A 72089-nucleotide genomic window follows, 5' to 3' on the forward strand; every position below is an offset into this window, starting at 1 on the left:
AACTCAAGGTAAACCGCTCCAAACTTGATTGCGTAAAATACTACTTCAGCAACAGAGTGGTCAATGCCTGAAATCTACTACCTGACACTATGGTGTCTTCCCCAAACCCCCAAAACTTTAACCTTAGACTGTCTACTGTCGACCTCACCCCATTCCTAAAAAGTCTTTAAGAGGTGTGCATAAGTGCACCAACATGCCTACCATCCCTAATAGTCCCTTGTATTCATATTCATTTCATGTATTCATAATCATGTCTATACCTATATCTGTTATCTAATTCATGCTTGACAAAATAAAATAAATAAATACGTTCCTACATTCAAGGTTGGCTCAGCCTGCCATGCTTCCAAGGTGGGTAAAATGAGGAGCCAGATTGTTGGGAGCAATATTCTGACTCTGTAAACCACTTAGAGAGGGCTGTAAAACAGTATATAAGTCTATGTGCTATTGCTATTGCTATGAACACACAAACTCATACCATTTTTAATTATGGTAGACAAGCCTTCAACTACTTTAAGAAAGCAAATTATTCACTATTGTCTCTCTGGTATTAAGCAAATTACTTGGTAAACTTCCTGAATTTTGCTTTAGCCAAAATTACCTGCCATGGTGACTGAAGGAAGAGCTTCCATCTCCTCTCATCAATTCTTTGCCCATATTTGAATTTAGAAGAATATAATTGTCTTAGAGTGTGTGCCACAGCATAGACTGCATTGTAGATGCTGTAGCTGTGACCGCTCATGCTCATTTCAAATATAGATTGAGAAAGAGTCTCCAGCTTCTCTTCCCCAGTGCAGGTCCTGTCAGTGTTCCCATTTGTAATTTCATTGGAGAATGAGCATTCAAATGCATCTTTCCAAAAATCTCTAATAAAGCCATCTCCATTTTCTAAGTTTGGGTTCCTCTTCTGTATAAATTCTTGGAACCCTGTCAGCTCCTTTGACTGAATTGCAAATGAAAGAGCACCATGGAGAAAATCAATGGGCAATTCTCTTTGCACAAGAAGGGAGGTAAATTCCATTTGGGCTGTCATGATCCAGACTTTGGTACTTCTCTCCTTTGGAATAGTGTCAGAATCTAAAGCATAGATCATTAGTCTCAAAGCCACCAGGCCTGTTATTTCAGCATTCAAGATCACTGAAATGACTGTACTCCTCATGATGACTTTGTATAATTTATCTGCCTCATCTACCATCTCACCTACTTCGTTACCATACATTATATGTGGGATACTGTCTATAAAGTCAAAACAGATCCCTCTCTCTGTAAACATGGAAAGGCTATTCTGAATGAACCTCTCTTTATCTTCCTCAACAAAGCAAACTTTCCCAACCCAGGTCCATCCAAAATGCAACAGTAAGTGTAGTATTCCATTAAACTGGTGAACCTCATTGGGGAACATCCATTTGACAAACAATGATGCTATTTCATCGTTCATGAATGGGGCTGATCCATATGTGATCTAAATGGGAGTAAGAAAACAATAAAAGCAACAAGGAAGTGTTCTGAAGAACAATGTGCAGTGCTCGTGTGTTTGTTTAATCAAAAATTATGTGCTTGACTACAACACAGGAAAAAAAAGCTTTAATGCTACAGTTTCACAGCTTAACATCTGGAAGTATAGGGCTATTCACTGAACAAAATAGTATAGCAATTTTGATGATTTCCTTTTCATAAGAATAGAATAGAATAAAAGAGGTGGAAGGGACCTTGGAGGTCTTCTAGTCCAACCCCCTGCCTAGGCAGGAAACCCTATACTGTTCCAGACAAATGGCTATCCAACATCTTCTTAAAGACTTCCAGTGTTGGGGCATTCACTACTTCTGGAGGCAAGTTGTTCCACTGATTAATTGTTCTAACTGTCAGGAAATTTCTCTTCAGTTCTAAGTTGCTTCTCTCCTTGATTAGTTTCCACCCATTGCTTCTTTTTCTATCCTCAGGTGCTTTGGAGAATAGCTTGGCTCCCTTTTCTTTGTGGCAATCCCTGAGATATTGGAACACTGCTATCATGTCTCTCTAGTCCTTCTTTTCATTAAACGAGACATACTTCATTCCTAAAACCATTCTTCATATATTTTATGTAGCCTCTAGTCCCCTAATTATCTTTCTAGAGTCTCCACATCTTTTTTACATTGTAAATTTATGTCATAAATTTGACTTCTTCTTGCCTCAAATGTTTCAGGTTTCTGGGATCTTTGTAAAGAGAGTTATCATGAAGATCTGATACCTGCACTCATTAAAGAGCAAGTGAATTTACCATCTTGCTCCATATTTTTGTCTCACCTGTGGAAACTTGTAGTTGCACAGACTGGTTGCCATGTTCAGACAGGTCCTAGAACGGGGTCCTCCAATGACAGCTACTGTGTGGGTCTGGTCATTACATTTGTAGTTGGGGATAAATTTATTTTTTGTAGAAATAAATTCCATTGCTAATTGATAAGTTGTAGTTTCCTCATGATTGTCAGTAGCAATGTGGAAACCCAGGGTAATGTTGGGTAAAATTCCAGCATGTTCATTGATTTCTTTTACAGCAAATGCCAGAGCCAAAGTGTGTTGGTAATTATGAGTAAGGTACCTTCAATAAGAGTTATAAATTATGTCAATATATTTCTTATTCAAATTCGAGCAGGTGCTACATATATATGCTGGTCTTGATGTATTCGGGTCTTTTCCTGTGTAAGATTGAGATTGTCTTGGCAATGTTTCAGCAAGGTCTTATTACGTTGCCAAGACAATCTCAATCTTACATGGGAAAAGACCCGAATACAACAAGACCAGCATACTTACACCCATGAAAATCTACAGGAATAGATGATAGATAGATAGATAGATAGATAGATAGATAGATAGATAGATAGATGGATGGATGGATGGATGGATGGATGGATGGATGGATGGATGGATGGATGGATGGATGGATAAGGATAAGGATAAGGATAAGGATAAGGATAAGGATAAGGATAAGGATAAGGATAAGGATAAGGATAAGGATAAGGATAAGGATAAGGATAAGGATAAGGATAAGGATAAGGATAAGGATAAGGATAAGGATAAGGATAAGGATAAGGATAAGGAGATGGAGATGGAGATGGAGATGGAGATGGAGATGGAGATGGAGATGGAGATGGAGATGAATGGAGATGGAGATGGGTATGGGTATGTGTGTATCTATCTATCTATCTATCTATCTATCTATCTATCTATCTATCTATCTATCTATCTATCTATCTATCTATCTATCTATCTATCTATCTATCTATCATCTCCCTAAAATGCAGTGCTTATCATTTGTCCTTGACAAATGTGGTCTTTAGCAAGCTATACCCCTTTTATGATCTGGAATGCATTGATGTACAAGATGGGTATCTAACATCCAGCTGAAACATTTGTAGATTGGTTCCTGGTATGCTTAAGTTTCCTCTTCTTAAAAATCTGTCAACATTATGGGCATTCTGCACTGTTAGTGAAAGATAGGTTTCTTTGAGCTCTGGAATATAGACATTCATGGGAACTATTGCAATGGGGTAACCATTTTACATTTGAGCAGGAAAAGTGAAAAAAAGAAAAGCAAGAAGGAAAACACAGTATTTAGGTGATAATGTGGTGGAGTTTGAAGGTGAGGGAAACTTATTTCTTGCATACTTACAAATATTGATCAAGCACATCGTGAGAAGGAACACTTTGAAAAATGATCTGATTTGAAAGAAAGAAGACCTGATATATAATAGCAGCAATGATTAAGTCTCCGGACTGATAATACTTGTGAACAATTGGAGGAGCACCTCTGAGGTTGCAGTTTTGAATAGGAGAGTTCCACATTGTCTTAGGAAACAAGAATAAAACCAGTATTCTGAACAGGAACAACTCAGTATAAAATGCAGTCATTGTTAAGTGTCAAAGTGTTGCTCCAATTTCACCATGCAATGGGTGGGCTGTGTCATAATCCATCAGACTCTTAGGAACTTTATCTAAAATGAATTATCACAAATTAAATGGGCATCTTTCTTATTCTCCCTACTTGCAATTATGTATTTCTGAGCTCGTATTAATGCAATGCAATTTTTTTTAACCTGCTGTTTTTTCATGTATACTGGGATTCCCTTGAGACATGAAGGAAAATACCCAGTAATGATACTTAATTTGGTAATTACTTAGACCATAATAGCTTACTTGCAATAGTAAGAAAAATGTGATTTTATGTCTGCAGGATTGCTGTAATGTTTTGCACTTTTAAAACTTAATCATGAAGCATGAGACATTTTTGGTGCATTTTTTTTTTTTTTTGCTTTCACACAAATCCACCACAGAAGGTATTATGTGATAGAAGAAATGATAAATTAACATTGGCAACTTCATATAAAGAAAACTTATACAAAATGTTTTATAGATGGCAATAGCAATAGCAATAGCAATAGCAATAGCAGTTAGACTTATATACTGCTTCATAGGGCTTTCAGCCCTCTCTAAGCGGTTTACAGAGTCAGCATATTGCCCCCAACAACAATCCAGGTCCTCATTTTACCCACCTCGGAAGGATGGAAGGCTGAGTCAACCTTGAGCCGGTGAGATTAGAACTGCTGAACTGCAGATAACAGTCAGCTGAAGTGGCCTGCAGTACTGCACCCTAACCACTGTGCCGCCTCGGCTCTTAACCTAGTTAATGTTTTGGCTAACCTAGTAGATGGCACCTACCATCTACTAGGTTAGCCAAAACATTCAAAAATATGTCTAGTGTCAGACCTGGATGCCATTCTTTTACATTGGACCTTCAGGCCTGCCACATTTTCTACTGTGGGAAAATGAGAGGGGGGATTATATGGAGTATGGGTGATATATAGTCTAAATAACATTCCTTTCTCAGAGAGTCAAGGACATCTTGCCCTGCACCTGGAATGGTGTGACTGGGAGGCATCTCCTTTTTTGGATGGTGCCTGATTGGACCATGTGATGGACATGTGGGTGCTGGGCAGGGACTTGAACTTTCATTTGGGTGGGGAAAACCTGGAGGCTTTCTGATTCAGGTTTCCCAGATCTGCTAATATGACATCTCTAATAAAAGGAAACTTTGAGGAAACTGAAGCCTTGGAATCTTCTTTCATGGGAGATGTTACTATGTTTCCCTGAAAATACAACCTGCCTGAAACTAACCCTTGTCACATTTTTCATGTGAGCAAAAATATAAGCCCCCCTGAAAATAAGCCCCCTGGACAACCCCCCCTCTGGAAGGTGCCATGTCACAGGAGCCGGGGGGGGAATGGTGCTCACATTGCTTGGTGCCTTCAGGATACCGCTAGTTTGGGGAGTGGCGTTCTAGCCTGGCCGGAGGGGGGAGTTGCCGGGCAGCTGCTCCCTTGTGAGAGGACTCTCAAATGGAAGCCCTATGGTAGCTGGCCCACAATCATAGAGTGCACTCCTAGAGCGGCTGCTGCTGGAAGAATCGGAAGCCAAGTTCCAGAATTTGGAAGCCAGAGAAGAAATTATGCTCAGAGCGTGGCGGCGGCGGTGCCCTGGCCCTGCAGGGAGAGCTGGGCCAGGGCATGGTGAGGCTGGGAGGCATGTGAGCTGGGGGCATAACCAGCGCTCACACAACCACCCTCTCCAGCTGGGTAGAGCTCCAAGCACTGACCTAGGGGGTATTCCAAATGTGCCAAGCCATGGGAGTTTGGGGGCGGGCAGAGCACCACATGGCTTGGCACCTTAGGGATACTCCTTAGGTCAGCAAATGGCACTCTGCCTGGCTGGAGAGGGGGTTTGCTGGGTGGCTGCTCGTGAGTATGGTCACCTCATGGCTGCTTCACCCCTGAGGATGTGCCCAGCTCTTCGGGAGCCTGGTCGCAAGGGAGCAGCCTCCGGCAACCCCAAAACAATAAGCCCTCCTCTGATAGTAAGGCCCAAGCCATATTTTCTGGGTCAAAAGAAAATAAGACCCTGTCTTATTTTTGGGGAAATATGGTACTTGGAACCCTGACATCTAGTAAATGTTGGAATTGTAACCAAATATCTGAGACTTTTTTAAAAAAAAATACGCTACCACATTGGGCAGATATATAACTATAACCAGTTTCCAAACATAGATTGATTTAAAACATAGTTTAAGAAGAGCAGGAGTTCATTGGCTGCAATCATTTTGCCATTCCTCTGCTTAATGCAGTTTCTGCTCTGAAGAATGGCAGTATAATGTGAGTATTTGAGATAACAAATGATTTCAAAGAGGAAAGTTATGCTGAAGTCAGACTATGAGTCAATGAGATAAGATGTACATTCCACAAAAAATAGCATATTTACAATAAACATATAAACCACAGTCATATAAAACCCACCACATACAATAGATTGCATCAGCAACAGAGCCATCACAAGACATCACAGCTGGTCAGAGACCTCTAGGTCTGATGACAAAGCCAGGCCTGAGAGACCTCCAGAAAATAAGGATGGATGGAGCTGAGCCTCACTTTAGAGGGGGAAGGCTTTTACAAGGCAGGTACTATGGCAGAGAAGACCCACTTCTCTGAGTATACCATATGTAATTACCAGAGAGGCAGGACATGTAGTAGACATGCCTTTTTCTTAGGGTCTGATGGAGTCGTCGAGTCAAGTCAAGTCAAGTCAAATCAAGTTGAGTCAAGTCAAGTCAAGTCAATTCGAATAGAATAGAACAGAACAGAACAGAACAGAATAGAAGCTGGATGTAACTTTGAAGTCTTCTAGTCCAGCCCCCTGATCAAGCAGGGGACCTTATACCCGTGGGGGTGAACCTATGGCACACGTGCTGTAACCCCAGCTAAGCTCCACTGTGCATACACATGTGCCTCCCAATGGCCAGCTGATTTTTGGGTCTCTGCCACGTATGTGCGGGAGAAAGGCGTATGCAGGAGATGCGTGGGGGAAGTGGGGAGTGCAGGGACGTGCACCTCCCCTGCACCTTGTTTTTGGTCCTAGGAAGTTTCAGGGAGGCCTGCTAAGCCCAAAGCAGGCTGTGGGGGGTGTGGTGCATCCCTGCACCCCATTTTTTGACCCAGGAGGCTTCAGGGAAGCCTGTTAGGGCCAAAATGGGGGGTGCAGGGGGGTCATGTGCACACATGCAGGGGAAGCACAGGGGGGGTCATGTGCACATGCTCATAGCGTGGGGGAGCACGGGGGGTGTCATAGGACATTGCATTATGGGTGTAAGCACACACATGTGCACTGTCATGCACGCGTGCATGCTTTTCGCACATGATGACAAAAAGCTTAGCCATCACTGCCCTATATCAGTGGTGTCAAACTCAACCCCTGTGAGCCGGATCCATGTGCAGCCCTCCTAAGCTCAGTTTTTGCTGGCAGAGGGTTGCGGGAAGCCATCACAGCCAAAAACAAAGCTCGGGAGCCCATTTTCACTAGCAGAGCACTTGAGCCACCACAGGTGCCCCCAACAAGAGTGCTGTTGACCTGGCCATACCCAACCTAGCCATGCTCCCTGCCGCCCCTGATGCAGCCCTCAATGAAATCAAGTTTCACACCCCTGCCCTATTCCATTTCAGACAAGTGGCTGTCCAGTTTCTTCTTAAAAACCTCTATGATGAAGTACCATAATTTCTGAAGGCAAGCCATTCCACTGATTAATTGTTTTCACTGTTAGGACGTTTCTCCTTAATTTCAGGTTGATTCACTCCTTGATTAGTTTCCATCCACTGTTTCTTCTCCTGCCCTCTGATGCTTTGGAAAATAAGTTGACCCCCTCTTCTTTGTGACAGCCCCCAAATACTGGAATACTGCTATCATGTCACCCCTTGTCCTTCTTTTCTGTAGACTAACCAAATCCAAAGCCTGCAACCGTTCTTCATATGTTTTAGTTTCGCGGGCTTTAATCGTCTTAGTTGCTCTGTTCTGCAATTTTTCCAATATCTCAGCATCTTTTTTGTAGTGTGGTGACCAAAACCAGAGGCAGTATTCCAGGTGTGTTCCTGCTAAGGTTTTATAAAGTGGTACTAATACTTCATGTTATTTTTGATTCTATGCTTCTGTTTATATAGCCAAGGTTTATATTAGCTTTTTTTTGGCCACTGCCACACACTACTGGCTCATATTTAAGCGATGATCCACTAAGACCTCAAGGACCCTCTCACAGTTACTGTTTTTGAGCCAGGTTTCACCTAAAAATTTCTACCTTGGTTTTTCCTGCCTAAATACAAAATTTTACTTTTCTCCACATTAAAATTCATTTTGTTAGATTGGGTCCATTGTTAAAGTCAGTGTAGATCCCTTTGGATCTTATGTTCTGGGGTGTTGGCTACTCCTACCAGCTTAGTGTCATCAGCAAATTTGATAATGCCAAATTTGACATCATCAAATGATATAAAATTATGCAGTTATTTCATATCTCTCTCTCCCCTCCTCTCCCAATCTGTCTGTCTGTCTGTCTTTTATCATATATCTATCATCTCTATCTATCTGTCCATCTATCTTCTATTTGTCATCATTGTCGTCGTCGTCATCATCATCATCATCATCATCATCATCATCATCATCATCATCATCATCATCATCTATAGTTTAGTTAGTTCTCTAAATATTGAAAGGACTCTTTAGTCACAATGGTTGTTTCTATATTCTCTTGTTACTCTCTAACTTCCTGATTTCTCTCTCTCTCTCTATTGGGATTCTTCATTTATAGAAAAAAAAAAGACAAGTTACAATATCTGTCATGGTGTCAGAGTAAGAATAAGAAATGTACCTAGGTCCTTTCCCATCAAATTTAACTCAGAGTGACCAATTTTTGCAGCATTAGTACAGTGTTGCCAATTCAAGATATTTTATATATAGCCAGCAGGAGAGACATATTATTAGTCCTGTTGCCTATGGGATTTTGTCACTAGGACCTAGGATCTAACCTGGTCTCCAACTAGTTGGGTCTTTCAGAAACTCCTTAAAAGGTGGTTTTGACAATAGTCTTGGTCACTTATGGAGATAAATAGCTTATTGAAAGAGGAAGCCAACTATCTAGATGGCTCCAGTCATAAGCAAAGCAAATACCGCCGGCAGAAGTCCATTTAAGACAAGATATTTCAAAATTCCTTGTGGCAGCTAATAAAAGCAGAATTGTAGGATTAGACCTAGCAGCCCCTCACCCAAGATTCAGCACAGGATAAAAGCCATTAGCCACAATAGGAACTGCTCAATATCCCTTTAGAAACACAAACCCCATATATCATAAATCCCAAATTTCAAAGTTTACAGAAACTACAAAAATCCATCCACCTACTCAGCCATTTATTCGGCTGACCCAGAACTGCATGCTGTCTTTGTGTGTATTTCTATTCATCAATAAACTCTCCTTCCAATCAGCCTCCATGTTGTTTCCAGCGTCTTTCTCCCAGCTTGGAATTGAACCAGATGGATTTTCCTTTCAACAGGGGTCTGCTAGATAGTTATATCATAGTTAACTAAAATGCACTCTCTTGTATCCTTTTTCACCATTTTTTATCATTTCACTTATTAAATTTGGTTACAAATTTATTTTGTATACAAATTTTTAATGTATATGGACTTTAATGTATATGTACATTGCATGGAATAATTAAATGAAGTGGAGAGGGATACAAGACTTTTATCAATAAATAATGGCTCACCAAAGCAAGCAAGGAAGCTGACAAAGATAGGACAATTTTCATCATGAATAAGGTGAATTATATCAGGGTAGCTAAGAAGCAATTTGACAACATCATCTTTTTCCAAGATCTCTCCTCAATCCCCACAACAAAAAAGGTACAACACCAAAGTACAAGAAATGGTAAAAATAATCAATTCTGCATCATGCAAAGCTTTGTGCATAAAAATTAGTTTATCTCTTTTTTAGTTGCTTTTTCTTATTGAGATCAGGTCTCAGTATAATGATATAGCATTTGGGGGAAAATATGCAGAGCAATAATCCAGCTGCTGAAGCCAAAATGGAGAAGATCTCCACAGCCACCATATATTTTCCCTTGGTGCTCAAATAGGTAGGAACAAACGTTAGCCAGACACTACAAAAGACCAACATGCTGAAGGTGATGAATTTGGCTTCATTGAAGCTGTCAGGTAAATTCCTAGCTAGGAAGGCCACCATGAAACTGACAGCAGTCAAGAACCCCATGAAGCCAAGGACAGCATAAAACATTGTGGTTGAACCCTCATTACATTGCAAGAGAATTTCTTTAGCCATGGAGTGCATGTCGGAATCAGAGAAAGGGGGAAAAATTGCTAACCACACTGCACAAATGGTGAATTGCATCAGGCAGCATGGTAGGACAATAGAAAGAGCCATCCTTTTCCCCACCCATTTCTTCATTTTTGAGCCTGGCTTAGTAGCCATGAAAGCAAGAACAACAATGGTTGTTTTACCCAATATACAAGAGAGAGCCAGAGAGAAAATTATGCCAAAAGCTGTTTGTCGCAAGAGACATTTCACTTGGTTAGGTTGCCCAATGAAGAGAAAAGTGCAAAGGAAAGAGAGCAGGAGAGCAATGAGAAGAGTATAGGTGAGGTTCCTGTTGTTGGCTTTGACAATGGGGGTGTCCCAGTGTTTAATGAAGATCCCTAGTATTAAAGCTGACATTAAAGATAAGGAGACGGCTATGGCTACCAAAGAAATCCCCAAAGGCTCTTGATAAGTCAAGTAAGTCATGTTTTTTTGAAGACAACAATCCTGATTTTTGTTTGGATATTGATCTTCTGGGCATGGGAAACAATAATCTGAGTCTGGAAAGAAAGAAAGAAAAACAAAAAAGAAAACCAGTCATGGAAACAGTAACTTTTTTTAACATCAATTATTAATTACACACTCGATCCAGTAATATGCTAATCCAAGAACCACCAAGGGGGAACTCATACACGCACCAAAAGTGGCAGGGAAATCATGGTATATAGACATGGAGAAATGCATAACTAATATGTTATCAATTCAGTAGTGAAACATTTGCAAATAAAACAACCAAGCTAAGAGACCAGCAAAGATTCCACGAATGAAACCTGAGACGCTTCTTCTATTTTGTTACAGCACTTCAAATTCACCACACCTTGATGTTTTGGAATTCTCTAGCTTTTGAGACATCCTATTTGAGTTGCTAAAATGTCCTTTATCTGAATACTATTTGGAAACAGCACCTGGTCCACAATGCATGACACTTGCAGGTCTGGTTGTGTCATGTCCCCATAGAGCCCTATCAGGACATTTCCATTCTGGAGGGGAGGGCCAGGATTCTCCTTTACAAACTTTACAACCTTTTCCCATCTCTGATCTTTCTGTCACTTGTAGCTTCTTGGGAATGGAGGCGGGAGGGATAGGCCTTGGGCTATCTGTTTTGTATCAGTTCTGAAGGAATGCCTGAGAACAGCTTCTTATCACCTTCTCAGTTCAAGTTCCCACAACAGCTTCACACCTGTGGTTAGATCACCTTGGACTGGATAGAGGGGAAGGGTTTCTGCAACCTTTAATCTAATGGTTCTGAGCAGGAATTTCAGATCCTGCCTTACTCTTCTTGCTATCACTATCTCCCAATAAAAGTTTCCCTTTGAAATGTTGCTTGTTTCAAGATTTCTGCTTTCTAGAAGAGAGAGGAGAGGCAAGTCCTTACAGTTTGTCTCATGGCACACCTGAGTTACTCCTGCATGAACTGTACTAACTCCTAGGTGCTCTCCAGGTGCAATTCATTTTTTTGGTTCTCTCCTTTTAAAGGCCTGCATGTAACAGAGACAAGCTATAGGTGGATTATCTGCCATCAGAGAAGTGGGCACTCCCAGGTTGCCTCTGTTAAATGTTATTATCTAATGAATTTGGAGACACGCTTTCTGTTTAGTTGCCCCGGTCTTTTGCATCACCCTCTCATTTGAGTTTTGAGGAATTCCTGTACTTTTAGCCTTGGAGTAATCTAGGAAGATGGCTTTTCCCCAAAGTGTAGTTCTAGCATGGCCGTTGAGTCATAAGGTTGATTTGTCTGGCACTTGTGGCAAAGGTGGTTTTGTTTTTATAATCTTTTTTATGGTTTGTTTCAAGCCACCTAGGCAGCCATATTTACTGTAATGCTTAAGAATATATTCTGTATGGACTAGGAAGTAAAAATAAGTATAAATCTAGGGAAAGACATTTCTGTTGTATTAAATTCAAATGCTATTAGAGCCGTGGTGGCACAGTGGTTAGAATGCACAACTGCAGGCTACTTCTCCTGACTGCCAGCTGACTTGCAATTCAACAGTTCAAATCTCACCAGGCTCAAGGTTGACTCAGCCTTTCATCCTTCCCAGGTGAGCAAAATGAGGGTCCAGATTGTTGGGGGCAATAGGCTGACTCTATAAACCACTTAGAGAGTGCTGTAAAGCACTATGAAGCCATATATGTCTAACTGCTATTGCCATTGCTATCTGTATGGAATATGAAGTAAAAATAAGTATAAATCTAGGGAAGACATTACAGTTGTATTAAATGCAGATGCTATTGTCAGCATTTCAGATAGTCTACTAATAAACTTTGGTTTCCTGCAAAAATATTTAAAGTATATTCAAGGAACCTGAAGAAGGAACAACTCAAATCTAGGAAATCCATTGATTCAGCTTGTTAGAATGTACTGATTAGTGTTATCATCAAATAGCTTATTGAATTATGAAAATTCAATTCAATTACTTCATTGCTGAATCGTACAATGATAATGGGAAGGTCAAGATTTTCAGTCACCATAATATTAAAAATTCAGGTCCCAGATTTATGGGCCATGGTGACACAGTGGTTAGAATGCAGTACTGCAGGCTACTTCTGCTGATCACTGGCTACCAGAAGTTCAGCAGTTCGAATCTCACCCAGGCTCAGGGCTGACTCAGCCTTCCATCCTTCCAAGGTGGGTAAAATGAGGAGCCAGATTGTTGGGGGCAATATGCTGACTCTGTAAACTGCTTAGAAAAGATTGTAAAGTACTGTGAAGTGGTATATAAGTCTAAGTGCTATCACTATTATATTTATATAGTCACTGATATATTCAATACATTTCTTTGCTTACCCATTTGGTCAGCTATCTTCCCTTCTGGACACCGTTGACAGTCGTAGCAGCAAGATAACTTCCCTTCCACTTTTATCTTGCTATGACCAACAGGACATTTCTCATTACAGAGAGAAAGAGGCAATGTCTATTCACCAACAAAATGACAAAATCAACTGAAGAATTTATATATTAGGATTGTTCTTTTCATCAGTTAAACATACCCCAAATCTTCATATCTAACTCAAAACTGTTTTTTTAAAATCTTCAGTTGTATCTTGTTTCATAGCTATTGCACTGATAAACTGATCATTCTCAGGAATAGCATTCTAAACATATCTTCTGAGGAAATCACAGCCAAGAGCTGTTTTGGGAGAGTTTTCATATCTGGACCTCTTGGAACACACTTTCCTTGAGATCCAATTTTAAATTCTACATTTGCTATATCTCTTTCAAAACTAGACTGATCAGATCTATAATATTCCTAAATCAGCTTTAGAATTCTTTTTTACAAACATAGAAAGAAGTAAAAAAGATGTTTATTGTGTCATATCCCTTTGCTCATAGATTAGTTTATGTTAGAAGAAGAATGTGTTCCTTCATCACTAATGAATCTCATAGATACTGTGCAATTGTGTTTTGATTGATTCTACTCTTTCAATGGAAATACAGAGACAGAGGTACAGAATACTATAGCATAAATTCTTCATTTTTGAATCATATATTTCAATACAAGGAATGTTGATATATTGTTATTAGCTGAGGAATCATGTCTGACCCCATGGCCAATGTTTCTCCAGGCCTTCCTGTCCTCTACCATCCTCTGGAGTTCATTTAAGCTCATGCCTACTGCTTCAGTGACTCCATCCAGCCACTTTCTTCTCTGTCATCCCTTTCTTCTTTTGCCCTCAATTTTTCCCAGCCTTAGGCTCTTCTCCAGTTAGCCCTTCCTTCTCAATAGGTGACCAAAGTACTTGAGTTTCCTCTTCAGGATGTGGTCTTCTAAAGAGCAGTCAGGGTTGATCTCCTCTAGGACTGACTGGTTGGATCACCTTGCAGTTCAAGGGACTTGCAGGAGTCTTCTCCAGCACCATAGTTCAAAGGCCTCAATTCTTTGGCGCTCAGCCTTTCTTATGGTCCAACCTTCACAGCCATACATTGTAAATGGAAAAACCATAGCATTGACTATACACATTTTTATTGGCAGGGTGATGTCTCTGCTTTTTAGTATGCTGTCTAGATTTGCCATTGCTTTCCTCCCCAGGAGCAAGTGTATTTTAATTTCTTGGCTTTGATATATAGTCAGTATATTTAAAATATATTTCAAAAACAGTGTTTCTTTAGACTATTTCTTCTAATTGTGGCTGCTAAGAATTTAACCCAACTATTGTAGTTGTATTTAGATCATTTAATGATATGAGGCAATGACTAATTGATTTACCTTAAAGTGGAAAATGTGACACACCTGGTTAAATATGAGTGGCCAAACAGCATCCTTGGCAGAAATGGTGAGGTGCTTATCTGGGGGAGCCATGGGGTCAATCTTTCCAATTTGAACTCTCAGAAAGGACATGTTTGGGAATGTCACCCAATTTAGAATATCAAATCCAGTTACTAATTCCCCATTGGGGCCAAAAGAAATATCTTCCCCAGCACTGTTGTTAAAGGAGACTTTCTGCAAAAAACGATGGACCTAAAAGAAAAAGATCAGCAAGAAAAAAAAAGAGATCAGAAAGTTAGCAGGTTTCCATAAAGGGTGTGAGTAATTCTGTTTCTTCATTTCAATTTGAATTATGCTCCGTGAAAAGTAAGCTGTTAAATTTTGCATCAATCTTATACTATTTAGAACTGGAATAAAATTATGTTCTCTGCATTATGCATTATCTATCATATCTCAAAATAAGATATGATAATTGAACATGTTTTAAATGATATTGGACATTAATACAATTGAGCGAGTCCAGGGTTATTTCTCTGCTTGCAACAGAATCGCTTATGCCACCAGACTCAAAATTTTGGGCTTGGACAACCTGGAACTATACCACCTACAGTCTGACCTAAGCATAGTACACAAAATTGTCTGCTACGATGTCCTACCTGTCAATGACTACTTCAGTTTCAACCTCAGTAATACATGGGCAAACACCAGATACAAACTGAAGGTTAACCGCTACAAACTAGATTGCAGAAAATATGACTTCAGCAATAGAGTGGTCAATGCCTGGAATGCTCTGCCTGATTCCATTGTTACATCCTCAGACCCCCACAACTTCAACCTCAAACTGTCCACTGTGGACCTCACCACATTCCTAAGAGGTCCACAAAGGGGGCGTGCATAAGCACACCAGCATGCCTACTGTCTGTGTCCTACTGTCTGCATTTATTTGTACTCTTTCCCTTGGTTCATGTCCATGTTGATATTATACCTGTTATCTTTTACATGTTTGACAAAGTAATAAATAAATCAATAAAAATAAAAATAAAATAATTGAGAAAGTTAGAAACCCAACAGATAAATTTGCTCTGATCAAATGAGCAATTCAATACACTTTACATGACCTGATGATATTTCTGAATTTCGTATCAGCTAACATTACCTGCCATGGTGATTGGAAGAAAAGATTCCATCTGTTCTCATCAATTATTCTACCATTTTTGGAGGCACACATGGCTGTCAAAGCATGTGCCACAGCATACACCGCATTATAGATGCTGTAGCTGTTGCCAGTCATGCTCATTTCAAACACAGATTGAGAAAGAGTCTCCAGCTTCTCCTCTCCAGTGCAGATCCTGTTAGAATTCCCATCTGTAATATCACTGGAGAAGGAGCATTCAAATGCATCTTTCCAGAAATCCCTAATGAAACCATCTTCTTTGTCAAAGTTTGGGTTTCTCTTCTGCAAAAATTGCTGGAATCCTGTTAGCTCTTTTGAGTGAATTGCAAAGGAAAGTGCACCATGGAGAAAACCAAGAGGCAACTTTCTTTGCATAAGAATGGAGGTGAACTCCACTTGGGCTGTCATAATCCACACTTTGGTTTTTCTCTCTTTCAGAATATCATCAGAATCTAAACCATAGATAATAACTCTCAAAGTCACCACAGATGTAATTTCAGCATTCACGACCACTGCAATGGCTGCACTCCCCATGATGACTTTGTATAATTTATCCGCCTCCTCCACCATCTCAGCAGCTTCATTACCATACATTACTTGGGGGATATTTTCTATAAAGTCAAAGCAGATTCCTCTCTCTGAAAATATAGGAAGCCTCTTTTCAATGAATCTCTCTTTGTCCTCCTCGTACAGAGAAATCAACCCAACCCAGATCCATCCAAAATGCAACAGTAAATGTAGTATTCCTTTAAACTGGTGCGTCTCATCTGGGAACATCCAGTTGACAAAATGTCCTTCTGTTTCCTTGTTCATCAGTGGAGCACATCCATATGTGATCTAAGTAGAAGAAAACAATACAGGAAAAAGGGCATTTTTCCAAGATAGACTATGCAATATGTATGTTGGCTCATTGGCATCCTTGCTTATTTTTTTTTAAGGCAGTTCCCACACCAAGTGTAAGCCAATCTTCTTGTTTTAGTAGAAAGAGCATAAGAGACTGATTGATTGATTGATTGATTGATTGATTGATTGATTGACTGACTGACTGACTGACTGACTGACTGACTGACTGACTGACTGACTTTAACAAGTTGGTATCAGGAAGTTTCATACTATATTAAAAACAAAGATGCGTCTGATCTCCATTATAGATCATTAACTGGCTTATTCTTGCTGATGCTTTAGTATATTTTTGGGGAAGCTACCATAAGGACTCAATATCTGAAAATGATAAATAGCTACTGGACCTTCCAATCTTGCTCCATTTCTGTTCTCACCTGAGGAAACTTGTAGTTGCACAGTGTGATTGCCATATTGAGACAGGTTTTAGTACGGGGTCCTCCAATGACTGCTAATGTATTGGTCTGGTCATTACATTTGTAGTTGGGGATAAATTTATCTTTTGTAGATAGAAATTCCATTGCTAAATGATAAGTGGTAATTTCCTCAAGATAGTCAGTAGCCATGTGGAAACCAAGACTAACATTGGGTAAGACAGAGGGATTTTCATTGATCTCCTTTACAGCAAATGCCAAAGCCAAAGCATGTTGGTAATTATGAGTGAGGAACCTTCAATGAGAGTTATAAATTATGTCAGTATATTTCCAACTCAGAATCAGACAGTTGCAATGTTTTGATTATTACGCATATTCTTATTCACACGATATGTAACACTCATTATTTGCTCTTGACACTTGAAATGTCTATGGAGATTCTCAGCCATCTATGTCATGGTTGTCCCAAAGGTACATTTTCAAGAGGCAACTGGACTTTCTGGTTTTTCTTTGAAGACGTTTTGCTTCTCATCTAAGAAGCTTCTTCTGTTCCGAGTTGAAGAAGGGATGAAGAAAAACATCTTCAAAGAAAAACTACAAAGCCCAGTTGCCTCTTGAAAAAATACCTTTGGGACACTTGGAATGTGGTCTTTAACAAACAACAGCCCTGGATTTTATGACTGAGAAAGAACTGATATGGGGAAGAGTAAATCAATATTTATCTTTGACTACCTTTGTAGCCTGACTTATTCTCTCTTTAAGATATGTCATCTAGAAATCTGTCAAAATCATGGTGAGATGTCTCTTCCAGGATTAATTTGGATGCTTGCAATAACATTCCAATTCAGAGCGAATGGTACAGGAGAGGATTCATCTCTTTTCATTTTTATGGATGAACATTCTGGAATTAACTTGTCATTTGGGTTTTGTATTCTATAAAAATGGCTATCCACTTCCATTGTCCCACAACTTTTCATTATTTGGTTGGATGCAAGGAAAATTTTTTAGAGAGTACTACTATACATGTAGTTTATTTTCCATGACATCTCCATAGCCTAAAGTAATCATGTTTTTTCCCCTCAAGAAGCAAAGGAATGTGAACTTCTTGAGGAAAATGTCATTTTTCCTCAGGAATGCCACGTTGTGATAAAAAGCAATAATACTTGCTTCATCTGAGACAGCAGTATTAGGAGAAACTAGGTTTCTCTGAAGTGCAGAATTTCATCATGGCTAAGGTCAAATGGAATTAGTAATAGAGTAACTATTTTTCATTTGAGGAAAGATTAAGAGAGAGGGAGGGGGAGAAAGAGAGGACAAGAGAAGATGCATAAAGAAAGAATGAATGAAAGAAAGAAAGAAAGAAAGAAAGAAAGAAAGAAAGAGAAAGGAAGGAAGGAAGGAAGGAAGGAAGATATACTGAAGGATGGAAGGAAAAGAAATAAAATTAGAAGGAAAGAAGGGAAAGAAATAAGGAAGGGAAAGAAAGAAAGAAAGAAAGGAAGAAGGAATGAAGAAAGGAAGGGAAAGAAAGAAGAGAGAGAAAGAAAGAAAGAGAGAGAGAAAAGAAAGAAAGAAAAAAGAAAGAAAAAAGAAAGAAAGAAAGAAAAAAGAAAGAAAGAAAGAAAGAAAGAAAGAAAGAAAGAAAGAAAGAAAGAAAGAAAGAAAAAGAAATCAGGAAGAAAATTAGAAGGAAGGAAGGAAGAAAGGAAGGAAGGAAGGAAAGAAAGAAGGAAACAGAGAAAGAGCATTTAAATGGTACTGGGGATGAGTCTGAGAATGTGGGTGAGGATACTCACATGTACTGATCAAGCACATCACAAGAAGGAACACTTTGAAAGGTGATCTCATTTGAAAGAAATAAGACCTGATAAATAATTGCAGCAATGATTACATCCCCAGACTGATAATACTTATGAACAATTGGAAGAGGACTTCTGAGGTTGCAGAGAGAAGAAATGCATAGTGTCTCAGAAAAAAGGAATAAAACCAATGTTCTGAATAGAAGCAATTCAGTGTATAATATAGTCATTCTACAAATCAAAGTGTAATTCCAATGTCACCATTCCACTGATGAGCTGAAGCATAATGAATCAGCCTCTCATGAATAGTATCTAAAATAATATTTCAGATTAAATGTGCATCTTTCTTATTCTTTCTACTTTTAATTCTGTACTTCTGAGCTGATATTAATGTAAGAGGATTTTTCAAACCTGGGTTAATAGTTATCACTTGTTTATTAAGATTCCCTTGATACATGGAAAAAAGAACAATAATTCTTAATTTGATAATTACCTGGGAGATAATAGCTTACTTGCAGTTCTCCCTTTCTTACATCTTTGTAAACTGTCAAAGGGAAACATGTTGATTTTATGTTAGAATAACTCTATTGCTGAAAACTTTTAAAATTTAGACAACAAGAAGCAAAAAAAATGGGGGAAGGAAATTTGGGGACATATTGTTCTAAAGATGCTCTCATGTTAGCCAGATACAGAAGCCTAATCAGGTCCCAAATTTTCATGATTTAAAACTTAGTTTAAAAAAAGAACATAAATTCATTTACTGCAGTCATTTTGTCAATCTGCTCGCTGCAGAATCTGCTATGAAGAGTGGGAATGTGACAGGATTCCTGAGGTCAAGGATGGTTTGAAAGGGGGAAATAATGTCGAACTAAAGGTATAAGTAAATGAAATAAGATGTACTTTTTATTTATCCAATTTGGATTGCTGCCCCTCTCACAATAACTCAGGGCCGAGTATCATAACAAAGTGTAAAAACAATAAACAGAACAGATAACAGAACAGAGATAACAAAACAGCAGAGTTGGAAGGGACTTGGGGGGTTTTCTATTCCAACCCCCTTATCAGGCATTAAATCTATACCAGTGATGGTGGGATTTTTTGGCAGTGAGTGCCCAAACTGGAATGTCCATGCATGCATGTGCATGTGTGCGCACCAGAGCACAAGAAACCCAAAGACTAGCTGGCAAGTGCGCATGAGCATGCCGGCCAGTTGGTGTTCAGGTTTCCAGCACGTGCATTGGTGCCAGCCAGCTGGTCTTTGCATGTGCAGGAGAACCGAAAATCCGAAGACCACCTGGCCGGCGCATGTGTGCATGTTTTCTGGCTATTTTGGGGGTTGTTTTCTGGCCATTTTTTGCGCCGTTTTCAGGCTGTTTTCCAGGACTCCAGCAGACCTGCTGGCTGGCGCACATGTGCTGGAAGCTAGAGAGCAGATGGCAATGGGGCATATGCCCACAGAGAGAGCTCTTTATGCCACCTCTGGCACACGTGCCATAGGTTCACCACCACGGACCTATACCATTGCAGACAAATGGTTGTTCAATCTCTTCTTAAAAAATTCCAGTGTTGGAGCACCACAACCTCTGGATGAAGCCGTTCCACTGATTAATTGTTCTCACTGTCAGGAAATTCCTCCTTAGTTCTTTTTTTAAAAATGCATAAACAAAACAAGACATGCATTAAAACAATAGCAAACTATTTTTTCCCTCATACAGCAGTCCCATATCAGTATATCTTTACAATTGGTGCTTTCCCCTCTATATGTTCATATCTTACATTTGTGGTCCCCTTGTACTTATTTGTGTATACTGCTCCATACTTTTTTTATATTTGGCTGTTTGTATCCAAATATCACTTTATGTATATTGTACATTATATACTTGCACTCTTTTAGCTACTATATCTTAACACCATGATGGCGAACCTAGAAGTTCGCCATCATGCATAGAAGTTTTTGTTTCTGTCAAAACAATTTGTGTATGATATTTATCATTATTAAGATTTATTATAATTGCCCATTCCAAAAAACGTGAAATGGAACAGGTCATTTGAACGTTCATGTGTGATCCTGTCCTCTCCTCTTTTTCTAGAGAGTCAACATCTTTTTTATAGTGTGGTTACAGTACTCTAGGTGTGATCTTGCTAAGGCCTTATAGAGTGATATTAGTATCTCACTTGATGTTGAATTTTATGGTATCAGGGAAGATATTTTCTGGATTGGTCTGGGGTCTTTGAAATATTAATGTTATAGAGTTTTTGATATATATATATATATATATATATATATATATATATATATATATATATATATATATATATATATATATATATATATATATATATATATATATATATATATATATATATATATATATATATTTCAAGAGCTGAGGTGGCGCAGTGGTTAGGGTGCGATATTGCAGGCCACTTCAGCTGACTGTTATCTGCAGTTCAGCGGTTCTAATCTCACTGGCTCAAGGTTGACTCAGCCTTCCATCCTTCCGAGATGGGTGAAATGAGGACCCAGACTGTAGGGGCGATATGCTGATTCTGTAAACTGCTTAGAGAGGGCTGAAAGCCCTATGAAACGGTATATAAGTCTAACTGCTATTGCTATTGCTATTTTAAATCATGCTCACTCTCTAGTCATCTACCTATTTCCACTGTAATCCATTCTTTTAATAATAAAAAAAGAATCAGAGAAGGGAAATGAAATGTATTCTTCCTTCCATCTTATCCTTTACTTGCAGCATATGCTAGGCAGTAAGTCTAATAAAGAGTGATTTGATTTCATCTTTTTCTGTTTTAGCTTTATATTTTTTGATTATTTTAAATAATTGTTATAAAATGATTTTAACTAATGATTATATCACGTGTATTGGATTTTTGAATGCTGTCAAGAGTCACTTTCTGCAAGATGGAAAGCGACATAAAATTGATAAATTAATACATTTGTTATTAAAAGATATTAGATATTATTGTGGCCTTTGGCAACTGCATGAAGAGACACCTGGCAATATTTTGTTTTGTTTGTTTTGTTTTGCCTTTATTTGTATGCCGCCCTTTTCCCTGGGGGGACTCAGGGCGGCTCACAATTCAAAAGAGGGGGGGGGAGAAGACAAACAATAGAAAATACAGCATGTTAAAAAGAAAATACAACAGTCGCACAATTCGAGTGGGGCTACAATCTTAACCCCAGGCCAGCCGGGACAGCCAGATCTTTAAAGCAGCGCGGAAGGACTGGAGGGTGGTGAGGGTCCGAATCTCCACGGGGAGTTCGTTCCAAAGGGTCGCAGCAGCCACCGAGAAGGCTCTCCTCCGGGTGGTTGCCAGTTTGCACTGGCTAGAAGATGGAATTCGGAGGAGGCCTAATCGATGCGATCGTATCGGTCTAGTGGAGGTAATTGGCAGTAGGCAGTCTCTCAAGTACCCAGGCCCACTACCATGAAGGGCTTTATAGGTGATAAGTAGCACCTTGAAGCTCACCCGGAAATCAACAGGTAGCCAGTGCAGCTCGCGGAGGATAGGTGTTACGTGGGTGAAACGAGGTGCACCCACAATTGCTCGCGCGGCAGCATTCTGGACTAGCTGGAGTCGCCGAATGCTCTTCAAGGGCAGCCCCATGTAGAGCACATTGCAGTATTCCAGCCTGGAGGTCACAAGGGCACGAGTGACTGTTGTGAGGGCCTCCCGGTTCAGGTAGGGACGCAACTGGTGTACCAGGCGAACCTGGGCAAATGCCCCCCTGGTCACAGCTGACAAATGATGTTCAAAGGTCAGCTGTGGGTCCAGGAGGACTCCCAAGTTGCGAACCCTGTCTGAGGGGCGTATAATTTGACCCCCCACCCTGAGAGATAGAGTACTTGGCCAATTCGTGGGAGGGAAACACAGCAGCCACTCGGTCTTTTCTGGATTGAGCACAAGCTTGTTGACCCCCATCCAGTCTTTAACAGCATCCAGCCCCTGGCTCATCACATCCATCGCTTCGTTGAGTTGGCACGGGGTGGACAGATACAACTGAGTATCGTCCGCATATTGATGGTACTTTATCCCGTGCCGTCAAATGATCTCACCCAGAAGGGGGGACAGGACCGAACCCTGCGGCACCCCACACATTAGAGGCCTAGGGGTCGATCTCTGCTCCCCAACTAACACCGACTGCGACCTGTCCGAGAGGTAAGAGGAGAACCACTGTAAGACAGCGCCTCCCACCCCCACCTACCGCAGTCATCGCAGAAGGATACCATGGTTGATGGTATCGAAAGCTGCTGAGAGGTCAAGGAGCACCAGGATGGAGGCATGGCCTCCATCCCTGGCTCTCCAGAGATCATCGGTCAACGCGACCAAAGCGGTTTCTGTGCTGCAGCCAGGTCTGAAGCCAGACTGGAATGGATCGAGATAACTGGCTTCCTCCAAGGACCTCTGGAGCTGAAAGGCCACCACCTTCTCAACAACCTTCCCCACAAAGGGGAGGTTGGAGACTGGACGATAGTTATTTAAAACAGCTGGATCCAAGGATGGTTTCTTCAGGAGGGGTCTCACCACCGCCGCCTTTAAAGCGGGGGGAAAGACCCCCTCCCGAAGAGAGGCGGTAACAACTGCCTGGATCCAGCCTCGTGTCACCTCCCTGCTGTTTACAACCAGCCAGGAGGGGCACGGGTCCAGCACACATGTGGAGGCACCTACAGCTCTCATGGCCTTGTCCACATCCTCAGGGGTAACAGCTTGAAACTCAATCCAGCGATGGCTTATCAGATCATCCCTTAGTGCCTCGGCTGGTTCTGCAGAATTGGAGTCCAGGTCCGCCCGGAGCTGAGCAACCTTGTCTGCAAGAAATTGGATGTAGTCCTCAGCCCTGCCCTGCAGCGGATCACCCGTATCCCTCCTATTTAGGAGGGAATGGGTTATCCTAAACAGGGCGACTGGGCGCGACTCAGCAGATGCAACCAGAGAGGCAATGTGTGTTCTCTTAGCCATCCTAATTGCCCGAACGTAATCTCTGGTGTAGGTTGTCAAAAATGCTCGTCTCGATTCGGATTTGCTGGACCTCCATAGGTGCTCTAGGCGTCTCCTTTGGCGCTTCATCTCCCGAAGTTCTTCAGTGAACCAAGGAGCCTTCCAGGATCCACTGCCTCGGAGCGGCCGTAGCGGCGCAATCCGGTTAAGAGACTTCGTCGCTGCCAAATCCCAGGCAGCAACCAGGGTCTCCGCCGGACTGCGGGCGAGAGTATCAGGAATAACCCCAAGCTCCGTCTGGAACCCCAAAGGGTCCATAAGTCGCCTGGGGCGGAACCACCTGGTCGGTTCCTCCTCCCTACAGTGGGGGTTTGGTCTCCAAAAGTCAAGCCTCAATAGGTAGTGGTCTGACCATGACAGGGGCAAGGTCTCGCTACCCCTCAGACCAAGATCACAATTCCACTGCTCCGAGAGGAATACGAGGTCAAGCGTGTGACCCGCTGAGTGGGTTGGTCTATGTCAGGGTTTCAAATAGCATCCAAAAGTAAATCAGAGTCCAAGGCAAAGTATTTCTCAAAATTCCAATTTATTAAGAGACTCATGTTGGCACATCTGGGAAAACCCAAATCTGAAAGCTTCCCAGTTTTCCCAACCTAGTTGAAAGTTCAAGATCTTGCCCTCACACCCACATGTCCATCACATGGTCCAATCTCTCACTGCCATACTGGCAGTTCCACCCGTCCAATTCTGGTCTCTGCAAAAGTGCAGAGACAAAAGATAACCTTGGCTTTCTAGAAGCCAAGGTTATCTTGGCTTCCTGGGTGGGACCTTGCTGTTAGTGGTAGCTTAATAGAGCTGCCCCCGGGTTTCTGGTGGTGTTATCTGCCTAGACATCTGGTAGATACCTCATTCTTCAGGCAAAGAAGAGTGAGAGAGAGATCCAGCTGGTAAGAGCTTTTCCTTTGAAGTTCGCAGCCAAAAAAGAGAAGGGGGGCCAGCTGAGGCTGAATCATATCTCTGTGCCGGAAATCCCTAGCTGTTTTTATCACGACTCAAAGTAAGGCACCTCCACTTAGGACAATATTTGAACTATTTATCTGAAATTAATACAAGCAGAGTCCGTATCTGAGAACCTTATCTGCTTTTTTTTAAAAAAATCCTAGCTTCATTTTTTACAAGAGCTTCCTTTGTGTACTTGGTTTTTTTTTCCTTAAAAAATAAACTCCTAAAATGGTGATTGTGCATTCTCCGTAACAATGCCACATTCCTAATTCTTCTGCAAAGAACAGTGATAAAAAAGATCAAAGGAACAGCCAGCCAGCAGTTTCTTACTAATTAGTTTCACTTCTCTGAAGAGTTTACAAGACTTTTTTTCTTATCAACTTTGTTAATATATATTTCTGATACAGAGAAGTCAAAATAGCGCTGAATATGCCGAGCTGCTTCGTTACAAGGTCTTTTTTGAAATCCTTTGAAAAACTCTAAAGAGCTAATAAAGTGGGGACTTAATACCTTTTTTTTTTCGTAAGCTGGATAGTGTGCTAGTAGAGCTTGATTAATTGCTTGGAGATAAGACTAATAATGGCATCAAAATTAAATCCGAGGGGAAACTTCCTCCCCCTCCTAGAAGCACATCCCTGATACCTGGCACAAAGTTGCCCCCTACTGGAGATGTGCTAATGAAAGAACTTTTTTTGGAAATCTTCAGACAATTCAAAAAGGAGATAAGGGACGATTTGAAAAAGTTTAAGATGGCTTTATATGATAAACTTGATACTAGGATTGCCAAAATAAATGATGATATGCTGGGACTTGTGACTGTATTGACAGAACATGTTTCTGGAATTGAAGATAACCTAGAGGTTTTTAATGAAGCTAATACCAATTTGACATCCAAAACAGAGGTGGTGCAACAAAAAGTTGAAAATGCTGAAAAACAAATTATTATGATACAGTACAGGCAGATGGAGCTCTCATTAAGAGTCAGGGGGTTGCATGAGGATAAACAGGAGAACTTGAAACAGATTTTTTCAGAGGCTTTTGACCATCTGGTGGGAAGACTGGGGTCCAACTTTGACTGGCAGATTGATAAAATTTATCATGTTAACTCTTGGGGGGCAAAGCAGAAGCAACTCCCCCGAGATGTAGTCATATACTTAGCCACAAGAGAGCTCAGAAATATGATATTACAAGAGTCCTATAACACCAGGCTTCAAATTGGCGGTCAGGATTTGATTGTCTTGAAAGAAATACCACCTCAAATGCTAAGAGCCAGGAGAGACTATGCTTTTTTAGTGGAAGAGCTCAGAAACCGTCAGATACAGTATAGATGGGATGTGCCATTTGGTATTACAATTACATTTGACAAGCAAAGATATTGTCTCAACTCTGTATGGAAAGCTTGAGATTTCTATCACAATATTCTGAAGGTGGGACAACTTGCATCATCTGGATCTGGAGAAAGACCATGAGAAGGACAAGATAGACATCAAACCACACAACTACCAGACAAGACGCACCATTTCCCCCTCCCGGAAGGGCAAGGTGTCATGGAACAAAGACCTAGCCGTATGACTACCAGACGAATGGAAAAACAAGCTACAATGCAATAACCTCAACAATCACCGGCCATTGATCAAGGAGTTACAGCAACAAGCTCAGAAGCCATGGGAGGAGCTAGGCCAAAGGTTAAACAGGCCATGCAGGAGGCTCTAAAAAAGCTTCAGGCAACCAAAAATGACAACTAAGATTTTGACATGGAATGTCAATGGACTGAACTCTCCACAGAAGAGAAAGAAAATATTTCACTATCTTAAACAGTTCAAGAATGATATATTTTGTCTGCAAGAAACTCATATCAAATCAACTGATCAAAAATATTTGTTTAACCCCAAACTTGGTCAACATTTTGTGACCTCTGCTACAGAAAAGAAAAATGGTATAGTTGTATACTTAAGAAAAGACATTAAGGCTGAACTAATTGAAGCAGATCCCTTTGGAAGATATATCACGCTAGACTTAATCTTAGAAGGGAAAAAGACATTACTTTTGGGAATTTATGCTCCTAATCAACAGCAAGACAGATTCTATAGAAATCTTCATGCTAAATTAGTACAGTGGGACTTTAAGTCTTGTATACTATTGGGTGACTGGAACGGCGTGATTGACACTAAAAGAGATAAGAAGACCTCTCGCCCAAATACTAAAATCCGAGCTAAGTTACCCAAACCTTTTTTTGACATGATGGATGACTTCGAATTGAGAGATGTTTGGCGAGAAAGAAATGCAGAGGAATATGACTTCACCTTCTTTTCTGATTGAAATCAATCCCTTTCAAGGATTGATTTTATACTAATCACTAATGATTTACTTTCTAGGGTGAAGAAGACAAAGATTGCAGTGAGGGTCCTTTCAGATCATAATCTAGTTTGGATGGAATTGGGAAGGGTAGTGCAGGCAAGAAGGTCTTGGAGGCTGAATGAAAAGTTATTCAGATATGAAAAGTACATTAATGATTGTAAAAAATTGTTATCTGAATACTTTGTTCTGAATATGAATAAGGGTACACCTATGGAATTTGTATGGGATGTAAGCAAAGCGTATATGAGAGGAGTACTGATGAATATAAACAAAATACATAGACATAAACAAGGGCAAAAATGAAAAGAATTGGAAGAGGAAATTAAAGGGAAAGAGTTGGAGTTAACATTGAATCCAGGCGATACAAAGGTTAAGGAAGCAATCACCATATTAAAATCCCAATTTGATATGTTGATCTCTGACCAGGTAGCCACTAGTTTATTATATGCAAAACACAATACTTTTTGTAAACCAGGCACCTGGTTAGCTTATCAGATTAGGGAAAAAAAGGAAAATTCAAAATGTAACCAAATTGAGTTATAGAGGGAAGGAGCTGTTTCAATAGGAGGAGATTCAAAAGGCATTTCGGGAAATTTTTACAGAATTGTATAAAGGGGACAAAATTAAGGGTTTAGATATAGACAAATACTTAGATAAAGAGAAAATAGCCCTAGTTAGAGAAGAGTACAGGCAAAAGTTGAACCAACCAATAACCTCAGGGGAAATCTTGCAGGTAATCAAACAACTAAAGTTAGGGAAAGTGCCAGGCACAGATGGCTTGACAGTGGTTTACTATAAAAACTTACCGTTAGAAATGGTAGAACCTCTTAGAGAACTATTTAATAAAATTCAAACGGAAGGTAAAGTGCCCCCATCTTGGAAGACAGTGTTTATATCTTTGATACCCAAAGAAGATCAAGATACTATCCAACCAAAAAATTATAGCCCTTTCTCATTACTTAATGTAGATTATAATTTTTTTACTAAAATACTAGCAAATAGGTTAATGCTGGTTATTCAACAATTGATACACACTGACCAAACAGGTTTTATACAGGGGAGACAGATGAAGAGTAATGTTAGACTAATCATTAATGCATTAGAATATTTGGGAAAGAACAACCAAATCCCTGCTGCGTTCATATTCCTGGATGCTGAGAAGGCCTTCGATCGAGTTAATGGGCAATTTCTGTTGAAGATATTGCAAAAAATGCAGATAGGAGATAATTTTTTACAGTCAATTAAAGCAATATACCAACAGCAAACAGCTCAAATCATAGTCAACGGAAGTTTAACAGACCCTTTTCAAATCGGAAAAGGTACAAGACAGGGCTGTCCTTTGTCCCCACTATTGTTCATTATAACTTTGGAAGTATTGTTGAATAAAATATGGGGCTTGAATGGTCTAAAAGGGATCAAGATTAGGCAGCAAGAATACAGAGTCTGCGCTTTTGCGGATGATTTGGTCATAATATTGGAACAACCGCAGGAATCTAGTATGGTTTTAATGAACACGATTAATCAATATGGTCAAGTGTCTGGTTTTAAAATAAATTTAGGAAAAACCAAAATATTAGCTATAAATATGAATACTAAACAAAAGGAAGAACTAGGAGGGATGCTAGGATGTGAGGTAGTTAAAATGTCAAATATCTTGGGGTCAATATTTTAGCCTCAAACGGGAAATTATATAAGCATAATTATGAACCATTTTGGCGGAGTATACAGATAGAGATGAAAAATGGGAGAAATTGCACTTATCTTTGCTGGGTAGGATAGCGGCAGTGAAAATGAACATTTTACCAAAATTTTTATTTCTTTTTCAAATGCTACCTATACTTTAAAAAGATGTGAATCTTTTCGAATGGCAGAAGGATATCAACAAATTTGTATGGGCCGGAAAAAAGCCGAGGGTAAAGATGAAAATAATGCAAGATGTATGCGAGAAAGGAGGCTTGAAATTACCTAACCTAAAATTATATTATGATGCAGTGGCGCTATCCGCAATTAGTGATTGGACCCATTTAACCAATGATAGAATACTGAATATCAAGGGACATGATCTGGTATATGGTTGGCATGCTTACTTATTATTCAACAAAAAATTGGATAAGAATTTTAAAAGTCATATCTTAAGAAATGCTTTACTGCGTGTCTGGAAAAAATATCAATATAAATTAAATGATAAGCTACCCATGTGGGCAATTCCTAGACATGCAATTGAAAATATGGATATAGAACAAAAATACGATAGAACCACTTACAGACAACTTCTCACTTTGGAAAGCGGGGTTCTACAACTAAAATCTTTAGAGGTATTGAAAGAGGAGAAGATAGTTCAAACATGGTTCCAGTATGGCCAATTACAGGCCAGGTGGAAAATAGACCAAAAAACTGGTTTTATCCAAGTTGAGGATAATTTGTTTAAACAAATAAGAGATCAAAGCTTAATGCATATAAAGAGGATATATAATGTACTAATACAGATGGATTCGGAAATGGAATTGGTTAAAGATTGTATGATAAAGTGGGCTCAGAATATTGAAGAACCAATAATGTTGGACACGTGGGAAAGAATATGGGTAAGAAATGTGAAATTTACACAAGCACAAAACCTGAGAGAAAATTTTTATAAGATGTTTTATAGATGGCATTTAGATCCTAAAAAGCTGGCTTCTATGTTTCCGAATGTACAGCCTAAATGTTGGAGATGTGGTTCTCTCGATGCTACATATTTTCATATATGGTGGACTTGTCAAAAGATTAAGTCATTTTGGATAAAAATGTGGTGGATCATGCAAAATATCTTTAAAAGAAGGATAAAGTTTACTCCTCAGTTATTTTTACTAGGTATATGTACTGACTTTACAGCGGTAGAGACCAACTTGGTTCTAATAACGGCAGCAAGACTGTTGGTGGTGCCATACTGGAAGAAGCAAGACTTGCCTACAACTCAAGAATGGACATTGAAAGTTACAAACCTAGCCGAGATGGCTAAACTATTGACATATCTTAAAGACCACTCAAATGAGAGATACAAACGAGACTGGAAAAAATGGATTGACTATACACAAAACAAATATGGGACTAAGAAATTCCAGATAGCCTATGCTTAAGATTAGGAATAATCTAAACTGCTCAAAGTTTGTGCAACAGGAAGAAGCTGAGTTCAACACAGGGATGTTATTGACTTTCTTTTTTAATTTCCTTTGTCTTAATATATTTTAGACTGTGTTTGTTAAAAATCTACACCGTGTACGGGCTCTGGGAAGTCGGGGGGGAAGGGAGGTGGGGATCTTAGGGGGGAGGGGGGATATATAGTATGTGTTAGATTTTAAAGTAACGCGATTGCACTTGTATACTGTTGCTCTTTAATTCCAGTGTAAAAATAGGACAAGCTGAATATATTAATAGACAGTAGAAATACACCGAAGGGAGGAGTAGAGGGATAGAAGAAAGAGGGGTAGAGAGGGTGGGAGAGAGGATTGGAGGGAGGGTGAGAAGGAAGGGAGGGAGTGTATCGGGAGAGAGGTGTGGTAGAGGGGGAGGAGAAGTAGGGTAGAGGGGAATGATGGAGGGAAGATGGAAAGTTGAAGGGGGGCGAAAGAAAGGGTGTATGGAGAGTCGAAGAGGTATATTGGGTTTCTATTTTGGGGGGTATTATTGACAAGAGGAATGGCTGTGTTTATTGTTTAATGTTATATGGCCCCAGTTCTGCACAGTATATATGTGACTGTACGAAAATGAAAATGGAAAATAAAAACACATTTACGTCAAAAAAAAAATAGAAAGAATTTTGTTGCGGCTACATAGCATGTGACTCCTTACAATCCCCCCTCCCATTTTCCCACAATAGAAAATGCATATAAGAATAATAGAAAGTGTGGCAAGCCAAAGACACAAAAGAAAAGATGGCTGCAGGCCTGACAATTCATTAGAAATGGGGATATGATTAAACATAATTTTATAAAACTGGATTAACATGCAGCAACCATCCTTGATAAACAAGATCCTGATATTTATGTATATTTTGGATCTCAGATGAACAACCAACAATAAATATCTTTGGAGATTCCTAGTCATCCAGGTCATGGTTGTCCCAAAGATGATTTTTGAAAAGGCAACTGGACTTTCTTGTTTTTTCCTTGAATATGTTTTGCTTCTCATCGAAGAAACTTCTTCAGTTCTGAATCTTACCAAGAAGATTCTTGGTAAGATTCTTATATGAGAAGTAAAATGCCTTTGAGCAAAACCAAATAAATTTCAGTTGCTTTTGAAAAGTCACCTTTGGGACAACCGAACAATAAAAAAACCAGCACTCAGGAAATATGGTATGTTGTAGACTAAAATTTGGTAAGGGAGCAATGAAAGTTTCAGAGAAGACATTCAAGTGTCCTTGTATGACATTACACATGAAGATAAGGATTCAATGGAACAACACACAACCTACTGAAACAGAGCCATGGAAATTGTGACAGTCGCAGGCAAAAATCACCATTTTTCTATTCTTTGCTTATCAGTTCTTTATTTTCTACTCTGGTTTGTGGCTTTGGGATTCCCTGCAGAAAAAAAGATTGCTGCATTCACTCATAAGTGAAATTTTTGATTTGAGAACCACTTTTAGATTTGGTAGTCAATTTGGTCTAGTGATTTAGGCATCAGGTTAGAAAGTGGAAGGTGATGAGTTCAAGTCCCACCTTAGCCATGAAAACCCTCTGGGTAACACTTTCTTGTTTTTGTGAGGAAAATAGTAATAACAGAGTTGGAAAGACCTTGGAGGTCTTATAGTCCCACCACAAAACCCCACACCATTTCAGACAAAAGGTTGTCCAATCTCTTCTTGAATGATGGAGCACCCACAACTTCTGGAGGCAAGTTGTTCCACTGATTAATTGTTCCCACTGTCAGGAAATTTCTCCTTAGTTCTAGGTTCAGACACTGCTTTCTTTCTTTCTTTCTTTTGCTTAAAGATGTTTCACTGGTTAATTCTCACATTCCATCAGAAAATTTCTCCTTAGTTCTAGGTTGCTTTTCTCCTTGATTATTTTCCATCCATTGCTTCTTATTCTGCCTTCAACTGCTTTGGAGAATAGATTAAACCCCCAACTCTTCTTTGTAACAGCCCCTTAGATATTGAAACCCTGCTATAATAGATAAATAATATCTATTGTATCCTATCCTATTATATCTATCATATCATATTATACCATATCATATATCACATCACATCTATCATATACTACCATAGGAGAAGGAAGGTGTTTTAGATATCATCTCTCCCTTCAGTTATTTTTAAGAAATAATGCAAATAAAATAAGTAAATAAATAACTAAAGATTTGGAGGGGTAGATTATTAAACTCAAGGCAATGGCTAATGTAACTTCTGAAATATCTGTAATAATATTGTTATTGTTTCATTCTTCAACATTCTTTGATTGAAAATGCGGATAAAACATCCAAAGAAATTATTGGCTTATTTATCCTGTAAAAAATATTTCCTCTTCTCTACTAAACAATGCAGTTCATTTTATATGGAAAATGGGGGCCCTGCTCCATTGTAAGGAATGAACATGCATTTCAATATTTGAGGGTATTTTTTAATTGCCAATGTCCCTTAGATTACTTTCATTGTTCATTGGGGAAAAAAAGTTGAACCTTCAGCTGAACTCCTTATTCTCTCAGCAAAAACAAAATAATTATTTCCTACAGGAATCACTGTATTTCATTTAACTAGCCCAAAACCTCAAGGATTGTACATAAAGGTATTTAAATTCAGCAACACATAAGGTATCTATTTGGTTATAAAGTAACTCTTGAACCCCAGGGAGTTTGGCACAAAGGGATAATAATGGCTCCATCAGATTCATTGCTACATGTCTCCTTCATACTTTCTTCTTTTCCAGAACATCTGTTCAATCCTAGTGATAGTCAGTATACAGATTTGCTACACACATGGAACTTCAGATAGAAAATGATGGGATTTCTGATTAGGTGCATTGTCAGATATAAACCTTGGCTCAATCATTGAAAGAACCACTGAAACACAAACTTCCTTATGGACAGGAGGCACAAATATTTTCCCTATGACAAATGCCTGAAGATGTTGTTCCTTCTGATTCTCTGGGTGCAGAAAGCAGTTACTCTGAGCTGCCCTGCGAGCGATGCTTTCCCTGTTCCCCATGAGTGGTACCAGCCTGGTGACCTCATCGTAGGTGGGATGGTGTCTCAGATAATTCGCCACTTTTTTGAAATTGAATTTAAGGAACATCCTTCTCTAAAACCTTATGATTTACCACTGTAAGATTTTTTTTCTTTTCATTCATTTTCTAATCTTAGCCAGATCTCCCAAAATTGCTTTTATGACTAAACCTCTTTGAGAAGAATAGAATAGAATAGAACAGAATAGAATAAAACAGTGAATTAGAATGGAATGGAATGGAATGGAATAGAATAGAATAGAATAGAATTCTTTATTGGCCAAGTGTGATTGGACACACAAGGAATTTATCTTTGGTGCATTTGCTCTCAGTGTACATAAGGAAAATAAAAATACATTCATCAAGAATAAAAAGATACAACACTTAGTGTTACTCAAGGTTACTGATAAGCTATCAAATCATACAAGGAAACAATAAAAACAATATAAATTGAAAGATACAACCAACATGGTTATAGTCATAAGTGGGGAGAGATAGATACTAGGAAGGAAGAGAAGAATAATAGTAATACATTCTTGGTAAATTATTGAAAGTGTTGTGGGAATTACTTGTTAAGCAGAGTGATGGCATTCAAAAAAAACCCTGTCTTTGTGTCTAGATGTTATGGTGTGCAATGCTTTATATTGTTGTTTGGAGGGTAGAAGTTGAAATAATTTATGTCCAGGATGCAAGGTGTCTGTAGATATTTTCAAAGCCCACTTTTTGACTCAACAATATACAGGTCCTCAAAGGAAGGCAGGTTGGTGGCAATTGTTTTTTTCTGCAGTTCTAATTATCTAAGTCTGTGTTTGTCTTGTTTGGTTGCAGAGTCAAACCAGACAGTTACGAGATACATATGACAGACTCAATAATTCCTCAGCAGTTGATAAATACATAAACATAAATGCATTGTTACTCTCAAAATAAGATAATTAAAATTATCCAGTCTGTGCAGTCACTCCCCGCATACTTTACATATATTAAAAGAGTGATACTTGCTGGTTCTGTTCTATTTTGTGCCAAACTGGTAGAAATAAATGAGAGAGCTTGGGGGGGGGGGGAATCAAGACTTTCTTCCTAAACTTATTTATTGCAAATCAGGGAAATATTTTACATTGTTGAAAACTATACAAATTATTTAGTGTTTTACCAAAAAAAACCTCATCTTCTCACTTATAACAGAGACAGGAATGGTGGTTACTCATGTATAAATGCTTTCAACATAAAATAATTGTCCACTTATTTTGCTCAATGCGGGTGTTTAAACTATTTGCAGTGTAATAACCAAATTCTACCAGCACGTCCTTGCCTTGGCCTTTGCTGTGAAGGAGATCAATGAGGACTCCCAGATCTTACCTAATATCACTCTCGGGTTCCATATCTATGACAGTTACAACAACCCAAGGATGACCTATCGTACCACTCTAGACCTGCTTTTCAAATCCCAGGAATTTGTCCCCAACTACAAATGTGATAGCCAGAAGAATCTCATGGCCATCATTGGAGGGTTAGGTCCTGATACATCATCCTTTATGGCAGAAAGTATAAATGTCTACAAAATTCCACAGGTAGTTTACGATGGAGTGAGAGAGAAAAACTGTTTTGTAATTAATAGTAGATACTAGTTGCATACCTTTCTGCAGGAATTCAATTAAACACACTTTTATCCCCCTTCTTTTGTTTTTCTGACAACTCAATAGACTGGCTCAAGGTAATCCAACTAAATCAAAATATTTTATTACAATCATACATGTGTTTTCACTGCCAGCCAGCAATAGGTCACAACTCTTCTTACTACGATTTGCTTGGTGTGTAATAGAAGTAGTTTAGTGTAAAACTCAACTGTTTTTCTTAGCCGTTGTTGAAGATTGTGCTGTAGGATTAGTTAGTATTTTGCCCTGCCTTTCTGCAGGACTTCAATTTTGCTCTCTTTGCTCTCCCTTCTGTGATTGGCTCAAAATAATCAGTCAAGAAAATTTAAATCTTTTATTACAATCATAGATTAGAAAATTAAAATTAAAATCACAAATTACAGTACATTAATCTTACTTGAAACACTGCAGTTTGATCACTATCTATGGGAAAATCTGGAGTTGTGTCAAGAGGAGGATAGAAAAGGCTGGCTATCACATAGGACATAGAATAATAGAGTTGGAAGGAGGCCTTCTAGTCCAAACCCCTCTTCAAGCAGGAAACCCTATACTATTACAGATAAATCACTGCCCAGTCTCTTTTTGAAAGCCTCCAGTGATGGAGCACCCACAACATCTGAAGACAAGTTGTTCCATTGGTTAATTGTTTTCACCGTTAGGAAATTTCTCCCTAGTTCTAGGTTGCTTCTTTCCTTGGCTAGTTTCCATCCATGGCTTCTCACGTTGCATTTTAGTGCTTTGGAAAATAGTGTAAACCCACCCACCCCTGTAGGAGTAGCCCAAATATTGGAACGCTGCTATCATGTCTCATGGTTTTAGGGAGGATCTCCTTTCAGCCACTTTCTGAAATCAAAGCTATCAGCATTTTCACTGCTGCCCTCAACTCAGCTCCAGATTCCACCAAGCTACCTGACAACAGGTGACAACTCCACTTGCTACGTCTTGGTTGGGTCTGAAAATAAGAACTGAATTTAAAACTCAACTGATTTGGCTGGAAATTGTTGAAGTATTGGGGCTACCTGGTACTTTTGAAGATCTCTATAATAATTGTAGTAAATGAAGAGCTGATTAATTCTACTCCTCCAAAAACTCATGGGCATAGTCTTCCACATATAATTATTTTATTTTATTTGCTGCAAATAAGGGAAGAAGGTAATCCAGTAAAACTAGTTCTTAAGAATCCTTTCCTTAGGCTGAGAAGAGCTCAAAAACTCAGATGGCTAGCAAATTTCCAGATGTTCTAAGGGGATGAACATACTGGAACTCTGTATTAGGAAACTGAGTGTGATTGTAATCTAGTTATATTTCAGATGAGAAAATATTGTGTCAATAAATTATAGTTGCTTCTCTTTTCCAGCAAATGTCATACTTTACATAGAATTGGACGAATGTTCAATGTATAGAAAGCTTCAATAAATGGCTAACTGGCAGTCAGATACTGAGCAAGTTTTCAGATGTTCTAAAGGAATGAACATACTGGACCTCTATATTAGGAAAGTGAGTGTGATCATAATCTCGTTATATTTCAGATGAGAAAATATTTCATCAAGGAATTTTGCTTGCTTCTCTTTTCCAGCAAATATCATAATCTACAAAGAATTGGACAAATGTTCAATGTAGGGAGAGCTTCATTGAGTTTCTATCCCACAGTCTTCTTCATATTTTCCCCATGATTTTCACAAATAATGAATTTCCCTTTTCCGTTCATTTAGTTGACTTATGGTTCCTTTGCCCAAGAAGACTTTCATATTACTGAGTTATTTCCACTTTATTGCATGGTCCCCAAAGAGGAGCATCAGTACACTGGACTTATACAACTTCTTCTCCATTTTGGATGGACGTGGATTGGACTCTTTGCTTTTGAAAATAAGGAAGAGTGTTTTTTGCAGAAACTGCAGCCGTTGCTTTCACAGAATGGGGTCTGTTTAGCTTTTACGCAAAACATTCCACAACACCTCCACTTAGAAGATTTGTCAGAATTGTTTGACTCAATCTCAATTATTTCTAATAAATTAATGGATCAAAAAGCAAATGTTTTTCTTGTCCATGGAGAATCCATCATAATCGTGTGGCTGAGAACTGTCATGTTTCTACGGGATCCTGAAAATAAAGAGAGTATGTTATTTAGAAAGGTTTGGATCCTGATGAATTCAATTGATTTCATTCTGACGGGAATTCAAAGGAGTTGGGATTTCCAGTTGTTCCATGGGGCTCTTTCCTTTACTGTTTATTCCAGGGATGTTTATGGGTTCAAAGAATTTCTTCAAGTCATCAAACCTTCAACCCACAAAGATGGATTTCTTCAAGAGGTTTGGGAGCAATTGTTCGATTGTTCATTTTCAAAGGCAGAATTATATTTATCTACGATTAGTGAAACCTGTACTGGAGAAGAGAAGTTGGAGACTCTACCTGGTCCTCTGTTTGAATTTCATATGACTGGCCAAAGCTACAGTATCTACAATGCTGTTTATGCAGTGGCACATTCTTTGCATCAGGCAGTGAGATCAAAATCCCAAACGAGAGAGATTCAAAGGGTTGAATTTACAAATCTGCTGCCTTGGCAGGTAATCTCAATAATTCACAATCTAATATAGCTTCTTTACCTTTAGCAATAGCAATAATAGTTAGACTTATATACTGCTTCATAGGGCTTTCAGCCCTCTCTAAGCGGTTTACAGAGTCAGCATATTGCCCCCAACAATCCGGGTCCTCATTTTACCCACCTCGGAAGGATGAAAGGCTGAGTCAACCTTGAGCTGGTGAGATTTGAACAGGCAAACTGCCGAACTGCAGTCAACTGAAGTAGCCTGCAGTGCTGCATTTAACCACTGCACCACCTCGGACCTTTGTCTATGGCTACAACTCAATAGAGAGACCAAGGCAACAAAGCTATTAGGTTTTTAAAAAAATAAGAGGATGAACTTAAACCAAGTCTTTCCTAATATCAGTATAGTCAAGGGGATTTACTGCATGCATCAATTTTCATTGAATAAATGCCTTTTCACCTCCACATAAAATTGTCATGTCTTGTGAATTTATCCAACCTGGTTCCAAGAAGAATTTAATTGCATTATGCCTGAAGGCACTCTTTCTACTTTTGTGCCCAAAAAACATTTCTGAAATGTAGACCTTTCACTTTTGTTATTAGCTTGTGAATATTCTCATCAGAGTGCAGTGGTTAGAAAGCAGTACTAATGGCTATTGTACTGGCTGCTAGTTGCCAGCAATTTGGCAGTAGGATGCCCACCAACTCAAGGAAGATCAGCCTTCCATCCTTCTGAGATCAGTAAAATGAGGAGACAGATTATTGGGGGCAATATGCTGACTCTGTAAACCACTTAGAGAGGATTGCAAAGTTCTGTGAAGCAGTATATAAATTTAAGTGCTATTGTTATCCAAAATTATCCTCAGCCAGTTCTCTAATCTACTTCTCCTTGGCTCATGAACATTTCAGAGTTGGGATGCAAAGCACTCACTCTCTATCAACGTTCAAGAGGAATGACCCAAATGTCAGTCCTTTTCAGCTGTGTCCTCCACCCTTTGTAAAAAACTCTACTGTATGTTTGAGAGGATCTCTCTGTCTCTCTTTGTCTCTCTCATTCTCTCATTCTCTCTCTCTCTTTTTCAAAACAATTGAGTCTCAGATGATAAAATCTGGATAAAGGAAATTTGTCAGGTCTCCGGATGTCAAAAACCTTTCTACTAACAAAGAACAATGTAGGATGTGTTTAGATCTGGTCCAATTTTGATTATTTAGTTGTTTAAAAAGTGAATATAAATCATATCTGAATCAAGTTGTATCATATCAATACCTTGGTTTGATTTTGATTTGTTAGCAGCTGTTGTTTCATCCCCCCCTCCGGAAATAACATTAAATTAATACTAGATCAGACCTGTGTCTTTCTTTGAAATATAGATTATTTGATACTTGTTAGAGCAACGGGAAGAATGTCGAAGTGAAAATTAAATATATTGGCCACTTCTTCATTATTCCAACTCTCTTTCATTCCCTTTTAAATAGCTCCATTCATTTCTTCAAGGCATTTCTTTTAACAATTCAGCCGGGGAGAGAATATTCCTGAATGAGAAAGGGGAAGCAACAGGTGGATTCGACATCACCAACTTGATCACTTTTCCAAATAGATCCTTTCAGAGAGTAAGAGTTGGAAAAATGGATCCTCATATTCCCAAAGGGAAGAAATTATTCATTAATGAAGAGGTGATTGTCTGGCACTCAGGTTTTAACCAGGTGTGGATTCATTGAATCATTGAATTCCTTGATGCATTATGATGCAATATTGAACATAGTTTCTTTAGAAATCTAGTTTGTGATTTTTGAAATGGCATATTCTGTACAAATATCATCAAATTGACAAAATGACATTACAATTTAAAAGACAGGTATTTACATTTGGATTGTATTTCCATTTGAAATCATAAGATATTATTCCCATAATATTGCAGTCACAGATATTTCTTCATTCACCTTGCCGTCTCCAAACGTGCCCTTTTCACATCCTTATAATGTCAACATTTTAATGGATAGTATAAATACGTGATGGCTTAGTGGTTAAAGACACTGAGCTTGTCAGCTGGATAGCCCACTTTGAGACCTGAGCACCATGCAATAGGGTGAGTTCCCTGTCCTGCCTCAGCTCCTTCCCACCTTGGAATTCAAAAGCATGCTAATGTGAGTAGATTTATAGGTACCACTTTTGTGGGAAAGTAACAGTGTTCCTGGTACCTTTGGCGAACTGCCCTGCTGGTCACATATTCATGGAAAATGTCTCTGGATAATGCTGGCTTCTTCAGCCAAGAAACGGAGTTGAGCATGGGCCCTAGAGCAGTAATGGTATCCTCTTTTCTTCACTATCAGTTCAGTAGCAGGAGCGCACATCTGGGCATGTGCAGGACCTTTTGCATATGTGCAGAAGGGCTGTGATGACATCTTGGTGGGTGGGCAGAGCTTTGCACCACCGCCACTACTGGTTCGCCTGTACCACTGCGAACCGGAAGAATACCACATCTCCCATTGAGTCAAACACAACTGGACATGGACACCTTTACCTTATTAATACACCTGGAGTAACCATTTATGAATTCAACCATCCTTCCTCCCACCATAAAGGAGAACAATACAAATTGATTATAAATTCCCCTTTGCAAAATCTTTTATGTTTATTACCAGGTTGTTCCATTTTCTCAGTGTAGTGACCATTGCTACCCTGGATACTGGAAGAAAAGTTTGGAAGGAAAACAATTCTGTTGCTACAACTGTGTTCCTTGTCCAGAAGGGAAGATTTCAAATGAAAAGGGTAGGTTATACATCCAGCAAGTGTTCATTAGATACCATGTTTCCCTAAAAGTAAGAGAGTCTTATTTTCTTTTGACCCCCAAAATAAGTGTTTGGCCTTATTTTCAGGGAGTCTTATTATTTTTGAGGTGCAGGAGGCAGCGAGTGTGGTCACCTCATGACTGCTGCTGTGTTGCAATATTTTTGGAGAGGGCTTATTTTTGGGAAGGGCTTATTTTAGTGCATGCGCTCAAGAGCTCAATTGGGCTTATTATCCAGGGAGGTCTTGTTTTCGGTAAAACAGGGTAGACTTAAGCAAACTGTAATACACTACTTTAGTTGCACCCACAAGCAATTCCATCAATTGACACATTGACCTACAACCAGCATACGAATCCCTTAGAATCCAAAACAACCACACAGCCAACCAGAGACAGCACTGACCTTCCAGCAACTCATGCCATTCCCCCCACACTCCCACTCACCAGCAGTTCACTTCTGAAAGAGCCTGATCTGAGCTAAACTCCTTATCACAAGACCAATCTCAAGACTCACAGATAACTCACAACTGATTCATCACAAGACCTGTCAGAAGACCCTCAGTTGACATACCCACACCTAAGCCCTTATAAACAGAACACTGACATCCCCTAAAATCTGCTGAAGATGTTATGTAGCTGTTCTGACCCCCACCTTGTTCGTTCAGAAACGACAGCCAAACAAAGCTCGCAAAGGAATGTTTTTATCAGTCCTGGCTCGGGCTGGCTGCAAGCCCAAAATAAACACAGATAAAAGGCTGTGGCAAAAGTTTTCATTGGAACTAATACAAAACAGAATTACATAAATCAAGACACTTATCCCAAATGCTTTTCTTAATGGTTACACACAAATGGAAAACGAACGTTGACTTCTGCAACTAGAGCATGGCACTATCAGTCTTTTATCCGCAGGAGGAGATCCTTAACGAGCCACAGCTGCTTGTTATCCTCTCCTGTGAACATCCTGAAACCACTCACAGGAGGTTTCTGTGTCAGAGTCTGATAGCAGCTCCAAAGGCTCCTAACGAGCCACAACAGTAGCCTGGTAATGAAACAATACAATACAATAGCAGAGATGGAAGGGACCTTGGAGGTCTTATAGTCTTATAGTCTCTGGAGAGCCAGAGATGGAGGACATCCCTCCATCCTGGTTCTCCTTGACCTCTCAGCGGCTTTCGATACCATCGACCATGGTATTCTTCTGCGACGACTGCGGGAGGTGGGAGTGGGAGGCACCGTGTTGCGGTGGTTCTCCTCCTACCTCTCGGACAGGTCGCAGTCGGTGTTAGTGGGGGGGCAGAGATCGACCCCTAGGCCCCTAACATATGGGGTGCCTCAGGGTTCGGTCTTATCCCCCCTACTATTCAACATCTACATGAAATCGCTGGGAGAGATCATTCGCAGGCACGGGATAAGATACCATCAATATGCGGACGATACCCAGTTGTATCTGTCCGCCCCGTGCCAACTCAATGAAGCGGCGGACGTGATGAACCGAGGCCTTGAGGCCGTTATGGACTGGATGAGGGCTAACAAGCTTGTACTCAACCCGGAAAAGACCGAGTGGCTGTTGTGCTTCCCTCCCAACAATTCGACCAGTACTCCATCGCTCAGGCTGGGGGGTCAAATTCTATACCCCTCAGAGAGGGTTCGCAACTTGGGAGTCCTCCTGGATCCACAGCTGTCCTTTGACCACCATCTGACGGCTGTGACAAGGGGGGCATTTGCCCAGGTCCGCCTGGTGCGCCAGTTGCGACCCTACCTGAATCGGGAGGCTCTCACAACAGTCACTCGGGCCCTTGTGACCTCTAGGCTGGAATACTGCAATGTGCTCTACATGGGGCTGCCCTTGAAGAGCATCCGGCGACTTCAGCTAGTCCAGAACGCGGCCGCGCGAGTGATTGTGGGTGCACCTCGGTTCACCCACATAACACCTATCCTCCGCGAGCTGCGCTGGCTACCTGTCGATCTCCGGGTGTGCTTCAAGGTGCTACTAGTCACCCATAAAGCCCTCCATGGTAGTGGATCTGCATACTTGAGAGACCGCCTTCTGCCAATTACCTCCCTGCGACCAATTAGATCTCACAGATTGGGCCTCCTCCGAGTTCCATCTGCCAGCCAGTGCCGGCTGGCAACTACAAGGAGGAGAGCCTTTTCAGTAGTAGCTCCGACCCTTTGGAATGATCTCCCTATGGAGATTCGTACTCTCACCACCGTCCAGGCATTCCGCATAGCCCTTAAGACCTGGCTAGCCCGTCAGGCCTGGGGACAAAGATAATTGCCCCTCCCGAATGATGAATGAATGTTGCTCATTATTTTACTCTGTTTGTCTACGTTATTGTTTGTATTTCCCTCCCTTGATTTTATGTAAGCCGCCCTGAGTCCCCTCAGGGAAAAGAGCGGCCTATAAATGTTAATAAACCTATAAACCTATAAACCTATAAACCTAACCCCCTGCCTAGGCAGGAAACCCTATACCGTTTGGTTACCAACCCACCAGGTCGGAGAACTACTTTAGTGTAGCAAATAGTTTTGTGACTTCTTCAAGGTCTCTCTATTCATCTCTATATTGTGAATCACAACCTGTTATTCGTCATATAAAGAGTGAAACTCATGCCCCCCCCTCACAGATTTCTTCTCTGTGTTTTGGAAAAATGGAAAAAGTCAAAATGGTCTAAATTTTAATAAATTTGAATAAGACAGGCATGCATTTCATAGAATAATGGCCCTTCCCATTGTGTTTCTTTTATGCTGATCCCAGAAGACACAATGGTGGGAAAACTGCATTTCGATAGAAACATGATCCAACTGGTAGCCAATAGGAAAACAAAAACTTGAGAGGGATATGGTTGGTACCCATAAAGAATATTATTTTCAATAATATGTAATGTATTAAAAAATGCCTTGACTTTTTTTTTTAGATATGGATGACTGTTTTCAATGTTCAGAAGATCAATATCCAAATGAAGAAAAGAATGGCTGTATACTGAAACTGCTGGTCTTTCTAACTTTTGAAGAAACCTTAGGAATTGCCTTATCCTCAGCAGTTCTTTGTTTCTTCTTCTTGACCTCTTGGGTACTTGGAACTTTTATTAAGCACAGGGATACTCCCATTGTGAGAGCCAACAACCAGTCCCTCACCTACACCCTGCTTGTTGCACTTCAGCTCTGTTTCCTCTCCTCTTTGCTCTTCCTAAGTCAACCTGGCAAAGTGACCTGCCTTCTCAGGCAACCAACTTTCGGCATCACCTTCTCAGTGGCCATTTCTTGTGTACTGGCTAAAACCATCACTGTGGTTGTGGCCTTCATGGCCACTAAACCAGGATCTCACCTGAGGAAATGGGTGGGGAAGAGATTGGCCTTTTCTATTGTCCTCTCATGCTCTCTCTTGCAAGTATTTCTTTGTATTCTTTGGTTGTTGACATCTCTCCCATTTCCTGAGTTGGACATGCACTCAGAGCTCCAAGAAATGATTTTACAATGCAATGAGGGGTCAGATTTCTTTTTCTACTGTGTCTTGGGCTACATGGGTATCTTGGCCATTGCCAGCTTCATTGTGGCTTTCCTTGCTCGTAAATTACCTGACAGCTTTAATGAAGCCAAGTTCATCACCTTCAGTATGTTGGCCTTCTGCAGTGTGTGGTTCTCCTTCTTTCCAGCCTATCTGAGCACAAAAGGAAAAGCCATGGTAGCTGTGGAGGTCTTCTCCATCCTGTCCTCCAGTGCTGCATTACTGGGATGCATATTCCTCCCAAAATGCTACATCATTGTTTTGCGGCCTGACCTTAACCACAGGGAGCAACTCATAAAGAGAAATTAACATTTTGTGTAATATTTCTGGCTTTGAGAAATTGTTGAGAAAAAAAAAAGAGAAATAATGTTTGCTATCTATAGGAGACATATTGAAATCATTACTTCTGACAACAGATGACTAATGGAGAAATTATCCTGATCACTAAGATTTATTATAGTTGCCAATTGGAAAAGAAATGGACATGCTGTGGCATTTGTAATCATTCTCCAAGATTCTTTAATTAAACACCTTCTGTCTCAAATTAAACACCTTCTGAAGGTGTTGTTAGGGATGTAATCTTAATCTTGTGTTGGCTATATATGTCTATATGTCTATATCTATCTATCTATCTATCTATCTATCTATCTATCTATCTATCTATCTATCTATCTATCTATCTACCTACCTACCTACCTACCTACCTACCTACCTACCTACCTACCTACCTACCTACCTATCTATCTATCTATCTATCTATCTATCTATCTATCTATCTATCTATCTATCTATGCCATAATTGAAATAATGTATGTCACTTTAAATGCTCAAGTGAGATATGATTGGATGTTGTTGCTTTAATCAGCCATAAGATGGAGTAGGAACTACTACTGTTTGTTCCTGGTTGTTCCTGTATGTTCTCCATTCTTGTTATTGGAGTTGAATATGGTATATTGGATGGTGGCTACTCTGTATGTTAGTTACCTGTCTACATGGTGAATCATGAGTTGAGCATCTGTAAACCAACGTCTTGTATCCTAGATGGTGTATATAATTCAAAGCCAACTTATTGCTTCTTTTGGAGAACGTTTATCCAACTTTATTTTTGTTAACGCAAGTAAATTAATCCTTGTTTTAACTTTGGTGGCTGTGATTGGTAGTGTGACTATTCAGCGGCACATTCTTTGCTACTTTCTGCTACTCAACTCTAGTCTCCAAAAGGAGATATACTTAACAGGTGTGAACCATAGCTCTAGTTCATTTTCATTTTCAGCAGCAGGTAATGTTTATTGGTACTCTAGAGATATAAATGAAATGTGTGTGTTTGTGCTTGTGTTTGTATGTGTGTTGATGTCTATCCTCTATCTCATAAACAAGAGCAAGGATACAGTAAAAAACATTTATTTAAGATACACTTTTGCAAAAGGATTCTCAATCATGAAAGAGAGAATGTCTGATAGTTCCATATACAGCGTTTAAATACAGTTTTGGGGGTACATGTCATTTCCTTAAATGTCTGTAACATAAAGGCATGTTGCACAATACATGTTATATAATGACATTTAGCTACTATTCAACCAGTTTCCTCATAAACATTCCCTTGAATGGAAATTCCCCATTATTTCAGTCCCCATTACATGGAGATAATAGAATCATATCAGAGTGATCAATCTACTTCAGCCTCTTGAGACTGACACCAGCACTTTCTTGGTTGACCCATCCAATTTCTCCTCAGTTAACCTTCCCTTTCTGGAAATCCCCTAAAGGTTTGCTCTATATATGGTATCAGCTGAATGTGTTACAGAAGTCATTATGAGACTGCTGTCTTTTGCATTTTAGAGTGTAGAGCTATAGTGTAAAATGGAGTCTGTCAGGTTCTTGCTTCTTACATGAATCACCTTATTTCTTTCAAAACCATTTTGATGCCCTCCAAGCAATTCAGTTTCCATGTCAGCAAATTTCAGATAAAATTAAAATTATCTCAGCTGTGAAAGGAGCTAAGGTGGTTTGTGACAAACTCTCTTGGGGACTCCAACTCTCAAAGGCCTGGAAATGGTCTTCTTCTCAACACTGAATCTGAGGTAACATCTAAAGCCTAATTGCAGAGTCATTATTCTGAAAATTAAACACTGGCATAATAAGATGTCTGCCAAATTGTGCATTAGTTATCCTACTGTGTGTAGCTTATGGCCAGCAGATACGAACATTCATATTTTTAGTTTCCGATTCAACCCAAGAATTAACACAAGCCCTGGCAGGACTGGTGTCAGTCATCCAGCCGGACTGTGTTGTAATTACACACCAGAACATCACTTAATCATGCCTATGGAGATTCTCAGTCATCCAGGTCACGGTTGTCCCAAAAGTGCTTTTTCAAAAAGGCAACTGGATTTGCTTTTCCATGAGGAAAATTGTCTCCCTTGAAAAAGCATTTTTAGAATCATTTAATGATAGAGTTATCAGCCTTTGCAGAAGAATGGCTGAGGGAGAAAAGCTGAAATATCCTCTTGGTAGTTCTCTTAATCTCCCCGCTCTTCATATATAACTTTTCTGATGAGGCAATTAGTGAGCTTTTTCTGCTTTTTAGGAAAATATGTCCTCTGTGACTATATTGCCGGAATTTAGGCCCTGTGGGTTTTTTTTTTTTTTAGTGCATGTTCCAGTATTAAAAAAATAGACATTTCAAAATGCAAATCAAGTTCAAACCAATGCACACAGGCTAGGTGAAGCTACACTGAAACTATTTGGGATTTGATTCCTGGATTGTTAAATGATAGTTTTTGAACCTTAGACTGACAAATCCATACAGCTCCTCTCCATTCCATAGTATGTAACGATATGTATTTTTTTTATTAAAATAAAATCTAAACTGGAATGAAAAATAAAAAAGATAATATGATAAAATAAAAAGCGAAACATCAGCACATGCACAAGCAACACCCCCCTCCCCTGGGCAAGTGTGAGCGACCCCCATGTGGGGGGTGATTTTCTCCCTCCCAAGCTCCAAAAGCGCTGAGGTGGTGCAGTGGTTAGGGTGCAGTACTGAAGGCCACTACAGCTGACTGTTATCTGCAGTTCAGCAGTTCTAATCTCACTGGCTCAAGATTAACTCAACCTTCCATCCTTCCGAGGTGAGTGAAATGAGGACCCAGACTGTGGGGGCAATATGCTGACTCTGTAAACCGCTTAGAGTGGGCTGAAAGCCCTATGAAGCGGTATATAAGTCTAACTGCTATTGCTATTGCTATTGCTTTCCTGAAGCCTGAGGAGGGAGAAAATGGCCTCCTCGGCCCTCTGAGGCTGGCGATGCTATTTTTGCCCTCCCCAGGCTTCAGGAAAGTCTCCGGACTCTGGGGAGGGAGAAAACAGCCCAATGGCACAACTGGAAGTTCAGGAATGAACTTCTGGTTTGCCCATTGGGTTGTTTTTCACCCTCCTCGGGCTTTAGGAAAGTCTCTGGAGCCTGGGGAGGGCGAAAAACAGGTCCAACAGGCAAACCAAGTTCATTCCCAAACTTCTGGTAGGGCTGTTGAGCCTGTTTTTCACCCTCTCTAGGCTCCAGAGGCTTTTCTAAAGCCTTGGAAGGATAAAAGCAGCCTCCCCTGGCCCTCTGGAAGGCCAAACACCAGCTGGCTGGCATGCACATGCACAATGGATCTGAGGGCTGCCAAAGGCTGCAGTGCCCTGCTGTGCCCACAAATATGGCTCTGCATGTCACCTGTGGCACACATACCATAGGTTCACCATCACGGGTCTATAGCATAGTATGGTATGGTATGGTATGGTATGGTATGGTATGGTATGGTATGGTATAGTATATCCTCGACTTGCGACTGGTCTAAAGTCCTCAACTTATCACCAGCCACAGGTTCTCAACTTACGACAGACAGCCCGGCAACCAAAGGTCCGTGCCGTTGATGTGCCTGGCTGGAAGCGGCTTTTTACTCTGTTGCCATTAGCCAGTCTGCTTGACAGCTCTGGTATAAATAGCTGTCAAGCAGAGCGGGATGCTGTTGCTTGCTGTTCTATTCTAATAAAGTTGTTAAAGTTATCTCAACGAGTCCAACACCTCTCCAGTTTTCAATAAGTATGGTATGGTATGGTATGGTATGGTATGGTATGGTATGGTATGGTATGGTATGGTATGGTATGGTATGGTATGGTATAGTATAGTATAGTATAGTATAGTATAGTATAGTATAGTATAGTATAGTATAGTATAGTATAGTATAGTATAACCTTTATTGTCATTGTACATCATGTCCTTGAGAGACCGCCTGCTGCCAATTACCTCCACTAGACCAATAAGATCCCACAGACTAGGCCTCCTCCGAATTCCATCAGCCGCCCAGTGCCGACTGGCAACTACCCAGAAGAGGGCCTTCTCTGTGGCTGCTCTGACCCTGTGGAACAAACTCCCCGTGGAGATTCGTACCCTCACCACTCTCCAGGCCTTCCGCACAGCCCTTAAAACCTGGCTGTTCCGACAGGCTTGGGGCTAAAGACTTGCAGCCCCACTCCGAATGGTATGATTGTTGTGTTTTTAGTAGTGTATGGTCTTTTTGTTCTGTAAATTGTTTGTTTTTCCCCCTCCCTTGAATTGTGAGCTGCCCTGAGTCCCCTCAGGGAAAAGGGCGGCATACAAATAAAGCAAATTCCAATTCCAATTCCAATTCCAATACTACAAAATTGGTTATTTTATCTTTATTTTTAAGAATATTATGTGTGTCTGTTATGTAGGCTCCCCGTTGGGAGAGTGAGTACGTTCAGAGAAGCGTTGTTAGAGTTGTATTGGAGAACACACAAACCAGCATACAGAGACACTGCAGTTTAAATGGGCTTTTACTTTCATGGAAATAGAGGTATCAGAGTCCATCAAACAGTCCAAGTCATACATGGATAATTCAGTCAGTCATCAATGTCTTTCAGTTAAGGGATAATCCAAATAACATAGTCCAGTATCATATAATCAGTTCAGAACACAAAGTTTGCTAACAGTTGCAAAACTTACAATAGCTCACAGCACTCATATCAGATCAGCCCAGCATCTAACGAAACAGAGAGAGAACTAACAGTCGTTCTGGCTTCCTCTTATGGCCGATTGAGGAAAACAGCAACCAATCATATTTTACAGTATGCTTTAAAGAAACAGGTCTATAGCATTGTTACGTGATTCATATATTGCCAACCCAACCGTTAGATTCTATTCCTAACAGGGTCCTCTTTGAGCTCTCATTCCAATTTGTGATAAACCTGTTAATAAATAAAAACCTTGTCCAGGCATTTTCTATGAGTTAATACTACTTTGAATGTACAAACGATTCTGATTTTAAAGATCAGAAATTGGATTGCAATGGATATAAAGTCAAAGTTAATTTCATGTGTAGGATGAAATCATAAGATACATACAAGGAACGTTGTTGGAAGTTGGGAGGGCCTCGGAGGTTTCTAGTCCAACCCCCCCTCCCCCCGCTCAAGCAGGAAACTCTATATCATTTCAGACAAATGGTTTTATGTCATTTGATGCCAAAAGATTTAAGGATGAAAGGCTGAGTCAACTTGAGCCTGGTGAGATTTGAACTGCGAAACTCCAGGCATCTGGAAGCAAGCAGTGGTGGGATTCACATAATTTAACACCTGACTCTCTGCCCTAACGATATTTTCTAATAACCAGTTCACCAAACTCCTCAGAAAGTATAGATCTTGGAACAGAACAACTATGAGTTGAGGCCACAATATTGAAAGTTTTGCACAGAAGGGAATAGAAATTCAAAAATAATCTATATAAATATTTCAAGAGCCACACGGAAGGAGGTAGGTAGGTAGGGAGGGAGGGAAGGAGGGAGGGAGGGAAGGAGGGAGGGAGGAAAGAAGGAAGGAAGGAAGGAAGGGGTAATGCTGACCCTCTGCGATTCATTTCCACAAAGTTCTCTTCCTTCTTTTTTATCTGCCAGAAGTTCTCCTTGAAGATAGTCTCAGACATTTTCTACATACAGAGGGAATCATAAAATCAATCCTCCTGGTGTCCAGATGCACAAAGCAGTTACTCTGAGCTGCCCTGTGAGTGATGCTTTCCCTATTCCACATGAGTGGTATCAACCTGGTGACATCATCATCAGTGGGATGATGTCTCACTTGATTTACCATTTCTATCAAACTCTATTCAAACAGCATCCTTTTGTCAACCTTTATGATTCACCAATGTAAATATTTTCCTTTGAATCACCTGACTTATGCCCACAATAGCAAAGAATCATTTATATGACTGTTTATATAGAGTTTTTCATGTATATGTAAGAATTCTTTGTGCTTTGAAAGTGGTGACAGAAGAGGGAACGTTATTTGTGTTTGTTTCATTAACAACATTCTCATGTCAATCATATTTGATTGCATGGGAATTATCAAAAATAAAAAGGCTAAAAAAAATTCAGCTTTGCCACATTTCACATGACAAAAAAAGGTGCTTTTTCAAAAGGCAACTGGATATTCTTGGTTTTTGGTTTGAAAAGATTTCGCTTCTCTTCCAAGAAGCTTCTTGTTCTGGTTCAGTTCTGGTTTAGTTCTGAAGCTTCTTGGATGAGAAGCGAAATCTTTTCAAAGAAAAAAAAATCCCCAAGAAAGTCCAGTTGTTTTTTGGAAATGCACTTTTGGGACAGCCATGACCTGGATGACTGAGAATCTCCATAGACATAAATATTGGAACTTAGTTAAATCTATTGGCATTCTATTTTACTGAACAGGTAAAGAATGGTAGGATAGAGTAAAGATGTTTTAGTATCTCTACCTGCTGCAGCCTATAGTGGACACACATCTTAAATAATGATTCTGGGGGAGCTAAGAATTATGAAATTCCTTCAGAACTGGAAAGATTCAGCTGAGCAAGAAGTATGAGTTTAGAGAGAATTTCACCCTTAATCTATAAATCATTCTAATTCTAGTTCCTAGAAAACTGAGAGAAATTGAATTATTCTTATAAAGGAAACTGAGTGATTCCATATTTACACTTTTCATAACCCTAGAAGCACATCTGTAACACATTAAGATAAGAGATTATGTAAAGGGTTCATTTTTTGGGAAAAACAAGGCTATTCAATGCTAAGTCAGCCTGACATTACTGGAAACTGCCATGGCAGTGTCAGGAAGCTGTCATGATTAGATTGATTGTCTTGTTATGGGGAAAATGACAGGGGATTTCTGGTCTGAGTAGGCAAAAAGTTTATAAAACAGAGTTATGTAAGGGTATGAATGTTACTCCAAATGTATTTTAGCCATGTATTCGGACATATCCAACATTTTTTCTTTCATGATTGAGAATCCTTTTGCAAGTGACTATATACAAATACATTTTAAATAAATATGCTTTGTATTGTTCATGGTCTCCTTGTGCTGAAATGAGAGGTTATTTTTTCTCACAAAAACTAAATCAACTGAGAAAACAACAAGCCATGGCATTCTAGTTTAAACTGAACACTGAAGTTACAATTTCAGAAATTAACATAGTGTGTCTTATGCTGATTAATTTTCAGGAAAAATATTAAAGGAAATAAATTGTGTGCAAAGTATATTTGGACTGATTAGAAAATTAATTAATACTTTACTCAGAAACAGGTTTTTCAATGACCATCTTAATATAATTTGCAAAATGATGAATTATTATTTTTATTTTGAAAAGGTGTGCTCAATCTATTTTCAGTGTAATAACCGAATTCTACCAACATGTCCTTGCCTTGGCCTTTGCTGTGAAAGAGATCAATGCCCCAGATCTTACCCAACATCACTCTTGGGTTCTACATCTATGACAGTTACCTCAATGCAAGGATGACCTATCGTAGCACTCTGGACCTGCTTTTCAAATCCCAGGAATTTGTCCCTAACTACAAGTGTGACAGCCAAAATAATCTCATGGTCATCATTGGAGGATTATGTTCTGATACAACATCTAATTTAGCTGAAGTTGTAAGTTTCTTCAAGATTCCCCAGGTAAGTATGGAGGAGAGACTGTTTGCTAAATCTTGCTGACTGTGAATGAAAGGAATTCACAGTTTTGTAAATAAAAGAGGTTTTTTTTCGGGACCAAGATTCTGCTTCATGCTTTTTAAGGAAGCTTAGGTCAGAATATCAGGAGACTCATATAAACTGAAATAATGCTGTTCCCCCCCCCCCTTGTTGGTAAGTTGAAAAAAAATGAGAGTCCAGAGAAAAATCCTTCAGGGAGCCCCAGGGATCTTTCCCTGAGCATAACAATAGAACTTAGCACTTAGACTTATATACTGCTTTACTGTGCTTTACAGCCCTCTCTTTTTTAACTTTTTATTTTGTTTATACAAACTTCACATCTTTGCAGCACATTACATTTTTTTATCATATCTGTTCTGATTCTTTCATCTATACAAATAAATCTTTTATAGCTATAACTATATACAATATATATATATATATGTGTGTGTGTGTGTGTCTGTCTGTGTGTGTCTGTGTGTGTGTCTGTCTCTCTCTCTCTCTCTCTGTGTGTGTGTCTGTATGTGTGTGTGTCCATTTATATTATTTCATACATTTTTTTTCATTCTATATATAATATTCTATATATACTATGTACAACAGCCTTTACTACAGTTGAGCCATTTTCTATAATATTTATTTGCTACAGTTATCTCGTATTTCTATCTTTTAATCATTTCCAGTTTTGTAGTTGTTTATTAATTTGTTGATCTTTCTTCCTTTCTTTTTTGCTTTCCTGCTTCCCCACGCCCCCTTTCCTCTAGCCAATTATACCATAAATACCATATGGAGTAATATTCAGATTCTTCTTTCTCTTTTAGTTCTTTTAGTTCCGTGAGCCTATCCATCTCTGCACATTCCAATATTTTTTTTATTAATTTTTCTTCTGTTGGTGTATAAATATTTTTCCAGTTTTGTGCAAATGTAATTCTCACTAATGTGATTTTGTGTAGAAGCACTCTCGAAAGGGTTTTACAGAAGTCAGCATATTGTCCCCAACAATCTGGGTCCTCATTTTACCCACCTCAGAAGGATGGAAGGCTGAGTCAACCTTGAACCTGGTGAGATTCGAACTGCCAAATTGCAGCTAGCAGTCAGCTGAAGTAGCCTGCATTACTGCACTGTAACCGCTGTGCCACCTCGGCTCTATATGAATTCAGTAAATAAATAAATAAACTAGACTGTCATGAATGTGAGTTTATTGAAGTCTGGAATTCCACAAACAATTCCATCAACCAAGACATTGACCTACAAGCAGCCTATGAACCCCTGAGATTCAAATCAACCCCACAGCCAACCAGCGATGGCAATGACCCTCAAACAACCCCTCCAACCCCTCCAACCAGCAAAAAAAATCTAGCCTGATGTGACCCACACCTGACCCATCACAACACCTGTCACAAGAGCCTCATCTGACATCACACTTACCTAATGTGACCTTCCTATCACAAGACCTACTGACCATTATTAAATTTGATAAAAGCAATTTAAAATGGAATTGGAATAAAATACAATAATTTAAGATATAGATAAAATATGATAACATTATATTTCAGTGTCACCCCTGCAATATACCCCAACCAGTCCCACATATGCAGATCTCAACCAAACTATTTTGCTTAAGTACTGTGCTGTGTTAAATTTTCAGGTTCTGGTCGAACATAAGATAAGTTGCTTTGATATGGGGATCCCAATGGGTCATTCATTTGGTATATAGACCAAGGCACCTGTCTCCACCCCCTTATATAAGCAACAATCAAATAGAATCAAATAGCTTTGTTCCAGTGATGGGTTCCGGATCCCATTGCAACCGATACAGTGCAATGGGGCCCGGGCCCCCCACATGTACACACACACACACACACACACACACACACACACACACACACATGTGCACACACACACACATGCGTCCTTAACTCTGCAATGCCTCCATGATGCTCCAGCTGCTCGGCGGAGCATCACGCATGTGCCATATGCTCCGTGCGTGGGAGCGCCAAAGAGCTCAAATACAGGTAAGGAGCTCAGGTGGGCAGGTAGGACCTCTGGAGCACCATACCAGAATGGTACCCGGTGCTGCCGGCAGGCACCGGTAGAGTTGTACCGGGGCGTACCGCCTGCAACCCACCACTGCTTTGTCCATTTCAACACTACTCCAAGCGACTTAGAGAAAATTGATTTCCCATGTCCTGTTAGGACTTTTAAGTTATTGACTCAAAGCACATCCAATGTTTCCCATCCTACTTTCATGATATTTGGAGACTCTAGAAAGAGTGCAGAGAAGACCAACAAAGTTTAATAGAAAGAAGGACTAGGGGAGACATGATAGCAGTGTTCCAATATATCAGGGGTTGCCACATAGAAGAGGCAGTCAAACTATTTTCCAAGGCAACTGAGGGTAGAACAAGAAGCAATGGGTGGAAACTAATCAAGGGGAGAAGCAACTTAGAACTGAGGAGAAATTTCCTGACAGTTAGAACAATTAATCAGTGGAACAGTTTGCCTCCAGAAGTTGTGAAAGCCCCAACACTGGAAGTCTTTAAGAAGATGTTGGGTAGCCACTTGTCTAAACAGTATAGAGTTTCCTGTCTAGGCAGCGGGTTGGATTAGAAGAACTCCAAGGTCCCTTCCAACTCTGCTATTGTATTGTATTGTAGTTTGTTTTTGAGCTTTCTGTGACTCTGTGAGGTTCCTGCTTGTTGTCCGACCGGTCACATGTCAACCAAACCACGCCCACCAAACCACACCCTCTTTCACTACTGAAAGAGACCCCAAGGAAGTAAGAGAAATAAATATTAGAATCCACACAGACTTTAAAAATCACAGTGTCACATTTTGGTATGGCAGAGAAAGAAAATCAGCAAGAATTTCAAAGTGTGTCTTTAAATGAATTTCCTGCAACTTGGCATATCCAATTTGAAAATCTTCAGCAAGGCTTAAACTCTCTTAGCATAATTTTGAAACTACAAAGCCAAATACAGGAAGTAAGTATTCATAGGCATTCCACATTGGAGGGAAGATATGAACTCTTTGCTTCTATGAAAACAATTGATTAGTTGAGTTTATATCATCATATGTGTTTGAAATAATTCAAATAAATTCCTTTTCATTTTAATACTTAGAAGAATTTCAGGAAAATAAATCCTTCCTTGGATATATTTAATATGAAAACAAGATAGGAAAATTAAATGTGATTAAAGACTCAATAGAATGCTCCTGGACCTTCTTTTAGCTCACATAAAAATATTGGGTTCTACATTTATGGAAAGCAAAACGAAATGCACAGATACAGTATAGGTGGTACCTTGCTCAACAGTAGTAACTGTGAGAGGGATCTTGGAGTCCTACTTGACAACCATTTAAATAGGAGCCAGTCATGTGCAGCATCTGCCAAAAAAGCCAACACAGATCTAGGCTGCATAAACAGAGGGATACAATCAAGATCAAGTGAAATGTTAATACCACTCATAATGCCTTGGTAAGGCCACACTTGGAATATGGCATCCAGTTTTGGTCACCACAATGTAAAAAAGATGTGTAGAAAGAGTGTAGAGAACAGAAAGATGATTAGAGGACTGGAGTTTAAAACATATAAAGAATGGTTGCAGGAACTGGGTATGTCTAGTTTAATGAAAAGAAGGACTAGGGAAGACATGATAGCAGTGTTCCAATATCTCAGGGGCTGTCACAAAGAAAAGGGAGTCAGACTATTCTCCAGGGCACCTGAGTGTAGAACAAGAAGCAATGGGTGGAAACTAATAAAGGAGAGGAGCAATTTAGAACTAAGGAGAAATTTCCTGACAGTTAGAACAGTTAATCAGTGGAACAACTTGCCCCCAGAAGTTGTAAATGCTCCAACACTGGCAGTTTTTAAGAAGATTGGATAACCATTTGTTTGAAGTGGTGTAGGGATTCCTGCCTGAGCAGGGGGTTGGACTAGAAGATCTCCAAGGTCCCTTCCAACTCTGTTATTTTATTCTATTATAAATATGGCTCATTAGCCCAAGAGGAATTTCAGACCACTAACTCTCTTCAGTTTATTTCATGGTTCCAAAAGAGGACCATTGATGTATTGGGATTACTTCATTAGTTCAAGAAGACATGGAATGGGATTTTTGCTGTTGATAATAACTGAAAATTTCTTAAAATAAGGGAATGTCAAAATATCAATGAATCTCAGTGCTATGCAAAGGAAAGTGAACTGCATTTATTATTCATTATAAAAATAACTTACATTTCAAAAAATGAAGTAATTTTGTATTGCAAATTCCCCTCTGTGCATTTTGTTAGCAAGTGTGCATTTAAACATCGGCCACTTATTCTCTTCATCAAAAACAAAGTAATCATCTCCTACAGGAATCACAATATTTTCTGAACTAGGCAGAAGCATCAAAGACTGCACAGAAGGCTTATTTCAATTCATCAGCAATCAATGTTTCTTGAACCCCAGGGAGATTGGCACAGGGATAATAATGGCTGTGTGTCAGACATTGCTACAGGTTTCCTCTCTCTGTTCCACTCTGCCAGAGTAACTGTTCAAACCCTGATGCTATTCAAGATATGAATTTGTACTCTGGTGAATCTCCTAATACCCAATGGTGGATTTTCTGATTAGTTGCATGCTCAGATATAAACCTTGTATTAGCTATTGGAACAACACAATCTTTATTGTAGAATAGGATGAAAAAGAGATACTTTTTCAAGAATAAAGATGTTACTTCTTCAGATGTTCCTGGTGAAGAAAATAATGACTCTGAGCTGCCCTGCAAGTGATGCTTTCCTTGTTCCACATGAGTGGTACCTACCTGGGGACCTAATCATGGGTGGGATAGTGTCCCACACTTATTACAATCTTTATGAAATTAATTTTAAGGAACATCCTGATATAACATCTGATGACACACCAAAGTAAGGATTATTTTTTAAAAATTTTATATCAGTTCCCCCAAAATTGCTTGAGCCTTGGTGTCACAGTGATTAGAGTGCAGTATTGCAGGCTACTTCTGCTGACTGCCGGCTGCCTAGAATTTGGCAGTTCAAATCTCACCAGGATCAAGATTGACTCAGCTTTCCATCCTTCTGAGGTGGGTAAAATGAGGACCCAGATTGTTGGGGCAATAGGCTGACTCTGTAAATCACTTAGAGAGGACTGCAAAGCAATGTGAAGCAGTATATATGTCTAAGTGCTTATGTGGGGCGGGGAGTGCGAGACCTGGCTGCAACTATCTGAAAGATTAGTCACACAGTCAGATGGATTTGGCATTTTTATCTATCTGTCGAGTCTTTTACAAGGACCTGGATGATGAGGATGAAGATGAGGATAATGATAATGATGATCCAAAAAAAGCAAATGCAAGCTTGGAAGAGAACAGCATGTGGCCACACATTAACTGATGTCAGAAGACGAATATCAAAAAAATATAATGGGATATCAGAAAAACATAAAGGGATATCAGAAAAATATAAAGGGAGAGAAAATAACGTTTGTTAGGTAAGCTCCCCATTTGGAGAGCGAGTACATTCAGCGAAGAGTTGTGAAGGTTGTGCTAGAGAACACACAAACCAGCATACAGAGACACTGCAGTTTAAATAGGCTTTTACTTTCATGGAAATAGAGGTATCAGAATCCATCAAACAGTCCAAGTCATATATAGTTAAGACAGTCAGTCATCAACGTCTTTCAGTTAAGGGATAATCCAAATAACATAGTCCATAATCATACAAACAGTCTGGTACTCAAAGTTTGCTAGCAGTTGCAAAACTTACAATAGCTCACAGCACTTTCAGCTTCCAAAAAACACTCAGATCAGATCAGCCCAGCATCTAACAAACAGAGAGAGCTAACAGTCATTCTGGCTACTTCTTATGGCTGATTGAGGAAAACAGCAACCAATCACATTTTACAGTATGGTTTAAAGAAACAGGTATAGCATTTTTACATGATTTATATATTGCCAATCCAACCATTAGATTATATTCCTAACAACTTTCCACAAGAAAGTGAAACAAAGTAGTTAGCAGATAAGATACAGAATTGTACAGAATCTATAGGTCTAGAATCAACATTCTAACACACCAAAATGTTCCTGCACTTCAGTTTCCACTTGAAATTAATACAAACTGGCATGCCAAGATCATAGTACATTAAGGAAATTGTATAACAGCCTCACTTGTAATGAGTGCTTGGAATATAGCCCTCAGATACAGCAAGCAATGGCTAAATGTGCCTGTATTCATCTTATGTTCTACATAACATCATAACAAAGTTTATGTGCCATTAAGTAGAGAGGGCATTACATTTGAAATGTTTCACCCATAATGGAAGCGTTCATGTATCTTGAAATTCTGTTCTTTGTTATGACCGTAGATGTGATTCAGTAGTTGATTTAGCCCAATTCATTACTGATGTTTTATCCAGTTTCAAATTATAGATCACTGTTCCATTAAAATGACACAATTTTTGTTGGCAGCAGCTAGTTATGACATTGGAAGTATGGTTGGATGTGTAGTGTGTGACTGGACTGCAACTTTTTGTCATTTTATTCTCTTTGGATTGTTGTAGTGCTCTTTTTTCAATATATTTTTTATTATTTTTACATTTAAAACAATGCAGTACCGCGAAATCGGAGATGACTATACATTCATATTATATACAGCTAGTCACAACAATTAACAATTAGCCTACTAAATACATTATCATTCCTTCTATCCAATCATATTAGATCATATCTAACCTTGACCAGGATTCATGTCTATTCGAGTAGAAGGTATATTGCTTTCCCTCTGGGCATCTTTCTCGCCATACATCATAGATATTAAGTTCTTCAGCAAAGTTCTCCTAGCTCCTTTTTTCTTCTTTCCACTTTTGTAGTCCCATTTCTGGTCAACTATAGTATTGTTGTAGTGCTCTTGTGTTTTCACTTTGCATTTAATATGTTTGATACTATATTTTTTTCTATTTAAGCCACTGAAAAGCATACCCATTTCGACTGTGAAGGCATAGAAATATGTTTAATAATGAAGACAATAAAATATCTTTGTTCTAAAGAAATGTCTAAGTGCTATTGTGATTTAAGAGTAAATGGTTCTCAGTATAAATGTAGGCTTTATATCTAATCTATCTTTCAAAAGTTTTTAGTTGTGGGAGAATAAACATTTTATTTACATCAGGGTGAAGTGTTTGTCATATAAGGTATGAAACTTTTGTCTTGTTGTGGCCCACCAGCGGCCAGCAGAGCTGGCAGCAGATTCGGACAGTGAGGAGGTTGGGAAGGAACATGGGCCAGTCCTCGAATCTGGGGAAGGCTCTGATGAGAGCTCTGTGTCAGAGGTGGAGAGTGGTGGCAAAGCCATATGCCAGTTATCAGTTGCCTTCAGAGTCAGACATCAGTGAGGCAGATGAACACTTGGAGCTTGTTCTTAGTGTGCGCATATGCAGAGTTGCCAGACAAAGGGATCAGCTAAAGAACAGAGATCAACTTGGGAGTAAGGCGAGAGGTGGACAATGAATGACCACTCCCAGAGGAAATAAAAGAGGAGCAAATGGGGAGTGGAGTTTGCAGGAGACAATTAGTTCGCTTCATTGGTTTGTGACTCTTTGAGATTCTTTGCCAAGTTTTCCAAACATTGGTTTGTCAGTTTTCCAAGCCAGAGGTCTGTGACAGTAAATCCTCTCTCAAAAGACTTTGCTACATTGAAAGAGCAGAATTCACAGTACATTAATAAAAGGGGCTTTTTCTGGGACCAGGAGTTTACTTCATGCTCTTGGGAAGCCTAGGTCAGAACAGTGCAAAACATCTTTTGAAGGACACTTAGTAAGCATAAAGTAATATTCTTTTTTTAAAAATCTGTATTGTCACACTTAAAAATACATCCATATAGTAAATGACTGATACATGCTGGATTTGTTTATATTCCATTTTTGGGGGGGAAATTTAGAAGCTAAATGGAGTTCCATGAAAAAAAGCACTATTTTTATTTCTTGTAATAGATCTTTATTGCAAATCATGCAAATAATGTAGAAAAGCAAATATGAATTGTGTACAAATTATTCGGTATTTTAGAAAACCTATTACTTTCCTACCTTCATCAGAGAAAGAAATGTTTGTTCTTTCATATAAAAATGATGCCACCTTAGGAGAATTTGACAACTTCCTTTTTCAACTGGGGTATTTAAATCATTTGCAGTGTATTAATCAAATTCTACCAGCACATCCTCGCCTTGGCTTTTGCTGTCAAGGAGATCAATGAAGACTCCCAGATGTTACCTAATGTCACTCTTGGGTTCCACATTTATGACAGTTATTATGATTCAAGGATGACCTATCGTAGCACTCTGGACCTGCTTTTCAAATCTCAGGAATTTGTCCCTAACTACAATTGTGACAGCCAGAAGAATCTCATGGCCATCATTGGAGGATTGGACTTTGTCACATCCTCTTACATAGCTGACATTGTAGGATTCTTCAAGATTCCACAAGTAAGTTCTGAAAGAGTTGAGAAGAAAATTCTTAATCTTATAGTTGTTATGGAATAATTAATGGGCATCAAAGATTAGGCATAGGTTTGTGTTAATATGTTCTGCATGGATTGAGGTCTACTACTAGCATTCTTTCTTGAAAGTAGATTGCCAGTTATAGGAAGTAAGTATCAGGGGTGATTCCATAACTGGGGGAAGATTTGAATGGCTTCAATTAAAACAATTGATCATGTGTTTGAAATATATTCACACAATGAGAACATCCTCAGAATAACAGAATAACATAGTTGGAGGGAGTTTGGTGGTCTTCTAATACAATGTTGTTGCTATGTTCTTAAAAGAATGCTAGGACAACAATGTTCCTTGGATATATTTTATATGAAAACAAGAGAGAAAAATTAAATTGAAACTAAAGACTCAAAAAAATATTACTGGACTTTCTTTCAGCTGACATATGGCACATTACCTCAGGAAAAATTTCAGACCAGTAAGCTCTCTTCATTTTATTTCATGGTCCCAAAAGGGGACCATCAGTACATTGGGATTATCCAACTGCTTCATCATTTCAGGTGGACATGGATTGGGATATTTACTACTGATAACAACAATGGAGATAATTTCTTACAAAAAATGCAGCCCTTACTTTCCCAGAATGGAATCTGCTCAGCATTTATAGAAAGGCTTGCTCCACAACTCCACTTGGAAAGATTCCCAGAATTTTATCAAACAATCAACATTATTTCCATTAATATGATGAATAGCAAAGCCAATGCATTTCTTGTCTATGGAGAACCCACGACAATTATATGGCTAAGATTTGTAACATTTCTGGTTGATCCTGAAAGCAAGGAACTTGCCTTACTTAGAAAGGTTTGGATCATGAGTGCACAGATTGATTTTATACTATCAGGCATTCAAATCACATGGGATCTCCAGATGTTCGATGGGGCTCTTTCCTTCACTGTTCATTCAACAGATGTTGTAGGTTTCAAAGAATTTCTTCAGACCCTCAATCCTCTTTCAGACTACAGAGATGGGTTTCGGCAGAATGTCTGGGAACAGTCATTTGATTGTTCATTTCCAAAACCAGACTTACAAGAAACACACAGTAGGCAGTGCACTGGGGAGATGAAGCTGGAGGATCTTCCTGCACCTATATTTGAAATGAAAATGACTGGGCAGAGCTACAGCATCTACAATGCTGTTCATGCTGTGGCTCATGCTTTACAGGCTCTACACATGCTGGGTTTCAATAGGAAGAAAACTATGGTGAGGAAAAAACCTGATCTTCCAAATCTGCAGCCTTGGCAGGTATTCCCTTTGAATTGGAGTCTCCTTTTATTTCAATGAGCAGTGTAATGAAGAATTATGTTTTGAACCTTTCATGGAAAGTCTTAATATTTTATGTATGTGGAATCAACTTAAGTATGAGAAAAACATAGAAATAAGGTACAATTTATTAACGGAACAAACATGCCTTTAGAAATCCTGGTGCTACATAACTAGAGATTTTTATGAGAAGATAGGAGAATCATATGTTTAAATTGTTGTAGAGTTTCTCCTTGAGCTTCTGGTGGACTAGAAGACCTCCAATGTCCCTTCTAATTCTGTGATGTTGTGTTGTTTAAAACAGATGCAGAAAAACCAGTTTGTGTTGTTATTTTGTCATTTAGGTATTCTGCTATTATGATCATCCAGAAGCTGCTACAAAAATCGTGGTTTTTTTGTGCAATCTATGGTGATTTATCATAGATTGCACAATAAGAGTGAGTTAAAATGATAGTTTACATTGCTTTTTATTGTTGCTTCCAAAAATGATGAATTCTCTAAGAACTTTTTATGTGGTTCATGAACTTTTCAGAATGACAAGCTGAGCTTTCTCTCTTTATCAGAGATTTAGAGGAAAGAAGTGCAGTCCTTCTTAGATGTGGCATGCATAGTTTGAAACAACTCCGGGTTTCCAATAGTCTCTTCTTCTCATTCATCTATCAGAGAATGCTTAAGCCTCATATTCTAAAATCTGACTAAAAGAAATTAATCAGACTCTCAAATAGTGTTCTACCAATGAGGAAAGATTAGATTTGATCTATCTTGAATGAGTGGTTTAAGCAGTAGACATAAAACAGAAATGATGGATTTTACATAAGTCCAAAAGCCTATTTTCATTTAGCTATATTATCCTATATTTACTTAAAATAATAACAAAGCCATAATGAGGTTGACATGTAAATTTCTATGCAACTTTGATTATTAAATTTCTAAATATAGATATTTAATAATAGTTGTTGGAATATGACAAATGAGTGAATGAACTTGATTATGATATTCTCTTTTCTATTATATTGCTATCGATTCTCTCTCTCTCCTATTCTCTTTCAATTAGGTCCATTCATTTCTTCAAGGCATTTCTTTTAACAATTCAGCTGGGGAGAGAGTCTTCCTGAATGAGAAAGGGGAAGCAACTGGTGGCTTTGACTTCACAAACTTGGTCACTTTTCCAAACAGATCCTTTAAGAGAGTAAGAGTGGGAAAGCTGGATCTGGAGGCTCCAAAAGGGAAGGAATTATGGATTGCTGATGATCGGATTGTCTGGAGTCCAGCTTTTAACCAGGTATCAAATTAGTGAATTGACCAAGTCTTAATCCATTAGAATGCCCTATTGAGCTTAGTCTCTTTCAAAATCTGATTTTAAAGAAAAATTGAATATTGTTATCAAATGTTGTTGGTGATCAAGCACTCATCAATTTGACAAAATGAGATTACAATACAAAAGCCATCTTTGCATATTTGGTTTACATTTCCATTTGTAATCACAAGAATAGCCATGTTTCCGTGAGTTAGTCACTAAGGGTTATTATTTTCCCACCCTGACCTTCAAATAGGACCTTTTCTACATCATTGTAGTTTCTACATATTTTTAAGTTGGTGATGAAGTTGATAAATTCAGTATTCTTTTGGGAAGTCAAAAATAATTTCTCTATATAAAGGGTAAATATGATGAAGTGTTCTAAATATCTCCCCTTCAAAACCTTTTTATGATTATCACCAGGTTCCTCCACTTTCTCGATGCAATGATCCCTGTTTACCTGGATCTTGGAAGAAAGGGATTGAGGGGGATCAGTTCTGCTGCTATGACTGTGTTCCATGCCCAGAAGGGAAGATTTCAAATCAAAATGGTAGAGTAGGCATTCTACCATTTTTCATTAGACTTAAACAAAAAATAATAAACTACTGTATTTTTGGAGTATAAGATGCACCTTTCCCTCCTAAAAGAGGGTGACAATTGGGGTGCATCATACACCGAATTTAGCCCCACCCACCCACCAACCCCAACCCTTTGGCCTCTGCCTCCAAGAAATTTACCTCTTTGTAGCAAACAGGGGCTTGCAGAGGCTTAAATAAACTATAGCAATCCATGCAGCCTCTAACAGCTGATGATCGGGAGAAATCGAAAGTGTAACTAGTGTAAGGTGACTAGGTTTTCATATTGGTAAAGAAGGACACCTTTGACCGGGGGGGGGGGTGATTAAAAATTTTATACGGAGCAACAAAAATTTTCATACAACGCAAAAATAGTATTGTAATATTTTTTTTATTTCAACATAACTACAATTTGCAAATATAAATTGTAACTGTTGCCAAACATCAAAATTTTGATCACGTGACCATGAGGATGCTGCAATGGTTGCTAAGTGTGAAAATGGTCGTTAAGTGTGAAAAATGGTCATCAGTCACTTTTTTCAATGCCATTGTAACTTTGGTCACTAAACACATTATACCACCTTTCTTGCCACAGTTCTTAAGTGAATAACTGTAGCTGATAAGTTAGTAACATAAGTGACTCTGGTTTCCCCATTTGACTTTGTCAAAAAGTCACAAAAGGCGATTACATGAGCCCAGGACACTGAAACCATCATAAATATGAATCTGTTGCCAAACATCAAAATTTTGATCACGTGACCATGAGGATGCTGCAATGGTCGCTAAGTGTGAAAATGGTCGCTAAGTGTGAAAAATGGTAATCAGTCACTTTTTTCAATGCCATTGTAACTTTGGTCACTAAACATATTATACCACCTTTCTTGCCACAGTTCTTAAGTGAATAACTGCAGCTGGTATTTTGTATTTTGGATAGAATCTTTTTTTAAATAGTCTAAGACAATTAAAAAAAAAAGAATCCACAAAGAATAAATTGAAGTAAAACATTTCAAACTATTCCACACAGAATAAATTGAAGTAAAACTATTTTTAAAAATTCTATGCAAATACATTTCAAAGTATTGTGCATAGAATTTTTAAAATGATTTATTTCAATTTATTTTGGATAGAATCTTTTTTTAAATAGTCTAAGACAATTTAAAAAAAGAATCCACACAGAATAAAACTATTTAAAAAAATCTTATGCACAATAAATAAAATATTATTTTAAAATACATTAAAAAAATAAAAGAAAATAAACCCGGCTCACTTACCAGCAGGCAGGCACTCCAAGTCAATCCAGAATAATGTAGATGTTAATACAAAGAACTGAGCAAATTAAAATGGTGAAATTAGTCCCAGGGAAATATTGTTCAAAGAAACCTTGCCATCATTTTTCCCACACGAGCTGACACCTCCAACCTCCAGTTCAGTTCAGTTCAGTTGTGTTTATTTATAGGCCGCCCTTTTCCCTGGGGGGACTCAGGGCGGCTAACAACTTATGGGAGGGGAAGACATACAATAACATAAAAATACAGTGTGTAGTTAAGATCAAACAACATTCATTCAACATTCGGGCGGGGGCAAACTATGATCTTTACCCCCAGGCCTGGCGGGATAGCCAGATCTTGAGGGCTGTGCAGAAGGTCTGAAGGGTGGTGAGGGTACGAATCCCCACGGGGAGATCGTTCCAGAGGGTCGGAGCTGCTACAGAAAAGGCTCTCCTCCGCGTAGTTGCCAGCCGACACTGGCTGGCAGATGGCACTCGGAGGAGGCCTAATCTGTGGGATCTTATGGGTCGGGAGGAGGTAATTGGCAGAAGGCGGTCTCCCAAGTACGCAGATCCACTACCATGAAGGGCTTTATAGGTAGTAAGAAGCACCTTGAAGTGCACACGGAGGCCAACAGGTAGCCAGTGCAGCTCGCGGAGGATAGGTGTTATGTGGGCGAACCGAGGTGCACCCACGATCACTCGCGCGGCCGCATTCTGGACTAGCTGAAGCCGCCGAGTGCTCTTCAAGGGCAGCCCCATGTAGAGCACGTTGCAGTATTCCAGCCTAGAGGTCACGAGGGTGCGAGTGACTGTTGTGAGAGCCTCCCGATTCAGGTAGGGCCGCAACTGGCGCACCAGGCGAACCTGGGCAAATGCCCCCCTGGTCACAGCCGACAGGTGGTGATCAAAAGTCAGCTGTGGATCCAGGAGGACTCCCAAGTTGCGAACCCTGTCTGAGGGGTGTAAATTTTGACCCCCCAGCCTGATCGTTGGAACACTAGCCAAATTTTTGGGAGGGAAACACAACAGCCACTCGGTCTTTTCTGGGTTGAGTACAAGCTTGTTAGCCCGCATCCAGTCCCTAACGGCTTCAAGGCCCCGGTTCATCACGTCCACCGCTTCATTGAGTTGGCACGGGGCGGACAGATACAGCTGCGTATCGTCCGCATATTGGTGGTATCTTATCCCGTGCCTCCGAATGATCTCGCCCAGCGGTTTCATGTAGATGTTAAATAGTACGGGGGACAGGACCGACCCCTGCGGCACCCCATATGATAGGGGCCTCGTGGTCGATCTCTGACCCCCGACCAACACCGACTGCGACCTGTCCGAGAGGTAGGAGGAGAACCACTGTAAAACAGTGCCTCCCACCCCCACCTCCCGCAGTCGTCGCAGAAGGATACCATGGTCGATGGTATCGAAAGCCGCCGAGAGGTCGAGGAGAACCAAGATGGAGGCATGGCCTCCATCCCTGGCTCTCCAGAGATCATCGGTCAATGCGACCAAAGCGGTTTCTGTGCTGTAACCAGGTCTGAAGCCGGACTGGAAGGGGTCCAGGTAATCGGCTTCCTCCAAGGACCGCTGGAGCTGGTAGGCCACCACCTTCTCAACAACCTTCCCAATAAAGGGGAGGTTGGAGACTGGACGATAGTTGTAAGTACGGCTGGATCCAAAGATGGTTTCTTCAGGAGGGGTCTCACCACCACCGTTTTAAGTGCGGCGGGGAAGTGCCCCTCCCGAAGCGAGGCGGTAATAACCGCTTGGATCCAGCCCCGTGTCACCTCCCTGCTGTTAGCAACCAGCCAGGAGGGACACGGGTCCAGTACGCAGGTGGAGGCACTCACAGCCCTCATGGCCTTGTCCACGTCCCCGGAAGTAACATCCTGAAACTCAACCCAGCAATGGTCAACCAAATCATCCTCTCGTGCCTCTGCTGGCTCTGCAAAGGTGGAGTCCAAATCCGACCGAAACCGAGCAACTTTGTCCGCCAAGAACTGGGCATAATCCTCAGCCCTACCCTGCAAGGGGTCCCCCGTATCCCTCTTATTTAAGAGGGAGCGGGTTATCCTAAACAGGGCGGCTGGACGAGACTCGGCGGACGCAACCAAGGTGGCAATATAAGATCTCTTTGCTGCCCTAAGTGCCCTGATGTAATCTTTGGTGCAGGTTGTTAAGAGTGCTCGGTTCGGTTCGGATTTATCGGACCTCCACAAGTGCTCTAGGCGTCTCCTCCGGCGCTTCCTCTCCCGGAGCTCCTCGGTGAACCAAGGAGGCCTCCGGGATCCGCCGCCTCGGAGGGGCCGTAGTGGCGCAATCCGGTCGAGGGTCTCCGATGCTGCCGAATGCCAGGCGGCAGCCAGAGTCTCTACCGGACTGTGTGCGAGAGCATCAGGAATAACCCCAAGCTCCGTCTGGAACCTCAAAGGGTCCATAAGTCGCCTGGGGCGGAACCACTTGGTCGGTTCCTCCTCCCTACAGTGGGGGTTTGGTCTTCGGAAGTCAAGCCTCAGTAGGCAGTGGTCTGACCACGACAGGGGTATGATCTCATTACCCCTCAGACCAAGATCACAAGTCCACTGCTCCGAGAGGAATACGAGGTCGAGCGTGTGACCCGCAGAGTGAGTTGGGCCTCGAATTATCTGGGTCAAGCCCATGGCTGTCATGGAAGCCATGAACTCCTGCACCCCATCCGAGTGTTCACCGAGCGTAGGCAAATTGAAATCCCCCAGGACCATAAGCCTGGGGAACTCAACTGCCAGCTCGGCTACCAACTCGAGGAGCGAGGGGAGGGCTGCTGCAACGCTGTTGGGAGGCAGGTACGTTAGCAGCAGACCCACTTGACCCTTGAGGTCCAGCTTCACCAGCAGGCACTCACACCCGACAAGCTCCGGAGCAGGGATCCTACGAGGAACCAAAGACTCCCGAATAACAATAGCCACACCCCCACCCCTTCCCTGAGCTCTCGGCTGATGAAGCACCTGAAATCCTTCTGGGCACATCTCTACGAGGGGGACTCCTCCCTCCAGGCCCAGCCAGGTTTCAGTAATACATGCCAGGTCTGCCCCCTCGTCTAAAATTAAGTCCCGGACGAGGGGAGCCTTGTGAACAACAGACCTGGCATTTAGCGACAACAGCCGGAGACCAGGGTCCTGACTACTCGCGCCATCTGGCCTCGGAGTGGGACCCATAGGGCCGGAAGGAGGGATCGCTGTAACATAGCGAACCCTCCTTCCCCGGTAATGGCCAGCCCTAAAGTCCCCGCCATATCTGCCCCTCCCCGTTATGACCGTAATGCTCCGACCCACTCCCGTGTCCGTGGTTCCCCCAACCACACCTATAGCTCCCGCGTTCCCGGTCAGGCCCTCCGAATCAGACACACTCATTCGTTCACTCAGACAGTCCCCACGTAATAATTAAAAACACACAAATACAACAATATAGGATAATAAAAGTGGGCGCTTTCACTCAATCACATGCAGTCTCATACACTCAACATACCAAAAATAAAAAATTTTAATTTAAAAATTAAAAATTGCGCAATGTGCAAAAAGCGTATAAGGCTTATATAAGGTCTTAATTGTCTTAATCTTCTCTTCTACAAATCTGGTGGGAGTTCTGGCAAGAGTTCATTGAGTTCAATGGGGGGGAGCAGTCCAGAGAGGGGTATTCCGTCCCTCTCCCTTCCTCCACGTCCCAGAAACTGTGCCCTAAGCTGGAAGGGTTTCCTCTGAAAGGGCTGAGATGACATCTCTGGGCCTCCATAGATAATAATAAACCCACAAGGTGGCCAGATTGCAAGTCCAGGCATCCAGCTGCTGTAAATAAATAAAGGGGGCCAGGTGGCAGAGAGGCCCCGAAGCCGTGGAAAAATTCACACAGGACAGGCCACACCAAAGGGAAGGCCAGTTCAAATGGGGCGAAGGGGGGGGCATCCAATAGGGGCCACGAAGGCAGCAAAGACAACTCCCCAATCTCGCCCAGTATTCTGCCAAGGCAGCCCCTTATCTGGGATAGTCTAGAGTTCGTATAGTCTATAGTTCGTATGGCATAGGAGAGCAAACAAAGATTGTTAAAAGGAGCCGAGGGCGCCACGTTTCGCAAGCCAGTAGAGCCGATAGAACAGGGGGGGGGGCGCTTAAAGAGGCAGCGGTCACAGCAAGCAAGCCGACCGCCCAGCTTCGTCCAGCGCCGTTTCAAATCACCTACCGCCTCCCCAGAATTAGAGTTACAGCTGCCAAGCACCTTCCAAGGCTCCTCATAGTCGACGGAGGGAACGAGGCTAAGATTGTAAGAAGAAGCCTCCAAAGACGGCGCCGTCAGCGCGCCGCCGCCATGATCTTGGTTTATGCCGCCGAACGTTGTCAGAAATTCTGCGGGTAATTTCCTTGTCAGAAATGCTGCGGGTAATTTCCTGGCCCCAAGGCTGCTCAGTCGCGACAACTCTCCAAATAAACGATGGTTCAGGTACCCCAAATGTCGCTCTCCCGCTGGGGCTCCCTCCTGCATAATTTCGAGCCAGGTCGTTAGTGTTTTTTGGGTGTTTTCCGCTCACCCAGACCGGAGAGAAGAAGATAGCGGCCATTCGCCTCGCACATGCGCCATAAGGATGCCCCCCCCCTGGGAAATCCAGGAAGGAACAGTCACTACTACTCTAGCCAAAGTGTTTCCTGGAGCTCTATGGTACTGGGTCATCTTTTCTTATAAAAGTAAGTAAAGGGGACGGGGGTGGGGGTTTCTATTTTCTTGCTTTAACGTTTTAATATCTTCAATGAAAGTACTGAGACAGAGAGAGAGGTTAGACAGAGTGTCTTTTGTCTTGCCCCGGTTAGGATTTCTTAAGCAAAACCACTGCGCTTTCAACCTGAAGCCAGAAAATCGGGACTTTTTAAAAATGCAGTGGGACACAGGACAAATTGTTAGAAATCGTGACTGTCCTGCCAAAATTGGGATGTCTGGTCACCTTAAACTAGCCGTTTGCTCCACATGGCAAATTGCTGGGAGGCAGATTTTTTTTTCTTGTGCTAATCAGGCTGTTTGCTGCAAGGAGGTAAGTCAACAACTCTAAATGCCTGTAGAATGTTCAAATTGTTAGACATTTTTTTAAACACTGCTTTATTATTGTTCTAGACAACTTAACAAAATGAAGAAGGTTTTTAAAATAAATGCTTGATCTGAAGAGGCCCATTGCTATTGTTTTAAAAAGTGCTATACTTTTAAATAGCAGAGAATAACTATACTTTCAGAAAGCACATCAATTTTAACAGCATCTGTACAAGTATAGTCAGAAATATAACACTACAAACAGTATTGTTCGTACTGTTTGTTGCAAGGAGGCAAATTGCTGGGAGTTAGAGGCAGAAGCAGATATTTTTCCCTTGTTTTCCTCCCCAAAATCTAGGTGTGTCTTATACTTTGGAGCATCTTATACTCCAAAAAATATGGTGCTTGTTAGTAATTTAATACTTGCATAAAATTAATGAGCTGACTTTGAGTATTTTAGAATGCAACTAGATATATAAAAATGTGTGTGTGTGTGTGTGTGTGTGTGTGTGTGTGTGTGTGTGTGTGTTCCAGCATAACTCTGGAATGTCTCCAGCAATTTCAGCCAAACCTGGTACACAGGTGACTTACTCTTTGGAAACAAAATCTGTGGTGGTAAGACACCCCTAATACCACTTTGTATGTGTGCTGTTCAGGCTTATACTGCTGGTTTGGTCAAGGATGCAATTCGTGCACACACACGCTTGATGCGCACTATGAACACATGTGCAGTACTAAAAAAGCTTCTGTGCATGTGCAGAACCAAAGAACAAATGGCACTGCTTATGGCATCGCTGAGAGAACCAGTTTGGGGCATGGCAGGCCAGGTTACTACCTTCTCGGCCGAACCAGTCCGAACTGGCAGGAACCCACCTCTGGTTCTGTTACAATACAGCTAGTTGTGCGTTCAAATGACTTCTACAGAACTGCCATAAACTGGCTTCTACTGTACAGCTTCACAGTACTCCACAAGGGGCTCCCTCTTGTAAGGGGGAAAATTCAACATTAGAAATTATGTTTCATCCTGACATTTCCCTCCTATAAATAAATGCCAGGGCAACAGCAGGTTATTAGCTAGTAGATGGTAAAACTCCTTTACTTTTCTTCCAGATATGAAAGATTGCTTTGAGTGTTCAGAAGATCATTATCCAAATAAAGAAAAGAAAGGATGTATCTTGAAACTGGTAGTCTTTCTAACTTTTGAAGAAACCTTAGGAATTGGTTTATCCACAGCAGTTCTTTGTTTCTTCCTCTTGACTTCTTGGGTACTTGGAACTTTTATTAAGTATAGGGATACTCCCATTGTTAAAGCCAACAACAGGTCCCTCACCTACATCCTGCTTAACTCTCTTCTGCTCTGTTTTCTCTCCTCTTTCTTCTTTGTCAGCCAGCCTGGAAAAGTGACCTGCCTGCTCCGACAACCAACTTTTGGCATCACTTTTTCAGTGGCCATTTCTAGTGTACTGGCCAAAACCATCACTGTGGTTGTGGCTTTCATGGCCACTAAACCAGGATCTCAGATGAGGAAATGGGTGGGGAAAAGATTGGCCTTTTCTATTGTCCTCTCATGCTCTCTCTTACAATTATGTATTTGTATCTTTTGGTTGTCAACATTTCCCCCATTCCCTGAATTGGACATGCACTCAGAGCTCCAAGAAATGATTTTACAGTGCAATGAGGGTTCATCTTCCTTTTTCTACTGTGTCTTGGGCTACATGGGTATCTTGGCCATTGCCAGCTTTATTGTGGCTTTCCTTGCCCGTAAATTACCTAACAGCTTTAACGAAGCCAAGTTCATCACCTTCAGCATGTTGGCCTTTTGTAGTGTGTGGATCTCCTTCTTTCCAGCCTATCTGAGCACAAAAGGAAAAACCATGGTGGCTGTGGAGGTCTTCTCCATCTTGTCCTCCAGTGCTGCATTACTGGGATGCATATTCCTCCCAAAATGCTATATCATTGTTTTGCGGCCCGACCTCAACCACAAGGAGCAACTCACAAAGAAGTATTAGTTCATCATGTGATATTTCTGGCTCAGAGAAATTGCCTAAAAAAAAGAAATGGAAAGAATGATGTCTATAGGACATCATGTATATAAAGTTATAGGAAAAGTTATTTTTTATTAAATATAGAAGTATTTGTGTATGATATTAGTGTATAATATTAGTGATTATTAAGATTTATAATGATTGTCGATTCCAAAAGAAATGCTCCTGTTGGTATGTTTACACCATTTTCCTAGATTCTTTAATCAAGTCCTTTCTTCTTTTTAACACATCCATTGAATTTGAGATTGGTCATCTAGCTTTCTTGTTCCCTGTTAGGATCTTTCAGATATTGGCTCAAATGATGTCTAATGTTTGCAGAGATATGTTCCTCGTTTGTATACTATCCATTCCCAAAGTGTTATATAAAAATCAGTAAAAAGC

General features: G+C 40.2%; 3 protein-coding genes across 3 annotated transcripts; 2 read left to right on the forward strand and 1 right to left on the reverse strand.

Moving 5' to 3' along the window:
- Nucleotides 1-9820: 9820 nt before the first annotated feature.
- Nucleotides 9821-34563, reverse strand: LOC148046502 (vomeronasal type-2 receptor 26-like). The gene is made up of 6 exons (XM_087714791.1): nt 34541-34563; nt 16876-17167; nt 15581-16435; nt 14449-14676; nt 13005-13131; nt 9821-10716 (listed from the first exon to the last, which is right to left on the reverse strand). Exons 1-6 carry the CDS (start codon nt 34561-34563, stop codon nt 9821-9823), a joined length of 2421 nt encoding a protein of 806 aa, XP_087570917.1.
- LOC148046503 (vomeronasal type-2 receptor 26-like) lies at nt 34468-43987 on the forward strand. Its single transcript, XM_087712049.1, has 5 exons — nt 34468-34752; nt 36549-37400; nt 38858-39085; nt 40025-40151; nt 43089-43987. The coding sequence occupies exons 1-5, from the start codon at nt 34591-34593 to the stop codon at nt 43985-43987; spliced, it is 2268 nt and encodes a 755-aa protein (XP_087568175.1). The 5' UTR covers nt 34468-34590.
- Nucleotides 43988-51430: 7443 nt separating this feature from the next.
- On the forward strand, nt 51431-61502 carry LOC148046504 (vomeronasal type-2 receptor 26-like). Its single transcript, XM_087714792.1, has 4 exons — nt 51431-51658; nt 56400-56581; nt 59861-60152; nt 60600-61502. The coding sequence occupies exons 1-4, from the start codon at nt 51431-51433 to the stop codon at nt 61500-61502; spliced, it is 1605 nt and encodes a 534-aa protein (XP_087570918.1).
- Nucleotides 61503-72089: the final 10587 nt, after the last annotated feature.

Source organism: Thamnophis sirtalis, unplaced genomic scaffold (genome assembly GCF_051295495.1).
Source record: "Thamnophis sirtalis isolate CommonGarterSnake01/CBP01778 unplaced genomic scaffold, rThaSir2_p1.2 scaffold_4, whole genome shotgun sequence".
Taxonomy (NCBI): Eukaryota; Metazoa; Chordata; class Lepidosauria; order Squamata; family Natricidae; genus Thamnophis; species Thamnophis sirtalis.

What these genes read in the sequence shown, in the direction of transcription:
- LOC148046502 (XM_087714791.1), bottom strand. Translation starts at nt 34,563, where the DNA reads ATGGAACCCGAGAGTGATATTAG. An exon ending in GAACCCGAGAGTGATATTAG is followed by an intron (nt 17,168 to 34,540) that starts GTAAGATCTGGG and finishes CTCTCATTGAAG; the next exon opens with GTTCCTCACTCATAATTACC. An exon ending in GCAACTACAAGTTTCCTCAG is followed by an intron (nt 16,436 to 16,875) that starts GTGAGAACAGAA and finishes TCTTCTACTTAG; the next exon opens with ATCACATATGGATGTGCTCC.
- LOC148046503 (XM_087712049.1), top strand. Translation starts at nt 34,591, where the DNA reads ATGACCTATCGTACCACTCTAGACCTGCTTTTCAAATCCCAGGAATTT. An exon ending in ATGTCTACAAAATTCCACAG is followed by an intron (nt 34,753 to 36,548) that starts GTAGTTTACGAT and finishes CCGTTCATTTAG; the next exon opens with TTGACTTATGGTTCCTTTGC. An exon ending in GGCACTCAGGTTTTAACCAG is followed by an intron (nt 39,086 to 40,024) that starts GTGTGGATTCAT and finishes GTTTATTACCAG; the next exon opens with GTTGTTCCATTTTCTCAGTG.
- LOC148046504 (XM_087714792.1), top strand. Translation starts at nt 51,431, where the DNA reads ATGCCCCAGATCTTACCCAACATCACTCTTGGGTTCTACATCTATGAC. An exon ending in GTTTCTTCAAGATTCCCCAG is followed by an intron (nt 51,659 to 56,399) that starts GTAAGTATGGAG and finishes TTACTTCTTCAG; the next exon opens with ATGTTCCTGGTGAAGAAAAT. An exon ending in ACATCTGATGACACACCAAA is followed by an intron (nt 56,582 to 59,860) that starts GTAAGGATTATT and finishes AATCATTTGCAG; the next exon opens with TGTATTAATCAAATTCTACC.